The sequence below is a fragment of the Saccostrea echinata genome, unplaced genomic scaffold (assembly GCF_033153115.1).
Source record: "Saccostrea echinata isolate AGI-Se365-2 ecotype Australia unplaced genomic scaffold, CSIRO_AGI_Sech_v1 ptg000022l, whole genome shotgun sequence".
Lineage (NCBI taxonomy): Eukaryota > Metazoa > Mollusca > Bivalvia > Ostreida > Ostreidae > Saccostrea > Saccostrea echinata.
In genome coordinates this window covers 9,647,369-9,704,334 of record NW_026889771.1, presented here as the reverse complement: position 1 = coordinate 9,704,334, position 56,966 = coordinate 9,647,369, and the positions used below count along the sequence as shown (strand labels likewise).

At 32.0% G+C, this 56,966-nt stretch overlaps 4 protein-coding genes across 4 annotated transcripts; 3 read left to right on the top strand and 1 right to left on the bottom strand.

Moving 5' to 3' along the window:
* Positions 1–465: 465 nt before the first annotated feature.
* On the top strand, positions 466–7,395 carry LOC133190885 (phosphoinositide 3-kinase adapter protein 1-like). Its single transcript, XM_061326566.1, has 11 exons — positions 466–551; positions 676–1,178; positions 2,380–2,509; positions 3,805–4,068; positions 4,355–4,588; positions 5,145–5,206; positions 5,490–5,550; positions 6,043–6,107; positions 6,440–6,500; positions 6,983–7,030; positions 7,296–7,395. Exons 1-10 carry the CDS (start codon positions 524–526, stop codon positions 6,985–6,987), a joined length of 1,413 nt encoding a protein of 470 aa, XP_061182550.1. The 5' UTR covers positions 466–523; the 3' UTR covers positions 6,988–7,030; positions 7,296–7,395.
* Positions 7,396–8,819: 1,424 nt separating this feature from the next.
* On the top strand, positions 8,820–13,010 carry LOC133190696 (uncharacterized). Its single transcript, XM_061326385.1, has 10 exons — positions 8,820–8,852; positions 9,078–9,544; positions 9,681–9,819; positions 10,145–10,411; positions 11,148–11,387; positions 11,508–11,552; positions 12,121–12,164; positions 12,516–12,564; positions 12,656–12,735; positions 12,939–13,010. The coding sequence occupies exons 1-10, from the start codon at positions 8,834–8,836 to the stop codon at positions 13,008–13,010; spliced, it is 1,422 nt and encodes a 473-aa protein (XP_061182369.1). The 5' UTR covers positions 8,820–8,833.
* A 2,669-nt stretch (positions 13,011–15,679) lies between these two features.
* On the top strand, positions 15,680–19,098 carry LOC133190695 (B-cell scaffold protein with ankyrin repeats-like). Its single transcript, XM_061326384.1, has 6 exons — positions 15,680–15,767; positions 16,886–17,346; positions 17,575–17,716; positions 18,287–18,559; positions 18,743–18,933; positions 19,036–19,098. Exons 1-6 carry the CDS (start codon positions 15,680–15,682, stop codon positions 19,075–19,077), a joined length of 1,197 nt encoding a protein of 398 aa, XP_061182368.1. The 3' UTR covers positions 19,078–19,098.
* Positions 19,099–35,488: 16,390 nt separating this feature from the next.
* LOC133190364 (uncharacterized) lies at positions 35,489–42,716 on the bottom strand. The gene is made up of 14 exons (XM_061325948.1): positions 42,101–42,716; positions 41,483–41,612; positions 40,270–40,557; positions 39,910–40,125; positions 39,698–39,778; positions 38,924–39,604; positions 38,719–38,823; positions 38,483–38,596; positions 38,221–38,348; positions 37,943–38,053; positions 37,264–37,345; positions 37,003–37,043; positions 36,505–36,588; positions 35,489–36,054 (listed from the first exon to the last, which is right to left on the bottom strand). Exons 1-14 carry the CDS (start codon positions 42,674–42,676, stop codon positions 35,974–35,976), a joined length of 2,718 nt encoding a protein of 905 aa, XP_061181932.1. The 5' UTR covers positions 42,677–42,716; the 3' UTR covers positions 35,489–35,973.
* Between the last annotated feature and the right edge of the window lie 14,250 nt (positions 42,717–56,966).

Genomic DNA, 56,966 nt, shown 5'->3' with positions numbered 1-56,966 from the left:
GCTTTATAAAAAAATCACAAATTGTCTCCACTTGCCCAAAGATGTTTTCTTCATAATGTAGTTTAAAGTAGTCTACTGATTCTGAAGAGGGAAGCCATGATGTGAAAATGTAAAAAAAAAAAAAAAAAAACCAGAGGACAGATTGACAAATGAACGACCAACAATTTTTGTACAAAAAACATTACTTGAATCTTGATGCACCATTTCTATTATTAACTAATGTATGTATATTTTATCCTTAAATATGTTACAAGAATAAAAAAAATAACACTATTGTATCATATAGTTTAAATCCTATCTCTTTATAGGTTTTATTTTGGCAAAACATATCCGTTCCTTCAGAAATATACGTGCCTACCCAGGTGTAGAAAATGTATTACCCAGTAAAAATCTTGGGTTACCTTACCTTATTTTTCTTGTGCCAGATAAGGCGTTTGCATTTAAAACAATCCGTCTGTCGGTTAACGATAAAGGAACAACAAAGCTAAAATAAGTGTTTCTGAACTCTGACCCAAATTATAAAATGGCTGAAAAGGATGATACGTACAGCAGTAAGTGTTTTTTAAAAAAAAAAAAAAAAATATTTACATAACTATGCAGTAAAATTCTGATATAATTCAGCTTTGAAATGATTAAATAAAAACGGTAATATTTTCTTTATGTAATTTGTAAAAGAACCATGGCGATCGGATGAGTATGTCATAGCGCAAGAGAAGTTGGATAACTCAATCTTCATCATACACACTCATGAGAGTGAGCCAATTGCTGTATTCCTCAAAGAAAACCTAGAAAAGTTCCACGATGACTCAAAAATCACGGTGAACATTTGTGATGTTACTGAGATAGAGAGCAGAAATCTGGCTTTCCATGCAGCCATTCTTCTACTCACTCCAGAAATGATTTTTCATTTGGAATCAATGGCGGAATCCCCATGTTCAGCTTTACGGTTTCACCCGAGCACAATATGTGTTTTTTTGATTCATGAGCCTATAAGCATGGATGATGAACGAGTGAGTTCGGTCTTGAAGACCAAATTACCGGATTTCAACTCTTGGAAAATACTTAAATTAACACAAATAAGATCCACTTTAATTCAAATATTGCATTTGCTTGAGGAAGAGCCGTCGAGTCTCCCGAGATTGCTGCAATATTCTCTGGAGCCATCTCATATTTCCACGGTATTGTATAATGTTTCACATCCTATTGACGTCGATGGCCGACAGCGGCCGACACTTTCTGATTAAAATATTTTATTACGTACAGCGTTTTTGTCAATTTGTTGAAAGTACAACTAAACTTGTAATGCTTTTATATGTTATTGTACATGTACGATTATTACACTGAAAATTTCCACCAGCCAAAAACATTAAAATTCTTTCCTGTGATATGAAATCAAGATACATAAAACAGGTGACTTGAGAGAGATGAAAAGTGCAGTTTAGTGATTTTCACAGATCCCATTAAACATTGGTAACTACGGAAATAATTTGCCCATTGTCCAAAAACAAAATTCACACATCAACGAAACGTCCGATTTTATATATATATAAAAAAAAATTCGAATCTCCCCCCCCCCCTCCCCAGAAAACTTCAACCTGTGACCAGCATGTAACCAACATGAAATTTGAAGAATTACTACAAACTGTCGAGAAAGCATATCTAAAAGACAATTCTAGGCTAGAATTAATGGTGACTCTACGTTGCAGTTCTAATAGAACCTTATCCCTTTAGAGTAACCTGTTTAATTTACCTACATATAAATTCATGCATGGATCTAGAAGGTGGTCGGTGGCAGGATCCGCCCCTGGAATGTAAGAGTTGTTCTTTTCCGTGTAAAAATAACGAAAAATGACACTCCTTTGGAAATACGAACCCCTCTTAAGATGGAGGGTCATGTATCTGAAGAAAATTGAAAAGGAAAGTGACTACATTTACCCCATTCCCTTCCCCCGCAAAATAGGTGTTTCAGATTTGGGCAATTTGTTAATGTTTATTTTTTTGGCTTGTCGTCAAAAAAAAAAAAAAAAAAAATCAGAGTCTGCATTTGTTACAATTGATGTGGACCCCCTGGAAAAATACCTGGATCCGCGCCTGTTAATGATATTTCACATAAATGAATTTTGATATTTTTCCCCGGTGAAAATTGTCAATGTGATAATTGTATGTGTACATATATTATTACCAATTCAGTTGTAAATTGTCAACGAAAATTGACAAAAACGATGTACAGTGTGACAAAAAATTCTTTATAAAAAGTGGCGGCTGCTATCGGCCATCGTATTAGAGGGATATATTGCATCACCATCTATGTTAAAACAATATTTACTTGTTCATTACTTAAATTTTCCTGAATAAACATAAACTGAACATTTTTTGCAGGACAGGCATCATGTGTTGATTCTCTTCAAAACTGAAAAGGAGAAGTCTTCTATGGTAGTTGTTCATACAGAATACAGAAAGATAGATGCCAAGTACCAGAATCCGTATACATTCTCTTTCTCCCCATATGGTAAGGAATGAAAGAATATGTTTACAAACATAATTATATAAACATGTTAAAATTTTAACACTGTATTCAATTCGAATAACTTTTCAAAGTCAATAATCCAGAAAATATCTTATGATAATTGAGTTTTCAGATTATATCAAAATGTTTCAATGTTTGTGTTTTATACATACCAAATGACTTTTTAAAGTTACAGAAGAAATGAACTATTAAATGATCTTTGTTTTACTAAATAATAATGTGCAGCGTCCCATTCCGTATCTGTTTCTTTAATGTCAAATTCAAAACATTTTCGTTGCAAATAATAATTATCATTGATATTAAAAAGCAGTTTTTATTTTTCTAAATATGTGTTTTCAGTGATTAAAACACTGAAAAGTAACTACGTATTACTGTTTACATTTTGTATATTGATTTGCTTTACGTCTCTTTGAAATTTTTTCACCGATATTGTGAAGCTATCAATTGTCTGTAAATTTATACCTATGCTTGTGGCCATTGAGCATTGAATGATCTCGAGAACTTGGTTTATACAGTCTCATCAGAATTAGCGGTGTTACTTCAAGATATGATACACTTAAAAGTTGCTCCAAGTTACAAAATACTTAACAGTAACTTCAAGTTATACGACTACAATTCAAAAAAAAAAAAAATTTAGAAGTTAATGTCAAATCATAATACACATAACGGTCGCTTCAAATAATAAAATACTAAAAAAGTATCCTCAAGTTATATTACTCTAATTTATAAAATACCAAAAGTAACTTCAAGTTTTAATACATTTAATAGTCATTTCAAGTTATAAAATACTAAAAAGTACCTTCAAGATATATAACTTCAATTAATAAAATATTTAAAAGTAACTTCAAGTTTCCAATACACTTGATAGTCACTTTAAGTTATAAAATACTAAAAAGTATCTTCAGGTTATATTACTTCAATTTATAAAATACCTGAAAGTAACTTCAAGTTCTAATACACTTTGAAGTCACTTCAAGTTTTAAAATACTTAAAAGTAGCTTCAATTTATATTACACTAAATAATCACTTCAAGTTATAAAATACTAAAAAATACCTTCAAGTTATATAACTTCAATTAAATATTTAAAAGTAATTTTAAGTTCTAATACATTGAATAGTCACTTCTAAGTTTTAAAATACTTAAAAGTACCTTCAATTTATATTACACTAAATAATCACTTCAAGATATAAAATGACCTATACGTAACGTCAAGTTCTATTGCAATGTTGATTTCAAGTAATAAAAAAGTGAAAAGTCGGTTTATATTTCAATTAAGGTTTACTTCATGGCCAAACACAGATCACTGTCTTTGTGAATGGCAAGAACGAGGGTTCTACAAACCTTAGTGTTAGCAATAAATTGGAGTTTTTGTATAAGGAGATGGACGATATAATATCCCCTGTCGAGTTCCTGTGTCAGGTTTTGAAACTTACAGTCGAAGATAGAGAAACTCTGGATAGAGAGCTCAGTGATAGGATAAATAATGATGTGTTTAGTTCACCATGTCTGAAGACTGTTAATGACCGAGACTTGTTAAATGGTATGTTTCACTTCAAATGCTCTTTAAATACGAATTGTCTATTTTTTCACACATTTGATTTAAGTTACATGTAAATAAACCAAGAAAGAGTTTTTAAATACTAAGAAATTATTAGCAGTTTGTGTAAATATATTTTTTCCCTGGTTGTGATAGCAGCAAGGTGTATATACATTATCTGCCAATCAAAATTTATTGATTAAACAGAAGAAAAGGATTTAAAATAATGATTTTTAATTCTTTTATTTCTTCTCAGATACAAATAAACATTCTTGAGAAAATATTATAGGTGTGCAGATGAACAATGAATTGCCAACGATGTTACATTTTGGTGCAAAGTATGGACTTTCGCAGTTTTGTAAAGCTATAAAAGGTTGTCGCGGCTTTGAAAGTGCCATAACGACACTTAACAAGGACAATGAAAATCCTTGTCAGTTAGCTAAAAGATTGGGATATCTTCAGCTTTCAAGAGATCTAGATCCTTTGATGCTTGTCCTGGAAGACTTACCACTATTTCCTAAGAGTAAGTAAAATGAAATATAATTCAGATTTTTTCTTCTCTGAAATGAAATCTGGTCAATAAACGGGTGTACCAATTAAAAAGAAAATGTGGTTGTTCTACCAAACCTGTGATTTGTCGTTTCTAGCGATTTTAATTCAGTCAAATTTATATGAATATTCCACAATTATTTACGTTTGTTTCATTATACTGAACCTCATATGTATGTAAATCAATATAAATGACTATGTAAATCAATTGGTATTAAAATGTATGCTTTTGTATTTAAGGTGGCTTAAATTATTTATTACAGATGTACCTTTAAGTGAGCCTTGTATTTGAAATATGCTTTCAAATTTTATGAAAATTTGATTTTAAGGCATTTGTTAGAATGATGATTGAAATTTAAGAGAATTTCTAGATTTAAAGGAACGTATAAACTGTACATTTGAGTGAATTCTAATTACTACCTCTAGACTTCAGTAAGACCTGTAGAAATAAGACATGTAGAAAAAAAGATTTTACTTCTACTGATAGTTTACCTTGATTGTTTGAAATGACGATAATTTAAAAATTGTAGATCTTTCACTTCGTTCTAAAAATATTCTGAGTACCAGTGCAAAAGAAACCCGATCACCAAAAGTAAGTTTTCTTTTTTTTTCTACATACATATATGACGTAGAATGTCACGTTAATTTATTTTGTAGATGAACTTTGATTTTTCTAGAAATTGAGATTGAATAAAAAAATTTTGTTTCACAATTCGCAAACGGAAACATCAGGAGATGTGTCATGACATTAAGACTCATAAATCGAGTTTTTCAATCAGTAATGCCTTTTAAATTGTAATGAGAGTGATATTAGAACCAGAAGATAGTTCTGCTAAATATAATTGTCAATTAATTTCTACATGTTCTCTCTACAGGTGACCTTGCAAAGAAGGCCAACAGATATTGGGAGATATTTTCCAGAAAGAAAAGGACCGGGTAATTATATATATCAGCTTCTTGAAAAAAAGGAACAAATAACAATGCAATGACCATTCGAAATGACTATCCTCTGTATGAAAGAAGCTTTTCCTATTGAAACAACGCATACTGCATTCTCTTCCACAAAATTGGTGCAATCCGCTTATGTACATTTTTTCATACGTTTTGAATTCTACCGACGGACTTAGTCCTCTGTAATATGTATATGAGCTCTAAGGACACGTCTATCCAATTTAGCAAGATTCTCGTTGCACCGAGATACTTATAGGATAGTAATCTAGACAATCTCCCCCTAGACTGAATAGAAGACACTTCTGTTTTATTGTCTTTTACGGAGGTATACTAGAATTTATGTTAACATTAGAGGTCCTTAATGACTCGTTTCTAAAATCTATGAATATTATCACGATATTATTACGTTGAAGTATTTAGTATTTAGTTTGTAATTTGCCTGATTGTTTAGAGAACTATATATTTGATATGTTGTAGCTCCCAAACCTCCTTCTAAAGAAAGTAAAACTGGACTGAGAGACAACTCAAAAAAAGATCAGTCAGTACGTTCTATTTTTAATTGTGTATCTACATTTAGGGAAATACCCCGGAAAATTATCTGTGTAACTGATGAACTTTTGACTATCAAGCAAGTGTAGGGCAGGTAGAAATCAGATATTTTTTCACCTGTTGAAAGATTGTATTTCAACATCAATCCCCCATTTAACTTTTTTTTTCAAAAGGCCTTTTAAATTGTAAAGATAACACCGCTTATTTAATATATATCAAATAAACCCATCCAATTTTTAAAACTGAAAATGATAGCTTCACATTTTTAACCTTTTAAATCATCACTTATCTTTTTTACTATTATTATTTTTTAAATACAATTTAGGTGCCTTTAAATGGAAGTCAATTGAATATGGAAGACAAATCAGAATTCAGACGAGATACAGGTCTGTCTGTAATTTTGACATGAGATGATTATGGGACATCAAAACAGGAAGTTGCAATTCTACTAAGATGTTTTAGAAACAAAAAGCCCATAATATTTTTTTTCAATTCAAATACAGCCTTATTTCAAGGCGGAGTAATTATATTGCTTTGGAGGACAGTATAAGTTATTAAGTAATGAGCAATGTTTAAAAACTTTGAATATGTACCTGAAGTATTTCCAAAGATGATATCGTCATAAATCGATCCCAGATCTAGAGTTCACACAAAAGATAGAACAACCATTGTCTTAAATTTAGGTCATTTATTGAAGAAGTATAGTTAAGAATTAATTGTGATGGCTTCTGGTGTGAGGAATCTGATGATTAAACAGATGAATCATTCATAAAATATATAAAATAGAATTATTTCTTTGCTCTTTTGAAGATGCTTGTTGTTATAAATGTATATATTTTCAACAGTTTTATTATATCTTCTCTTAAAGTTTAAGGATGGAGACTGTTTACCTTGAATTCATTATGATATGGAGCTGGTATGTATTATAATATATTCAAGCTAAAAAATAATGATTTCTTGATTCAATAATCAATAATATATACACCAAAGTAGTAGTGCATATCAACAATATTTTCATCAACTTAATTTTACTGTATTGTAATGCTATAAACAAAAATAAAATCATTCCGATCATTTATGAAACATATGTTTGTCTGAATTTTATGTTCTCACCGATACTTTATAACAGGTTTCAGGTTTTTGAAATTTTCGTTTCTTTCTTTTCTCGGACCTCTTTGAAGATGATGAAAAAGAAAACGAAGAAAACAGCAGAGATGAATACCCTTCAAATTTTCTTGTGAAATATGATACATGTTAAAAGCTTGCTTCACGGAATTTTAAGTGAACAATATTTTTATACAAATAAGAAAAAAGCACTACAAATAAACTAATTACTGTTATAATTGTTATTAAATGCAGTTTTTGTTTTTTATTCTTTTTATTGTGTGTGTAAAGAATGACGAAATTATTTAGTTCAGGAGATAAATCTCATAGATGGCGATGTTTATTTATTAGACTTACAATTCTCTCTAACTTTTATATGGAAGAACCCTTGGTGTCAAATGATTATTCCTTGGTACATACAACCCATCTTTGAGTGAATACCAGGATAATTTGGCCCGAGGTAATATTAAATTTCCTCGATATTTTGTGTTTACACTCTATGCAATATCTTCCATAATATGCTTCTGTATTCAATACAGCCTCCGTTATAGTTGTCTCTTAAAATAATAAAACATAATACATAACAATATTAACAAGAGGCCCATGGGCCACATTGCTCACCTAAGTAACTATGGCCCTTCTGTTTTCATCATCAAATTTTTTCCCTATATATATACCAAACCCCCAGCCCCTTAGAAGAAGGTGTGGCCCTTCATTTGAACAAAATTTAACCTCCTTTACCCAAGGATTTTCTGATTTCTGATTTTCTTAGTTTAAAACGTCAGGTTTTTATTTTTAATTTTTAAATATACATACATGTATTAAGATTTCCGTCAATCGTTCAATTTTATGTCGAAAATGCGTAGACATTTCAAATCTTTTAACACGTGTGATATGCAGGAACTTTATAAAACAAAATATTGATGTTTGATAAACTTTATTTCTCTTATCATATTCTTACATGTATCTTTATATTTCTTGAAGATGACACTTTGTAAAGATTACAATAAAGAGACACATATACTTACCTGCTGTTATAATACAAATGAGATTATATATATATATATATATATATATATATATATATATATATATATATATATATATATATATATATGAGAGAGAGAGAGAGAGAGAGAGGGAGAGATGTACATTGAAGTTAATTAAGAAGTTAAATTCTTGTTAGTAAAATGTATATATAATTCATGTATATTTTAATTATGCAATCTGAAATAAGCAGTACAGAATCTAGAACTGAATGATATATTTTTGCATATCTTTTCTGAGTAACAAAAGAAACAAGGACTGAAATAAATTCCTCCACAAAGTTTATTTATATTAAAGTTTAAAAATAATTAATCTAGAAAAACTCTATTTCTGCATCCTGCATTTCTGCAATTGCAAACCTATCCCAAAAAAATTCTAGCAAAATTTTCAAAAGAAATGACATAATGAGTTTTTATTGTATGATTATAATACAAACAATTAGTACAATTGATATCTCGTATATTATTATCAATACACTGATAATGGATAACACGTATTATATAAATACAATCATCCAGTATGATGAAGCATTTTGACAAGTAAACGTCAAACTTGTATCAGACCAAGCATGAGTCTCACAAGCAAAGGTAAGCGTCATTAAATACAAAAGAAAAATGATAAGAATTATTAGATGAGTTTGTAAATTATTTTGATTATTCATTTCGTGAATATTGAAACTAAGAGGTAATAGACACTAAAACGCATTTGTAAAAAAATACTTAGATGTTCTCTTGACTAAAAATAAAGGTAAATATAAAAACGTTACTAGTATATAATGCTTTCGAATAACACACCTTAAAAAATTAAAACAGGCGTTGAAAGTGATACTTTAGCGATCCTCTATGCTGATGACGGGGAGGAAATAAGCACGCATTTGGAAAGTTATTTCAAGGAAAGATTTCGGCTCAAGATTCAGACTGTCAACATTTCCTCAGCATGTACGTTAACGAAGAGTAACCTGAGTTTGGTTATACTGACTCCAGACATGATCCACGACCTCCAAGGAAAGCCAAAAGAGTTCCTTTCCAGCGCATGCTCAATGTGCCAGAAAAGAGCTTTTTTGTGCCACAATGAAAGTGTTAGCATCAGCAATAAATCCACAGAAAAAGTTTTACAAGAATCATGTTCAGACTTAAGTGCATGGAACACAATTCATCTAGGGACATCTTCCGAAGATTTCAAGATGGCTTTGCTTCGGATCATGGAACTTATGGATTCAACACCCAATGCACCTCCGGTGCTTCTGGGCTTCAAAATAAGTCCCAAAAAGATTTCATCCGTGAGTTAAATATGATTTGATAACTATGATTTATACTTTTATTTAATTTATGTAATACAAGAATATTTTTATGAATTAAAAATAAAATTGAATACAGACCTTCTTAATATCCCATTTGTTTTATACTATTTTGTAGCCTAATGAACACATAGTTGTGATCTTCAAAAAAGAAATACTAAAGGGTGATGTAACTGTTTTACTTGAAAGAAACAATTTTCGAAAGACGATAAAATGTACTGAACTTAACTCCTTGACGTATACGTTTAAACCTGAAGGTAAGAACTATTAATGATATAATTAAGTATTGACTTTACGATATCATAATATCATTATATACATATATATAACATGACGAGAACGTAGATCGACACTTTTGCTTTTGAAACTTCTTTCGCCTCTTCTTTCTTTGCATTAAGATAAGAAAATTCCTTTTCTTCTTCAACATTTTCAATTTTTAAAATGATGTTAAATATTTATTAATGGTGGACAACCGTAAACATATTTGGAATCAATTTTTATAATGACTGAAGAAATTGACAATGACAAGAGTTCTTAAGTTCAATTTTTTCATAAATATGAAATACTATAAATCTTTGACAGGAATGCCTGATGGACAAATTACCATGCAAATCTTTACTAACAGCGTCTCGGCCGGAAAGACAAGTTTCATCATTAGTAGCAAAATAGACAGATTTTCATCCATGATCTCCGACATGATAAATCCCCTTGAATTTTTCCTCCAAGCTATGGACTGTGACGATCCAGACTCTCTGGATCGTGAACTTGTAGACATTCTGACCAATGGGACCGGGGGGAGCAATCCCCTATCTGGACTGGAAATGTTAGACTTCAGAGATTATATATGGAGTGAGTAAAATGAAGTGTGTTTTAATTAGTTCAAAGGCTGTTTTAACATATTCGTTGAATCAGTTTTGTATACATTTAGGAACAAGCTTTCAGAAAACCATTTTTTTCCTTCAATTTTATGGAAGTTAGAGTAAAATTTATAGACACATATAGAAATTTATTTATCAGACAAGGTCAAAGTAATGGTCATTGTGGTACATACATTTATTTACATGCCCCCCCCCCCCCGACCCCTTGCCACACAATGCAGTGAAAACAATTAAAGATAACGTGTCAGATAGGTATTTAGACTTTGATATATTTCAATTTGGCCTATAAAATCTAATTTCTCTTTACTTAACATGTCGTTTTTATTCAAGTTCATATTATGATGAAACAGAATGTCACATATGTAACACTTAAATCAATTCCAGATAGTACTGTTCATCACTACAATAGTTGCAATCCTGTAAAAGGTAAAGATAACGAAAAATTCTAGTGATCTCACAAATCCAGTAATACGAACCGTGAACAGGGCAAAAACAGGGACCTCTGGAAACACGAGAGGTGGGATCAGGTGTCTAGGAGGAGTAAACATCCCTTGTCAACCACCCCTCTGTATTGATCAGATATACAGAGTAATCGGTAGTCTAAATGACATTAAAAAAACTGACCTAACAAAATTGTCAGTTATAATAAGATAATGTCATCAAAACAACCAGTCATCGGACGAATTATAGGACATGTTATTTTACAGAAAAGAAGTCAGCTAGAGAATTTCCAACACTTCTCCACGTCGCTGCAAAACTTGGGTTAAAACTACTATGTGAAGCTCTAAAAAAATATCCTGGCTACCAGGCTGCAGTTTGTATGAAAAATAAGAACGACAAAACAGCAAGTCAGATTGCATTGTCTGAAGGTCATACTGATATAGCAGCAAATATTCAACCTCCTGAAAACTTTGCAATGTTTCAAAGCGATGACAGTGAACCTATCGGTATTTGTTAAAATTTCTACCGATTTTATACCAATATAGTTTAGGAAATATTATGCTAAATATTGAAATTTCATTAAGTTTTTTCATCTTTTTGTTATTATTTTGCCTATGTACATTTAGGTAATACTTCCGACGGCTATATGACCATGAAGCAAGTGAATGCAGGTAAAATATTCATTTAAGATACTTTGATATTCAAAATAATTTTTTTTATGTTTAAGTTCAAATAAAAGAATTTTAGTTTTAGAATTTTTAAATAATGCTTAAAATGGCTATAAGAAATAGTCCAATGTAAACAGAATGAATTTGAAGATTTTTTAAATTATATACTAATTGATTCAAATACATGTTGGTATGGTTTTAAATTTTTTAATGTTGATTAGCCAAAAGGTGGCTAAATTACAAGTATAATCGATACAATTTCATGAACTTGTTCTCTTATGCAAGTAATGTCTTTTGGATATAAATGAGGGAAAATTAAGTCAAGTAAATTATTGATTCTTGTTGTTAATAAAACAACTTCATAATTTTAAAAACTAGAAAATATTGCAAGAACTTTTAATTTTCAAGTTAAATTTTAAACTAATGCTAAATTTGATTCATTTTAAACCAATGCCAAATGAGGTTTTTAATGTAGTTTTGAAATTTTCAAGGCAATTAATTATGCTCTGACGGTCGAATTATTGCTTGTTGTTGGAAGTATTTCTTACCTATATTTGGTGATTCTGTATAGGGCAGGAAAAAAGATATAGTCCTCCACCTCTTCCTCACCGACAAGTAAGTTCCTGATATCAACATTTTAATTATTTTTCTGCATGCGTCAGTGTTGTAAGATGCCATTCACAAGTGCAGTTCATCCACAAATACATGCACCTACAGATGGATCTGATCCAACTTTTCAGAGATCCGTGATGTCTCTGCCCACAGTTTGTATTGTTTCATTGATTATGCTGTTCGCTATCTTCTCATTTTAGTTAAAATTTTTATACGATATTTTGACAAGTTGTTTGGTAACTATTAGAATTCCATGATGTCACTATATTTCCATAAAATAATATTTAATTGCACGGAGAAGAGAAAAAAGGATTACATTTACATGTACATAGATAGTATTATTATACATTCCAGTCCGATTCGGATCTTCTTGTTAGACGTCGTTCAAAGAATAGCCAAAGAGGTAAGCAAATATTACCAAATATGATCATGAATTTAAAGCCAAGTTTCTAAGGAACATAAAGTCAAATATTACATTAAAAATATTATTTCAGACAGTGCATTAACGGAGAGTGCAACAAGTGATCTCAGCGTTTCATCTTTAGAAGATGCAATGTCTATTGATCCTAAACAGGCAAGACAAAATCCTTTCTTATTCCTTATCAAAGCATTTTTATTCGTAATTAAATATTGTGAAATAAAAAAAAAATTCGTTGTTTTTTTCCCAGGATAATTGAATCTGTGATAAAATTGATTTATAGTTTAAACCACAATATTTTTTTTTCTATGATATTAGAACTTAATATATATCTACAATGACAAAACTTTTGATTACAGATGACACCACGCATGACGTTGATTTTCAAAGATGAAATTGATTATTGTGGAAATCTAAGTACAAAACTTTGAATGTGTTTAAATTTATGATTTGAACGGAATGTTCTAAGTGTATATTTTTTATATTATACTTTCTTATATGCGTCTATTATCAGACTGATACACATTTGTAATATTTGTCATTGACTAAAATATTCCACAAATACATTTATATGTGTTAAAGATCAAACTCTCAAAAAACAACGGGTTAATTATCAGGTGAGTCTTGTGTTCACAAATCAACGAGTATCTATATATTCTATTGTATTAATGATAGTTTTATCGAGTTTATTATTTAATTTTGTATTGTAAAATTAAAGAATGTTGACTTTTAACAACATGAACAAATATATACAGATGTTGACACAATATTATAGCTATTATTGATAAAAAGAAAATATAGGATATAAAATTCATTTTATGCGTTACATTAAACATTGTATAAAGATTGCTAAACCATTAAAAAGTATGAGATTTTGTGTCTTCTGTGCTCATTTATTTATTAGGATTATTATAAAATAATCAATAATACCTTAAATATAATTTTTTTTCTCAACAATATAACAGAAAAGACTAATTAATGAGCCCTGAAAAATCCCACAGACTGCCTTCTGTAGATTACTAATTAAACACCTGTATATGCATTCAAGTAGTATTTATTGAATATTGTTGTACATTCTCCTGTTAACCCACTTTCACATTTATTTCATTTTTCGTATTAACTCGTACTGATGAGCTGAAAAGTTCAAAGATAACAAGATGTGTTTGTGAAACACTGATGCCCCCGTTTGGCAGCTCAAGGACAAGGTTAAAGTTTTTCAAATGAGGTAAAATTCCACGATCAAGGTCAAGAGTTTAAAAATGTTGGTACCCAACGAAATATCTTTTCACAAGGAATACTCATGTGAAATATGAAAGCTCTAGCATCAAGCATTCAGATAATATGACCAAGGCTAAAGTCAGACAGACGGACAGACCAAAACAATATGCCCCAAAATCTTCGAGTACGGGGACATAACAAAGATAAGAAGGAACAGGACTTATACAGTACTTTTATTCCTAAGGTAGATATTTTTATTAGTGACATGTTTTAACTTACTGGAATTTCTTTTTTAAAGGAAATAAAAATAATAGCTCGTAAAAGAAAAACAGATAAACAAAAACACAATTGGTACATATGAATAAGGAAATTTTACTGGAAAGTACACGTATAAAAATCGAGAAAATGCTAAACTGTGATATTTTTTTAACCTCATATTTTAACAAGAAAAGGTCATGGTTACCAGGAATACAATATATTTTTGAAAGAGAGAAGTAATCTTGCAAGGGACGTAAAACTATAAACAATCAATCAGTTTCCCTTTGAATAAGGAAACTCATAAATCAAAATTCGATTTATAGAATTTCCTCTATATATATTTATCCATACTTTCTTAGAAATACTAGGAAATTCCATAAAAATATAAATGAAGAAAGAAAGCAAGCCATCGATAGAAAAAAAGGGGCAAGAAATAATAAGTATTTATCTAGCAGTATCTGACATCGGAGGTCCATGAATCGTTACCCTAATTTGATCGTATTCTGTTTCATTTTGTAAGTCATGCATTGGTTATGAGTTTTTTTTCTTTCAATTGAACTGATCGTTTTGAAAAATCATGCCTTTTTGATTATTTAGATCTCGTTCAAAGTACCGATGCTTACCCAGCGCCATTTTAAAAAAACAAGTCTTAGGGTCGTTACCTCCGCAGATATGACATGCCAGAAATTACAATTCGGATACGTGACTTTTGTTGACATAATTTGAAATAAGCGCACGATAGCACCAATTTCAAACTTGAGATAGGTCGTAAAAATTATATTTTAGACTTTCTTGTCAAATGTATGCGAAAATGGAGAATTTTCTAAGTGAGGTGAAATTTTCTTTATGACTAATTTATTAATTTTTTTTTACCCGTTTTTACCTAACTACCGCCGTCTGCAGTTTTAACATATGACAAAGGCAATCCAAATAAAAGAGATGAGTGAACAAAGAGTGCAGAATGCCTATAGCTTCAGATATGTAAAAATCATATTCAATTTGTAAATTTAGAGTAAAGTTCTAATTATTGATATTTATGAAATGATTATAAACAAAACTTTTCACTTTCTGAGGAAAATTTTCGGCAAAAATCATTCTGTTATTACAAAATAATACGGTATTCCTGGGGTTCGAATCGTTGCAATAAAAAAACTAAATATCATTTCCTTTCAGACTAGCACGCTTACCACCCCGCTATACCGCTCATAACAACTACTGGCATTTAAATCGTGTTTGTGATATGATCCTTGACTAAACGGACTTCAAGTATTTCTCGGTAAAAAGATGCGAATGTTGTGTCATAAAAGTGTATTTTTAAGGTATAGTGGATCTTTGCTCCATGTTTTTGTTAATAAAAATGTATATTTTTACGCAAACTCTGAGGATAAACTTTCAAAAAAAATGGAGGGATGATCCTTTTTGCCTTCTTTAGTGTCTGTATACTATTTCATGGCAAATAATTTCAATCTTTGAGAGATTTTTGCAAATAGATTTTACATAAAGTATACTTTAATGTTGGATTAGATATATAGGAATATTTTGTTATAATTAAGATTTAATTTTTCATGTTTGTCGCATTATATGCATTTCGCTCGCATTGTTCTCCCATCTTCTTTTTCTAACGATGTATGGTGCGGCAGCGGACACAATCATAGAATTAAAGGCTTTTACATATACAAAAGGTGGTGCTAAATATTTGTTAATATCAAAACGTAAAATATATTTTAAAAAATTCTATTGATATGTTTTACAAAATGAACTTGACATTTAAAAAAAAGGTAGATCTGTTTATTAAATGATAAATTATCCATAAAATTAGATTCATGTTACCCCAGTTTTTAACTTTTTAAAGTGATGACCGAGCTTTTAAAAAAGGGTCTCTGAATAACGTCTCTTTTTGTATTTTCACATTTAAAATATTGCACCACTGCATAATATCATCTTGAAACTTTCTTAATCTCTCAAAGTACCTAGCTAAGATTTAAGCACTTAATTGATTATAATACACTGATTATAACTTAAGAGAGTATCTTTATTATCAAGTATATAATTATACGTAAATAATACAGAATGTTCAGAAAGGGTGACTTAATTTCAACGCGAAATGGTGGAATATACGGTGTGTATGTCTTTTACGTCCTTATTCGTCTCCTATCTGTAAATGATATTTTGTTTTCCTTTTGATTAGTTCCTTCTGTAGATATACGAAGCCCTTTACATTTAGAATAGGCTAATCAATATACACGTATACAAAACCAAACACTACGACAAATATTGAATCGGTGCTGTTGAATTATTCTGTCATGTTTCATTTTAACTAAAAACTTTTTTTGCTACATTGCTGAAGCTGTTCATGAGTAAATTTTTCTGTTTGTTTGAGGGTCTTGATCAATTATTAAATTTGAGGAAACAAACCTTTTTTTTTTTTTTTAAAAAAAGATTGTAATTCTTTTTTTTTTGTAGTTTATTTTCCTTCTCCATTAATGTTATTTGCTCTTAAAATAATTCTTTCATCATCACATCACAATAAATCCACGTGGTAGCTTATCTATTTCTCACATTTGTTTACCGCAATCAACGTAAATAGTGTCAGATAAATCCCTCGCTTATCTAATGTAAAAACAACCGTAGAGGCACTGCATTTAAACTTAACGAACAGGATGAACAATAAAAGTGAGTAGACGTTTCATTTTAATTTAAAAAATATTCTGAGAGAGAGAGAGAGAGAGAGAGAGAATTCTACCGAATTATTTCTCAGTCGCAATATGTAATTAAACGTGTTTACTGAATTTGATGTTTCGAACATTCAGCATCTCTTTCTTTTTTACAGATGAAAATGATATTGTTCTCTATTTTGCCGATGACGGTGAAAGTATTTGTGATCTTATCCTTGCATCTTTGGATAAATTCAAATATACAGTTCGTAAGCACAACGTCTGTATCGGGCGACCCCCAGAAGAAAGCAAAACATTTATTCTTGTTTTAACTCCAGAAATGTTGGAAGAACTTGAAATTCGACCAAAGCATTTTTTAAAGAAAATAGCGTCAGGTTCTGTTAATCAAGCCTTAATACATCATGACGTCATTGATATTAAGAATAATAACACAAGACGAGTCTTGGAATATCAGTGTCCGGACAGTCTTACCTGGAAATGCCTTAGCACTGGGAAAAACGACGAGGAGTTCAAAATGACATGTTTTCAGATTTTTGCTTTGATAGATACGAATTTCAAACCATTCGAAGTTCCTACGCTAGTGAATTTCAAACTGACACCAAAAGAGATTTGGACGGTAGGAGAGTTTTACTTTTACATTGTATATATTTGTTACTTGAATTGTCTGAAGGAATTGTTACTTCATCATTGTCATAAACACAACACAGTTTTTTTTTCTGGACAGTATCAGTATTTTTTTTGGGAAAAATTTCAAAGTCTAAGATTAGAAGTGCAAGAAATATATACTGAATGAATATGATGAATACATGTACATCTTCATGGATTTTAGTTTTGAATCTTACAGGCAAAAGACGATGTTATTATTACCTTTAAGAAGTCAGTGAACGACAAGAATATGAATGTTCGCCTGAGACACCGATGTGGTCTTTCTAATACATTACGATGTTTAAAACTAAATGAAACAGCCTACAAATTCAACCCAGAGGGTGAATACTTAATAGCACTCTAGTACATGTAATAAGTACAGTATCTCGTATGTTGGTTAGTACTTGTTATAACTACCTTCAGACGTGTATTTCTGTCTCGTCATTGGACTTTAAAGGAAAAAAAAAAAAAAAAAAAAAAAAAAAAAAAAAATTAGGATACCATATAAACAAGGTCACAAGTTTTCCGCGGAAATTTGTCACAGCATACTTGAAGTGCATTTATGATCTACAAAAGCAATCAAAGATATACCTGCAGATCGAACATAAATTTTGATTTTGCGGAATTAAATTTACAGTATTTGGAAAATTTTTGCTGAAAGACACTGAAGGGTGTTTAACTTGTTGGCAACTATAAACAAATAACTATCGAAAATAGGAATTCATATGTTCATAATTACCGGTAATTAATATGTTTCTTTTTTTTTTATTTCTGCTAGAATGCAAACACGAAAAAGTACTAGAGAATAAATTTCATTGATGAATATTAAAAAGGTTATAGTATGCCATGCTTCTAGTGTATTTCCTCTTACCAAGAAAAATTGCCCAGAAAATGTTCTCCTCTGACTTTAGGGATGCCGGAGGGTGAAATTTTAGTTGAGGTTCTGGTTGATGATTCATCCCTGGGAAAAACATCGTTTGCAATTCGTCCCAAAATGCAACTGCTCTCAGATCTCCTGGATGACGTCATAAACCCCATAGATTTCATCTGTAAGACAATGAAAACTGAAAACGCTGAAGCTTTAGATCTGATTTTAAGTGAAAAATTTTCAAATTTCAAAACTTACAGAATTCCACTGAGTGGCCTAGAAAACGTGACTCAAGAGGAAAATTCGAAAATATTTGGTTGGTACATAATTATATGCTTAGAATATAATTATTGTTAGAGCATGAGCATTTAGAACATAAAATGATTCAAAAAGCTTAAGACTTTATTCATTTAACAGAAAATAAAATTAGCATTGACAATTTTAAAAATGCATGGTTTCAACTCTGATTTTTTTTTTAAATCACTCACTGTTATATTAGCCAATGCATCGGAGTCTGAACTTCCTACTATTCTCCATTTTGCTGCAAAATACGGTTTACGTCGGTTCTGCGAGACATTGATGAGGTATCCTGGCTATAAGGCCGCTAGGCTGATAAAAAACAAAGATGACAGAACTCCAAGTGAGATTGCACTACTTGCAGGTCATAGTGCTCTTTCAGAGCAAATTCAGGTTGGTAGAATTCACCGGAAGTAGTAGAAAATGTGCTTTATAGAATCATGCCTACTCTACCTACAGTGAATTTTTATTTCCTTTTACTTACTTTATTTTCAGAATACAGAGTGTGCTTCTGATTATGAAGAAATAAGTAAGTAGATTTTGATCATTTTGCTTTTTGAGGTGTTGACTGTGTGCGTTAATTTAAAAATTAAAATTTTGATTAAAACTTATGTGTAACTATATTATAGTTATTGATAAGTTTTAATTAAGATTAATCTTTTATTGTAACACATGTCTTCTAAAATCCAAGAAGAGACTTCTTTCAAAAAATATTCTATGACTTTAACATATTATAAAGTTCCCTTCAATAATTCATCGTTTATTGCTCTTTTCCTTTTAATGTATAATATACCTTTTTTTCTACAATATTACAAATACACATTATAACAATAGATAGTTTCTGACAACGAAATTATGTAAGTCAAATTTGATGTACTTTACATCGCTCTGTAAGTATTCTATATATTCTCACCGAAGAAACCATCTCAATAAATTGATATATCACTGCAATTGCTGTGCATACATATGAAATTTGAATTCGAGTTTGTATCATCAATATGTTGCACATACTATAATACATTCATTGTATATGAAATGTACCAGTTATCTTATCAAATTTGATGATACATTATATAAATCAATGTTTACTCTTATGTCAGTTTTGTGTATGTATGTAATCGATATGAAGTGGAATCAAATATTTAGAACTTCACCAATAAAAAGGGGATTTTTCTTGATTTGAATTTAAAAAAAAAATCACTTTACTGCTTCATAGCACAAGAAATAAGCCTCACTGATCTATTGGCGACCTTCACCCCTGTATATGGACATTTTTAAATGGTCTCTATAAACGATGCAACTAAATTAATCCTCCCCACCAACGAGGGCCCATATACTTTTTATAAAAAGAAACTGTAAACCAAAAAACTCTTCTCATAAAGAAGGTAGATAAGCAGGCTAAAACAGGGATCCTGCTCAAGTGTGCTCCTCCTTACGGTTCTGGTAGGATCTAGCTCATTTCTCAGTCTCACGAATCAATTAAGAATCATAATTGTCTTAAATGCGTGTCTACGAGAAAACCTTGCAGAATGCTATGAAAGCAAGTTTTTCAAAATTTCTTTAAACTTTGCATACAAAGTGAGATCAAGGTCACTTACTTACTGTGTAAGTTTGGTGACGTCATTTGATTTGTTACCATGGATACAGGGAGAATTAGTTTATCGTCGGCCTATTTCTATACCCAATATGGGAAAATGACACCTTTTGTACATATTCTATTCGTGTATAAAAAATTTCCATAATATCTTCAAAATTAATGGACTTAAGGAATTAAAACCTTTGAAAAAAAATATTTACAGAATTTATTCCACATACCTTTTTGAATGTGAAGAGCTACGAGTGCAAAAAGGTCACGATAATTGTAAGGCATAAAGATATTTGAATAGTCTGCAGAAAAACAGCTATAAAATTCCAAGAAACGCTTCCATTGATTTAATATTTTTAATAAGCGATTGTTTTTAAATATTTTATTTAGTATTAATGGGATTTTGGTTGCAAATTTAAATTAATGGAGTTTTCACTCTTGTAAGTGCAGAACTGCAAGTGCAAAAAGGTCACAATAATTCTAAGAGATATTCTGTAGAAAAAACAGGCATAGAATTTCAAGAGACACTTCAGTGATTATATTTTTTATCAAGAAGTATTTGTTTAGAGATATTTCAGTAAAAATAACAGGCAATTTGGTGGCACATTTGAATTAGTTGATTTTTTCACCCTAGCAAAATTACACTATATCTGGGTAGAAAGGCATACTGGACTACTGGAGCGATTACATTTTGAACATTAAATCATTTCAGGCACATGACCTTCAATCTTCATGACTGAAATTAGCTTATATTTATCCAGAATGTCACAAAGATGCATGATTTGAATATTTGTTTAACCAGAAGTTTTTTTTGAGACTGTAGCTCTACTGGTTTGTACTTCTAATAAAGGACAACATAAGTAGCAGTTGGACTTGAAACTTTGCAACAGCAACAAATAGAATAATGATCCTTGATTTGGTCTCTTTTCATGGAAATCTGACTAAAACTAAAGGAGGAGTAGATTTTAAAAGAATTTTACAGAAATTTCTATTTTAGTAACCATGGCAACACTGTTCATCAAAATCAAAATCCAATAAAAAAAATTATGTATCTCAGTGTAGTCTACTTGTGTGCCAAGTAATATTGAAATCAGACCAAAACTGTAGGAGGAGTAGCTTTTGTTGACAGACAGGCAGACGACCAACACCTTACTATCGCATAAGCTCTTCTGGTCTCTAACCAGTAGAGCTAAAAATCATGAGTTTTTGACAAGGCTTAATGTATTATAGCAATGAACTGGCTGTACATGTAGCTATGGGGCTCGTTTTACAGGATCCCTTAGCATGAAAATGCACATTGCAAAAACTGCAAATACATAAAATTGCAAGTTTAACAGAGAGAGTGTTCAAAAGTGTGAACACATCAGTAAATAAAATCCACTTTTTCACAGTGTTGTCCAAATTTCATACAGTTCTTCACTGCAAAAGTTGTTTTTAAACATGCAACACATTTTATACAAATGCTGATTTTGTTTGCCCTAAAATTATACAAATGAATGAACAGAACAAAGTTTATGTCTTTTTTAATACCATAAAGTCATAAAAACACAACCAGTATTTAAATGAAGTATTTGACAATGCTCAATTAAGTTCCTTCAACTGCATTTGAAAAATACCAAATGTATCATGTACATGTTACTTTTACAAGAAAATTTAAAGACAGCAACATTATAAAAATTTTTATTAATAAGATGATCTCTAATTTTAAATTGTCAAAAAAACAAAAACCAAAAAAAAAAAAAAACATGTTTGAAGCTACTACACTGAAAGAAAGCAAAATATATGAAACATTAATTAGTGTCTAGGAAAATCAAGGAGTCCCAAAACTGTCATGAAAAAAAACAAGAGGCCCAGAGGCCACATCGCTCACCTGAGCACTCAGGCTAGGAAAAAGCAGAAATCAGTTCAGTCTTGAAAAGTTTTGATATAAAAGTGGTTTGAGGAAGGGGGGGGGGGGGGATGTTGATTTGAACTTGAATCTATACTTCAAAGGGATGCTTTTGAATTAATATGACAAATAATAGCTATGCTGTTCTTAAGAAAACAATTTTTATTGATATATCATTTGTATTCCTTTCTATAACTATGATCCCCTGTTATGGGCCCCCTAATCTCCGGGGGGGGGGGGGGGGGGGGGGTTCATGATTTGAACAAAATTTGAATCTACATTACCTGAGGATGCTTCCATTCAAATATGACTAATTATGGCTTTGCTGTTCTTGAGAAGAAGATTTTAAAAGGCTTTTTCCTATGTATTCTTACGTAAAACTTGGATCGCCCATTGAGGCCCCACCCTACCCCTGGGGGGAGGGGGAGGGGTCATGACTGGAACAAACTTGAATCTTCACTACCTGAGGATGCACCCATATAAAAATGACCAATCATGGCTTTGCTGTTCTTGAGAAGAAGATTTTTTACAAATTTTCCTATGTATTATATGCAAAACTTTGATCGCCCATTCTGGCCCCACCCTACCCCCGGGGGTCATGATTGGAACAAACTTGAACCTACACTACTTGAGGATGCTTCCATATAAATATGACCAATCATGGCTTTGCTGTTCCTGAGAAGAAGATTTTTAAAGGCTTTTTCCTATGTATTCCTAAGTAAAACTTTGATCGCCAATTGTGGCCCCACCCTTCCCCTGGGGGTCATGATTTGAACAAACTTGAATCTTCACTACCTGAGGATGATTCCATGTAAAAATGACCAATCATGGCTTTGTTGTTCTTGAGAAGAAGATTTTTAAAGAGTTTTCCTATATATTCCTATGTAAAACTTTGATCGCCCATTGTGGCCCCACCTTACCCCCGGGGGTCATGATTTGAACAAACTTGAATCTACACTATCTGAGGATGCTTTCTTATAAGTTTCATATTTTCAAGCACAATGGTTCTTGAGAAGAAGATTTTTAAATGATGCCATCAATTTTTCACAAATTCATGATTATCTCCCCTTGGAAGATGTTGTGGCCCTTCATTTGAAGAAACTTGAATTCCCTTTACCCAAGGATACTTTGTGGCAAGTTTGGTTGAAATTGGCCCAGTGGTTCTTGAAAAGAAGATGAAAATGTGAAAAGTCTACAACGACGACGACAACGACGACGATAGACAACAGACAAATTTCGATCAGAAAAGTTCACTTGAGCCTCCAGCTCAGGTGAGCTAAAAAACCGTTTGATCCTTTTCCTTTGGAATGCTGTCGACAGCTTGAAGCATCAACTCTGTACCTTGGCATGGTGCAACAGGCCCTATTGTTAAATGTGCTGACGTATGTAAAATATTCCTGTACAGTATTGCAAATAGTCCAGTTTCTGAGATACTTGACACTTTAAGGGAGGGTAATCTCCATTTGATAGGATATGCTTTGCATGATTGAACAATTTATGCTGAGATCTTTTATCTTTTGACCAATTTAGATGCACTGATGATATGAATTCAAAATCTGTAAAAGCAATGACAAATTGATGTTTGAATTAAAGTTTATAATTGATATTGCAATAATCATAATAATCAAAAAAGACATTTTAGTACAGTAAATTTTCATTTATACCCAAAAGCAAAAGAGCATGTATTTTGATGTTCTAAATTACATTGAGAATTAGGGAATAATTTCAATTTTACAACAAAGGGACCTTGGCAATGCTAGCCTGAATCACCTTTATTTCCTATTTTGTAAGAGATCCAAATGCCTTAAATGGCTACTTCAGTTTAATGCAAACCTGCAAATGATCCAAATATAAAACAAGCTAATTCAGAAAATTGTGGCCCCCACTTATGGAAAAAGATGAGGATGGAAGAACTGGACAAAAAAAAACATACAGATGGAAAAAGAAAAAGGTCAAGCTTAACCTTTCAGCTTTTGGCCTTAAAGTCAATTGGTGTCTTTTTTTATTAAAGAAATAAATTCAAGACCTCAAAGAGAACCAGAGTTATCATCAGGACATAATTTAACGCAAGATATGAATTTTTCAACTTGACCTTTTAACTTAGAAATCAAAGGGGATTTCTTTAAGTCATTGGGAATTATGATATAAAATTTAACAGAAAAAGCTCAAGGGAAACTAAAATTATTATTTGAATTTTTTTGTATTGTAGGAATTTCCAACCTTGACCTTTTGATCTCAAATCAATAGGGATCTTCTCTAGGCTGTAAGGAGTTGTGATATGAAATGATATTGCAAAAGCTCAAAGGCTTTAAGAGATATTGTTCCCAAATTAAAGTGTTATAGTACATACATGTACAGACAGAATGACAAACAGACAGACCAAAATTAATATCCCCACTTACAGTACAACAAAAAAGGGACAACAAAATAAACTGTTTACATAAAAACACACATACTTGCCTGTACAAGTTATTTATAAATAATTGAAAAACATTTATTGGGGGGGGGGGGGGTTGTTACCTACAGGTATTACATGTAGGTCATATGTTTTCTGGTCCATGACTTCTTCCATTTTCCTCCACTCTTTGCTCTGTAAAATAATTGAAAAAGCCATGAAGTATATATACCCTTATACATTACAATTAATGCTTAAATGCTAATGCTGAAACATTATGAATGAATCATAATTAAATTATTTGAAAGCTCAAATCTTGAACTATATGGACTGGACTTTTCAGTATATCAGTAAAATATTCAGGCATCTTCACCATTTGGACCTAACTTCACATAAATTGTTCTTTGTTATTTTACTTATCAATAATGTGAATGAGCAGTTACATGTATAGTATCATGATTATAGTAACTTGTATGTATACATTATAAAATGTTAACCACATGTACAAACTCTGGTTCATGTCATTGAACTGCATGATAACAATATCCACTTAGTTATATTTTTCAGTGTGGACAGGAAACATATTTGTTAATTTTATTTTTTGAGATATTAAACATTGACATTATCTTCATTATTATGTAGTACATTAAAAATATTATATCATATTACAGTAAGTGATCACCTGTTTGGTTTGATTCATTTGTTGCCTTGTCAATAGGAACACATTTCTGCTAAAGAATAAACATTAATTTTAATATTAACTATACAATACTTAATAATCCTCATAGTTACATGAATACTTATAACCAGTTATGTACACATAAAATGAAACAGAAATCACACTTGAGATTTTATTTTTAGAACTAATTCAAAATAATATGCAATTGGAATTTTATTTCCAAACAGGATTAGATCATTTACATGTGAAATCTATCAATATGATGAAATTATTGAGTGTAAAAGCCATTCATCAACATTTACTGTAGAATCCTTAATTTATGTGAGTACTAAATATAATTGAATGAGAACAAGAATTAACAAGTGGACTGCTGCTCAAGAGTTTTCACTTTTTACATATATTTCAGCTATAAAATAATAAAAGCAGGTAATTTTGCTTCATAAGTGAAACTTGATGTATAAGCTACTGAGTGAATTTTAGAAATAATTTGATAAAACTTTTACATATAATTATAAACACACAGTATATGTATATGTACCTTTAAGCTCTTCCTTCAGCTTTACTTCCATACCGATTTTTTAGTGTGTGTTTCTATACATCTTTTGCATATACCTGTAACAATTAGCAATCAAATAAGTTGATAAATATAAATCATTATAGATTGGACATGTAAGTTGTATAAACTTGATATCAATAGGTTTTCACAAACTATAAAGACAAAGTCAGTAAATATTTCCAATTATGATATCACTTTGTGATATTATATTTACATGTATAGGGTTGTCCTTAAGACCTGTGGGACTGGGGAATTTCTTCACCTATAATGACATAATTCCCCAATTACTCTGGTATTGCCCTCTCAACCCTCACTAAGGGGAGGAACCCCCAACATGCTTTTTTTTAAAAATCTGTTTCATTTCTTATGGACAACCCAAATATCATATACAGTGTCTCTCTGAAAACTTTAAGGTCAGAAATTAAGTTAATTTCAATGGTTTAACAAAATTCCTTAAGTTTTTAATTCCTTGAGGGACACACAAAAACTGCATAATGTTCTTACCAGTTCCAACAGGCAAAACCTCATTCAGCTTGACCCTCTCGGTTAACGGGTTTGCATAATTGCGTCTCCCCTATCAGGTATGGGTGACAACATGTTCTTTTTTTCATTTTCCAGTGTAGCCCAAGTATATTTCTGTGTTTGACACATACATGTACATGTAGGTATGTTTACAGAAATTAGACGGTCCAAGTCCCATAACAGCTGCATGGTTCAAGATGGTTAACGATAAGAAGTGTTTCAGGGACAGAAATGTCTTCTGTGTTGCATTTAAAATACCTTGTATATTCAGCTGAATCTATTTTACAATCTTTCAACAAAGCTAGAGATCTTTCATCATAATATTGTCCTCAAATCAACACTTCATCTTTTCGTCTGCCATTAAGACACCATACTTTTAATTCCGTTCCACTAAGGGAGATAATTTTTCTACCAACTTCAATCTATTTTTAAATTAGCATAATGTCATTTGCAACCAAATTCCTTTTAACTATATATTGATTTTGAAGGATTTTTGCAATTAAACTGATATTTATAATGTTTTAAGCGTTTCTTGGGTTTTTACAGCATTATAAAGATACTGGTATTTTAAACACATTCATGACATTGATTTAATCTAATTTTAGACTCCACTTTTACAGAATCAGTGTTGATAAATGAAATTAAATAAAATATTTCTGGTTAGAGCACTTCCTTTAAATGTATTTAATATGTAACATTTGAATAAAAGTGCATTTTTTCCTGCAATTTTTTTCTCTTACTCTATGGGTGTTTTTCACAAATATTTTCATAAAATGTGCTAAAAATAGAATATAGGGCTATAATAGGGATCCCCAAAGGTACCTGACAGTTTTGATACTGGGATTTATTAGAGGACACATGATGCTAATCAGAAACAATAAAATCAGTCAAAATGATCGCAATGCCTTTCATAATAAAATTTGGATTTTGCATGGTTTTCTCATAGACACGCATTTAAAGAACGACAAAGTTAAACCAAGTCAAAATTATAAAGAAGCGTCTTAAAGCTATGTTAAAAAAACACACCATTCTTTACGATTTAACTAAGCCAAAGCTGTCTTTCCCTGCAAGAGTGTAGCACTTTGAAAGGGCAATTTATTCTAGTTTTATGGTTTTTGAAGACTTTTTTTTCATGCATTTATTGAATAATTCGGCCTTGATATTTTGATAAAATAATTCAGGAAGTTAAACCCCTATGGCGCAATGTCCCCATTTTCAGTTACAGTAAACTGTAAATATAAACATATTTCCGTCGTGGTAGTAGTAGTATAAACTCTAAAATATAACACAAAAGTACTACGTCCGGATTTTATGCTTTAATTTACTAGTATTCTTTGACAATTACTATGAATGGATTATCGCAGCAAGAAGATATTTTTCTTTCTATGTTTATTTTCAAATAATTTTTTGATGAAGAATAAAAGCAAAATTTGATCGGAGCAAATAAGTGCCAAGCAACAGCAACAATTATAGTATGTCCCATATAAGTGTTTCAAGCACAGATTTAAACGATATCAAATAAATGTTGATTTAAAAAAAAAAAAATCAAAATTTCAATAAACTTTTTTAATTTTATAATTTTCATTCCATTTTTCATCAAACTAGGAAAGAAACCAGAATGATACGAATTTTCAGTCTACGGAAATTGACAGTTTAGTGCGGAGGGACCGTAGCTGTCGATCGTTATTTATCTTAGAAATTTATCCGAGTTTGACCATAATTATTTATTACGAACTAGTACTATTTCATTACATTTTTAATGGCAAGCAACTGAAAATCACGAATAATAATTGATCCCTTTCCGAAATGGTGGCACATTTTCTAAAACTTAATCTCCGTAGACTTTGAATTAGCTGTTGTGGCAACATACGTACTTTCTGAATTTGGGATCCTTTCAAAGTAGATGGTTTGGGTAAAACACATGTATAGTATGTAGATTTAACTCCGAGGTGTTTATGAATTTTGAGTTGTAATGTAAAAAGGGATAATGTTCGTCCTGTCTACTTGGCTATGGTAAACTCACGGAATGACAAGTCAATATCATAATCAGAAGCTACTCTTTGTTGCTACATGTATTCTTGTTTTTGTTTTGTTTTGTTGTTTTTAATAAAAATCTACATATACTTGTATTTTTTATGCGACGTCCTATTTACACATAAACCGAAAGTATTATAAAAATTTAAACAATAACCTAGTATTATAATGTTTTTGTTTTTTGTGTTATTTTTATGGTTCAAGTAATAAAAATTGTTTGGGTTGTGTTTCTTTATCAACCTCATGTTGGACAGAATAGACTTTAAACAAAACATTTTATGAATATTTCCAGACATGATAGAAGCGTCAGACTCCGACTATCTAACCTGTCTAACCTTTCCCACAGAAAAGCAAGGTAATCTTTTTTTGATTCTGATCAATTGATTGAATGATACAAGATCTTTAAAGTTTAAAACTCACCAGAATGGGGTGTTATTCAAGTTCTCTAAAAAATATAAAATAACATTTAGTGATTCTGATCTAAATTCAGTTCTTGTAAGGCACCGAAGTGGCTGGCCAGTCTTAATTACAGTATTTTTAAAAATGAATTAGAGTAAATCTGAAAACCTTTCCCCTGATTGGTTACAATTTCTTTTACTTCCTCCTCCGAACAACAGCTATTTTTCGATAGAAACCCGAACAGACATATCACAACTAAACCTGAGAAGACAGGTGAAACATTTTTTAAAATCTTAAGTTATTATGGGATCCTTACTGACCTTCATTTGACCTTCATTTCCTGTGTGCAATTTTTTATGTGTTTGATATAAAAATCTTAGAACAATGTTCTTTTCTTCCAAACAGAAAATACATACACGGTGAAACGATCTGAAGTAAGCATGCTAACATCTATAAGTTAGTCAAACTAATTAAAAATTATAAAAGCATACTTTTAAAAGAAACGTTTAATCATCAAATAACAAATAAACCTTCGAATAATATCTCAAGTGATGAATAAATAAATTCTTACAGTGTCAAAGAAAAAGCCAGGTGCCGTCTCTGCCACCGAAATGTCCTGAAAGAGGTAAAAAATTTAAAACATAACGTGGAGAGGGCTTATATAGGCTATGCCTGCTGCCCAATCCATTTATGTATTTAGTACATAATAAAATATGTTCAACTCAAATCAAATCAAGAAATTTAAACCATTTGTATTCAGAAAAAATTTGTCTTGAAATGAAGTATTTGATTTCCTTGTTTACAGACAGTGGCGTCCATGGAAGTACCGACGATGGATCTGGGGGCAGCTTAAGAAGAAGTGCCGATAGCTGGTCCGGGGGCAGTTTTAGAAGTACCGGTAGTGGGTCGGGGGGTAGCTTGAGAAAAGAATCGAATACTATGTCTGAGAGTAGCTTAAGAAGTGCCAATACTGGCTCCAGCTTGAGAAGTGCAAGTACTGAGTCCGGAGAGAGTTTTAGAAGTCGCGTAAGTTGACTAGAGAAGCCAGTTAGCTCCTGTGATCTAACAGAAGAGATATTTTGTTGATTACAATAAAATTCAGATGATATTTTGATAGTTTAAAAATTTTGCCTCCTGCTTCAATAAGGTCACATAACGTTCGGAATTTTTTTAACCACGTACAATAACATATAAGAAAAGATTTTGTCGTGAAAATAAAAAAGGTTTCTGTTATTTGGTAAGTTATTTGCTATCGATCCTCACTAATTTTTCATGCGCAACATTCTTAGGCCAAATAAAAAAATATGTGTGGTTCCGGTTACCCGACCTTCCCTATTTTATACCCCCGACCCTAAACTTTTTTTTTTGGCAATTTTCATATTTTTCCGGAATTTCCCCCGATTTCCATCAATGGCTCCAGTTTAAGTTTTAGTTTCAGCAATGACGGCCTCCTTGCAAAACATAGTGCAAGTGTTTAATAGTGTTAAATCCAAAGCAAGCTAGCATGTAGGTGTCCCCTACCAATATTGACTAGTATATTATCACACCACATCTAAATGCCATTTGCAAAGCAGTGATAGGTATTATTTAGAAAAAAATTAAGAAAATCATTTTGTTAAAAAAAAAAAAAAAATCCCTACCTACCTACCCTAATTTTTTTGGAAGTGTAACCGGAACCACACATATTTTTTTGTTTGGCCTTATAGAATTTATAAATTTGTTTCTACTTAGCCTTCTTTTCCTCATACAACCTACTCTCTGTTTTGCAGACTGGAAGTCGACTAAGCCTTCTTGAGAACGAAACTTTGGCACTTCCTGGAAATCTCACAGATGATTGGTCTTGATTCTGACATCAAATCTAGGAGACTGGAATATGATTAGACTTGAACTAATATTGCAGTATTGCAGTGTGTATTTACATTGATTTGATATACATCTGTATGCTCTGCCATATTGTTTACATCTAGCCAGGCTGACCCGAATTGATTTTCGAAAATCACATATAATAACATTGGGTGTTACCAAGCACAAGCGTGAGATTCGTTAATTTTTTTCCTTGAGGTTTCCTCATTGGGTGTATTTCGTGCACCTATTAGGAAAGTAGAAGATATTTATATCCATTCATTAAAAGAAAATTACAGGAAATAACGTGCATATATAAGTGAACGTTTTAATCGGTGCACGTTCAACACAATTGATTCGTTTTCCTTTTTTGAACAGAGTCTACATGTGCACATTACATTTATAATCGGTGTGTATCTTTAATTGAACTAGACATTTCTGTTGTTCTCAGTTACATATATCTATACGAATATTTTTTCGAGGAAAACTAATTTAGTTATATGTTGATTTGTTGGCACAGGTGTTGAAAAAATAGTACTGTTCTTTATTTCAGACACATTTTTCTCGGAAATTTATGTGGAAAAAATATCGAAAATGTTGTATTTGAAGATTAAAGTGTTCTCAAATTTAGGGCAGAGTTCTTGAATTAGTGCACAACTGTTTGATAATAATCACACTTAAGAATTTTTTCCTTATTTATATCAACTTATAATTATCAATTTAGAATAGTGAAAATATACGTGTAATTGATCTTTGATTAGCTTTACTTCCCGAAAAACCGAACCATGCAAATAAAGGTAAAAATATAATCTATCCGGGACTGTACCATATTGACACCAAATTCATATAGTCATTTCTTCCCTATCGTTTTAAAATTGTTATTGATTTTTTTTATTGTAATCCTTTCATCATTTAAGAGTCCGTTTTTATCTCTTTCAGGAAGCAATTTTATCCATCTACTTTCCGAGTAGTAGATTAGTGTTCTTTCCGCAAAAGTTGTTATACGTGAATTGTTTCAAGTTGTTTACTGTTTGTGCAAAAAATAAATTTGATGACTTTGTTGTGTCAATACATGTGTATCCTGGGGATCTAATGCAAGATTTTATGTACAAAGGCAGTGTATTGTAGCATAAAGATCAGCTCCTGGCTGTCATTCGTCAAAAAAGAATCTCCTCCTTAATCCCCATTCCCTTCTTATAGACGTAGCCATTGCTATATAAAGGAAATCAATGTTCTATCTTTATATCTCTAAAGATATCTAAATACGATATGAAATTTTTGCCTAATAACCTTTGAGTAACAAATTCTACTTACGAATGTGATCTATAATCAATGTCTAGAAATAGTGAAGTTTTACACAATTTTATCTTATTTCTAAGCCATTACAAAGTCAAATAAAAGAAAAAATAATTACTTTAAAAAAGTTCATTTGAAATTGTGACAGCAATTAAACGTTGTCAGGTGTTGTCTAGACCCTAGTATGTAAGCGAGTAATTAATCTACTGTCTTAATTCCTTGTCATTTGTTTGTTGTCCTCTGCACACATAATTTTATTTTTATTTGTCAGTGTCTGCTGAGTACACGTTGCAAAATTTAGATAATTGATCGTATTAAGATTGAAGGACATCACACATGTATGAGTAACAATTAATTATTTCTCACGTGAATTTTATTTTCTGAAAGAAAGAAATGGCGCTTTGATTCAGGATGTAAATTCGGCTAATTATACTGCAAGTGGTTTACATGGCATGTTTCGTAGTTGGAATTCTTTCTTCTTCATTATACGCACTTTAAATTCAGAACAAAGTTAGGCTCTAGCAGAGAGAAAATTAATTTTAAAAAAACCCACTGTGTTCAACAAATCGACTCTATAAGGACCAGCGTTTAACTTGAAATTTAAAGAAGATGGGTGAACAGGGCTAACAAAAATAATCAATCCTTATTACTAAAAATTTTTCCATATGCGTGAGTCTTCGCTCCATTTTTATTTGGGGGGGGGGGGATTATACACCAAGTATGCGTAAAAATATACGTTCTTTGATTAACAAAATGGAACAAAGACCTAGTTATACCTCAAAATACAGTTTTATGACACATCATCTGTATTTTTCCGAGAATAAAATTGAAGTCCATTTAGTCAAGGGTCATGTCACAAACATTATTTGGATGCTGGTATTCGTTATTAGCGGTACAGCGGTGTTAGTCTTGAAGCGAAAATTAATATTAAGGGTTTTATGGCTTGAGTTTGAACCCCCAAGAATACCACATTTTTTTAAATCATGAACAATTTCTGACGAAAGAATTTTCCACAGAAAAGTTTTGTTTGTCATTATTTCATACCTTTCAATTATAAGATTTTTCATCTAAATGCTAAATTCGCGAATTGAATATGACTTTAATACATTTGAAGCTATTATAGGCATTTTGCACTCCTTGTTCGTCCATCTCCTTTATCGCTATTGTTAATAAATCTATATAGACCATGTCCATCAACTATTAGTGGTATAAAAACTGCCAGTTATACATGTAATATTAACACTGGTCATTTTTAACATTAGTAAGAACCATTTACAAAAATCTGCCACCTTTAGCTAATAATAAGTCTTGAATCAAAAAAAGGTAGTCAGAAACCTCTGCTACTTAAAAAGAGATTTAGTCTCTTGAAAGGAGATGCAGTTTTGCCTATTAAAACAATCGCTCATCGCTAGGGGTCTTGTAGAAGAACAAGCATAACCCCTTGAAAGAAAAATCATAGAAACCCCCCCCCCCCACTACTCACCACCCCCCTCCCCACCCACCCACCCACCCCAAAAAATTCTGAAAAAACCAAACCATTAAAGCGGAAGTTCGTGTCCATCTTCCAAGAAATGGTTTCTCTCTCTGTAAATTGCCTTCCTTGCTTCATTGCACTCCTTCCTCAATAAATTGATTTCACACAGTCATTATTTCCTTGATATAATTAAAACACGCTTTATCAAAGTTTATTATATATACTCGATAGACATTTTATTGAATCATATTTATTGACAATATATCACTTAAGTAGACGTTTAATATAACGAGAGCAATTTTATACTAGATTCTAGATAACGCGTTTTTCAAATGCATGTTATTTAACTATATAACAACCACACACAGGTACATGTAACACTTCCGCTTAGCGTTAGAATTTTACCTTTTTTTTCATTTACGTGAAACACTTTCTTGTTTAATCTTTAAATTGAACTGTGTGAACATGTTAAGTTACATTTTTACAGTTTTAAAGTTTACTTCCTGATTCATTGTTCACATTCTGTCTTACTTTAAGTTTAATTACCTTTAATATGATTTGCATTGCCTTCTTATTCGCAGTCAAGACAACAACATAAGTTTACTACTTTATATAAAAATACATTTCTATCTTTCAGTTTAATACTTGATAATGAGATAAACGTGGGTCAGAGAAAAATAAAATTCACAAAAAATCCTCCTAAAAAGAATCCGCACACCAAGGGTTTTTATTTAAAAAAATACTTAGTAATAATTGATTGTATCATATACGTGTGCACTAATTGATTGTATTACATACAAGAATCTGTAAATTTTTAAAATCTTATAGTTATTTAACTCATGGAGAGTGATTTCGGTGTCAAAGGACAGTCTGTTATAGGTTTATTTATCTATTTATCTAATAGCTGTTTATTTATCACACAAGAGCTATCAGAAATTTTGAAGGAGGTCAATATATTGATACTCTACTTTTTTGCATGCTTTAATAAATAAATGCACATATTTTTGGGTATGCTCCAATTGATGAGGGTATTGACAGCTTAAAAAGAAAAAAAAAACGGTTTCTAATATCATATCACCCACGAAACTGTTCAATGACTTTTAAATTTTCCTGGTGTTTAGGAGTCAAACCCATTTGTAATCATTTTATTGAAAATTCGGCATTTATCAGTGGTGTCGAAATAAAATTTGTTAAATCTCCCTCCCTCTTCTCCTCTCTCATTACATATCCCTCCATTTTCATCTTTCTCATTATATCTCCCTCCCTCTTCTCCTCTCTCATTATATCTCCCTCCTTCTTCCTCTCTCTCATATTTCCCTTCCTCTTCTTCTCTCATATCTCCATTCCTCTTTTTGTCTCTCAGTAAACATGTATTTCTCTCTCTTCTTCGTCTTTCTCATTATATCTTCCTCCGTCTTCTCTTCTCTCATTATATCTCCCTCCCTCCTTTTCTCTCATTATATCTTCCTCCCTCCTCTTCTCTCATTATATCTTCCTCCGTCTTCTCCTCTCTCATTATATCTCCCTCCCTCCTTTTCTCTCATTATATCTTCCTCCCTCCTCTTCTCTCATTATATCATCCTCCGTCTTCTCCTCTCTCATTATATCTCCCTCCCTCTCCTCTCTCTCAGTAAATAAGTATCACCCTCTTCTCTCTCATTATATCTCCCTCCCTCTCCTCCTCTCTTTAAATATCTCTCTCTCTCTCCCTCTTTCCCCCCTCTTCTTCCCTTTCATTATATCTCCCATTCTTTTCTTCACCCTCATCATATTACCCTCCCTCTACCATTAAGTGAGATTCTTGTGAACTTGACAATGTGCTTTAGAAATTGCTACACCTTTAGTAAAAAAAATCGTTAGTCAACAGTAATCTTCCTAGTTTTAACTTCATCAACATCATCAGCACAAAGGCAGGAAGTTGCAAGTTCGTTGGATAAAATTTTTATAAAACCAGACGTAAATATAAATTACATATAGGCTGAGTAAGAACTTTATGATTACACGTTTATCACCATCTTACATACTAGTGTCTTTAAACAAGACTTCCTGCTAGACAAGGCACTTTCTTCTTTTGTTATTTGTTTATTTACTTCTTAGCTTTAAGTGTCCGCTCTACATGTACAGATTAACGTGAAGGACTCCGACTTGTGAATATTTGCCAAAAAATCATATGGAAAACCCTAGATATAGACCTTTTTTCTTCTTTTTTAAAAAAAGTCTTCCTTAATTTCATTAATTTTGTGACGACTTTGAGAAGGAAAACTAAAGACAGATGAGATTGTTTTCATAACAATTTTTATTATTAGATTAAAATAACAGTAACACATGTGTTGTAAGCCACATGCGAAAATATCACTTAAAGCAGTATTTGCATTGACTCTTTCAAACATAAAAGTATACACATTATTACAGATTACAACTCTGGAACATATCCGAAAAATTAAAAAAAAAAAAAATGACTGAAATCACATGTAAATGGGGTAATGCAATTAATCATTAAAACGTACGTTGTCATGAAATACTGCAAATGTTAATGCGTTGTAGAAAAGAAAAAAAAATGCGATATGTACAAAAACAGACAGAGTGACTGAAATTTACAAATACATGTACATGTAAAAATAATTGGACAAATACTAAAAAGCTGACTGATTTCTGCATGTATTGCATAATTACATAAAAAGAGACGTAAAACTTTTTTTTTTATAATTGCAGAATGTTGTTTGTTAAAATATTGCACTTTGAGATTTGTAGAACGATTTTGTGCTATTTTCTTTTTGTAGGAAGTTCCAACAGTTGTAGATTTTTGTCCTTCTTCATTTTATCAATTCTCACAGATTTCCTCCTCTGAAATGAACAGAAAAAGTGTATTATTCCATTTTTCATTGACTCTACTGGAAAATATCCTAGTACATATGCATAGTAAGTTATAGTTCCTTCCGGTATTAGGTTAACACCTTGAAATGTATGATGCCGAAAGTTCTAAATTCGTTCAAAATAGATTTGTCCTCGGAAGAGGAAATGAAGACCTACTGGGATCGATTTTTTTAAATTGTTTCCGGTAACTGATCTGTATTTGTATAAAATCTACTCTCAAAAGACAATAAAGGCTTTCCCTTATCTCTGATCGAGATTTCTCTCTAAAAAAGTGGGGAGGGGGGGTTGTCATTACTGTTCCGCAATGCATTTGAGGTTGCCTAGAGATAGGCCCTTTCTTATTGGGGGAAGACAGTACGATTAATGGCTAGTAACATAGTGAATGAGTTGTTGATTGGAAAAATGACGTCAATTTCTTACCACGTCGTTTCTATTGTCTTTATTTTTCCCTCCAAAGAGTGTTTTCTTAGGCTTTCTCGCACGAACTGGTTCATCTGGCTGTTCCTTCAATGGATATTAATTTCAGTTAAAAATCTGAAATACTTTTATACTATATTTTTTTTATCAAAGATTATAACGTGCACTTGAGACTTGGTTTTTGTTTTCAACGTTGTGATTTACCCAAAAGTTATGGAAACAGATATTTCTGGGTAAGTATAATTCATATACTGCAGACAGAGCAAATTTTAGTCACGTGCGTATTTTTTTTTACTTAACAGGATCTGGGATTTCTAAGGAAAGTGATTTTTTTGTTTTAGAATTTCCACACTTGAATTTCCTTGATATCATTTAGATAAAAATGTGGACTGACTCAGAAAAATACTTGTACAATCTATAATTATATGTATATTCAGTTCCAATAAAATCAATATACATGTAATTTATTTTGCTACACTATTGATAAAATTAATAAAATACCTCTCCTGTAGCATTTTCATCCGGAATATGACCTTCATGACCTTCAAATTAAAAGTTTGGTCAATTAACTAATTTTGTTTCAAATGTTATAAGCATGATTTTTACTTGTCTTAAAATCATGCTGCCACAACAGAAATCTTGATCGGCATTTCCAAAAATTAAATCATAATTTGGTTTCAAAATACTGGACTTAAAATCAGATTCCACTAGATTTTAACAGCTTTGGTGAACTGTAATTATCTTGGTAAGATTGCTACTTACTGGAAGAGCTAGAAGTACTGATATTGGAGTCCCTGTTCTCCTCTGAGGGTTTGGACTTTAGTTGTTGTTGATTTCTCTTATGCTAAAACAAGGAAGAACACATCTTCTTATAGCATACTTATCATCTACACATAAATAAAAAAAATAGCTTAGGGAGATGAAAATATTAATCGCTCTAGATACTTTCTTGTACTTATAAAAGATAAACTATATATTTGAATGGACAGATGGTATATCCGTAGATATTATTTAATAATGAAAGTTTTATTTCTGTACACTTCCTTCAATGCTTTTAAACTTCCCGAGAGATATAAAAATTACTTTGTCGTTCTTTTGAAGTTATAAATACAGATAAAACAATGGTTCAAGATTTAAATAAACTAGCTGATTCTGAACTTTTTTTTCATCAAACTACCATGAACTTCGTATACTGGTGTGTTTTACCGATCCCCAACAAGTAAATTGATTTTGAAACTCATTATTTAACCCTAATTTAACAATTTATTTTAACTCTTTACTCATCTGTTTGTTCCATCGTGCAATATGTTAATTTTTTTGTTATAGATCTCTTTATTTGTTCCACAGAGCTAAAGTGATCTAGACCCTCTGTGTCCGTCTCAGTGAGGGTTACAAATTATATTTCGATTCTCAATGTCTGATCCACTGAAGTGCAACTTACATATTGATCTAAACTTTCTTTAATTGCTTCTGGTGGACATGACATTTTTCTTCCTCCTCCCATTTTATTTTTCAGCTTACTGAAAAATCCCTTAGACTGATGACGCTGGTTCTTCAAGATCAAAAGAAATCTCAACTTTAATATTTAAGTTGATAATTAATTCATCTCTCAGACAATAAAGCACAAAAACTAGCAACATTTTGCTAAAATAAATTTGTAAAAATAAAAAATAGCAATTAGGGAGTCTTGTGCATATATATCACGATAAAGCAAATTACCATTGTCATATCGTCATCAGAACTACACTTCCGGGAAGCACTCGCGCTTCTGTCCCTTCCTTGTCGATGGAGCACTTGGTGACCTTTCTCAAACACTGTTTCCGGCATGTTCGGTGATAAAGGAGACCCTTGATATAGCAAAACACATACAAAAAATTAAAAATATTTCATCTCAGCATTTTGGGAGATTTCATAGCTAAAATAGATATATTAAAAAAAATTAGGTCAAGGACGAAGAGAATAATCACGTGAACAGAAATACCTATGCGTCCCGCAAAACGAGGCCGAGAAGTATCACTCTCGGACATGCTTCTGTTTTGATGTGAAAGGGGTAAAGCTGGATCCCCGGGCTTTTTGCTTTGATGCGCTGGAATTTCTAAAATAAAAAAATGGCATTTTATTACATTTCCTTATATAATGCTTACAATGTAGCACCATTTAATTTTCTCCACAATTCAAAAGAAAAAATTAAAGTTTTGATCAAAAAGGAAAACTCACCAGGTGGAATAGACCAATGATCTGTAACCTCGCGTTTTATATCAGATGTTGAATGAAATTGATGGGATTCTGCTAAAGGTAATGAAGTTGGATGGCGTTTGGGACCTGAAATGATAGAAAAATTAGATTATTAACATGATACTAAAAACATATCATGTACCTTTAAAATTCAAAGTCTTACTGAGCAGAAATCTGAAAAACTCACCTGTTTTGGCTTCACTGGGACTCATATAATCACCATCTGCAGAGAGCTGCTTTTTTATAGCAGATTCTGAGTGAGAAGGCTTGATATGAGGAGGTAACTCACTCATCGGCATGTACTCTGATCCCCTATCTGAGGATTCATCGGATGTAACGGCGTACCCAGAACTGGAATCAGACGAACTCGGCTTGGGGAGAACTGCAGGAGGTTTCGACAGTGTTTTACTGTTGGTTCTTTGCACTGATTTCATGTCCATGTAAGAAGACGAAGTTGAAGTCATGTCGACATAGTCTGCTATTGTAGCATCACTTCCGGAAGACGAGCAAGATTGAATGGAATTTCGTGATATGCTCGATGAATCTAAGGTGGTGCTTGAATCTATGGTGGTTACTGAATCTATGGTAGTTCTTGAATCCATGGAAGACCTCGAGTCAATGGAGATCCTAGAGTCCATAGAAATTCTTTCTGTGGCAGGTGGAGGTCGACAAGGCAACGGCGAACTTTTAATCTTTGGGGGAGGAGGGGGTGGGGATTCTTCTGATGTTTGGGTACTGTCTGTTTTCGATGGCGATATCGGGTTAGAATTTATGTAATATTGTTGTGGATGTTGGTGGGGTGTTGGAGGAGGCATTTGATATGTTTCGTCCTCCAATAAACTATCGACTGCTCTGTGTGAGGGAGCATCTAATTAAAAATTCAACAAAAATATTGGAATGTTTTCAACAAAAATCACATTTACAAAAATTTGATAACTGATTGAATATATTGATCACTCACACGAGCTTGTGTCAGATACTTGACTATAGGCGGAAGTATGCATGTCACTTATACCGCTATCCTTATTTGCTGGAGGGTTTCCTACAAAACAAAGAAATAAAAATTGATCACACTCTATCCTTCCAATATATGACTGTCATTTTGTAAGTGATTAATTTCAGCATTTAAAAAAGCTTTGAAATGACAGCAAGTTATTTTTAGCAGGCACTAACGCTTGTCTCTTTGGGTTACGGTAAGCATGTCCAGTTTTTCAGCTAATTGTAGGAAGCCGCGATTTCGAGCCAACTGACCAGGTGCCTCGTCCTGAGCATTGGTAACGTGACAAAATTTGTCCATTCCAGGAACCCGTAGAAGTTCATCACAAAACAAACTAAGTCCAAATTCAGCACCAAAATGCAGCAACGTGGGCCAATTACTTCCTTCCAAATCTGCAATTAACATAATACCTAAAATGTCAATATTCAATTCGAAGGAAAGCATCAAAGAAGGTTAAGGGAGAAAAAAACCCAACAATTTTTTTTTATTAATAATTAACTTCGTTCAATTTTTGACATAAAAATGAATATTCTTACGTTTTTCATTGAGGTTTTCTCCTAAAGACAAACTCTGAAGTGTGTCAAACATTTTGAAGTTTGAACACTTTTCCGCCAGAAACGTGTCGAGACAAGAATGTGACACTTCCGGCAGTCTTAGAGCTTTGCATAGAACTGTTAGCGGTTCTAACTCTTCATTGAGCAACTGCTGAATTTGAGAAAGTTTATCACGTGGTGCTGGTTCAGATGATGGTTCGATTCGAATTGTCTCTACATTTCTCCTCTTTGTTGTGACTATTTTTAGCCCATGTGTTCTATCGAAATCATCTACATTTGGAAGAAAAAAAGAAAATCATCATTAATACTTGAAAATTTTCAGATGATCTTTTTAAAAGCAGTTTAGATCACGAAATTTGGGCAGTGAAGTTTATTATTTTTTTCAAATTTCTCAAAGAAACCCTGTATATTTTGTGGATTATATCAAGTTTCAACTTGCATCATACAGAATTTAATAGTAAGTTAAACCTATTTTAATTCTTGGCGGTATAGTTCATTGTTGAATGTGTGATTCTAAAATAAACAACACTTTATTCAATGTCGAATATCATCTTTCAGTCAGTAGAGCGCAAAGTTTTCCACAGAGAAGAGTAAGCGTAAAATGTTGACATCATTGAATTATCGAAGTCAAAAGTAGAAAAAGGCGAATAAATATAAAGGGTTTCAGTCTCCTTTATCAAAATTGCACACAATGTTCTTTTAAACTTGTTCATTTCTTACGTACATAATACCATTGTTTTGACATCTATCGGTGTGACCTCGTGAATTTTTAGTAACTTCCACGGGGGCTGACTCAATGCGGAAGTATTTGAGGGGAAGAAAAGACGATAAGAAAAAATAAAGGTTTGTATTGTTCATCATGAATAAACCCCTTCAACCCGATTCGGTCATTTTCAGCTGGGCATGAAAGGTTATAATGTGACATCCATTATTAGATTTCAGTACCAGCTTAAACTTAGTGCAAGAGAAACCCAATACAGAAAGTATTTGCCAGTGTCAAATACAGGTTAATTCTAGTTTAAAGATAACTTTTCACATTCCTCCAATACATTTTCATCTTTTTTCTTCTCTTCCTCGTTTGTTGAAATGCTGCTCTTGTTTTAATTAGATAATTATGCTGTTTACCTGGGCATGTTTGTTTTCTGTTGCACAAATACCTTAGATGTTGATCAAGTAAAATGTCAATTGGCTGTACCTGTTAAGGAAGCTTCATACAAAGCTTTGCCAAGGTATTTGCATTGAACACAGGTATCTGGTCTATTTTCGTCTTGTATCAAAATATTTTCCTCGTCTTTTCTTTCCATAAGGAGATAGATTTTGCTGTCCTTCAGGTAAAAAAAGAAAACGAATTAACTTTAATCGATTCACAAGCAACGGATAATAATATAATTAAATACACTTACTAATTAGTATAAAAATTTCACTCATTTATATTGTGCAAGAGGTTATTACAAGTGTTGACTCTGTCATATAAAAGTAACTCTTTGTAAAAGGTGTCTGTCATTGTGCATTTAGAAAAAGCACATAAGCTTGTCTTGTCATCAATATCATGCATATATGTATCAGCCTAAAGAAGCTGGGCAAACGTTGTACACCACAATTTGCTTCTAACACTTCAATTGCAATCCTTCCAACTTTCGACGAACATGTTGGCTTAACGATTGAAGTAAATGTTGGGTCCACCACAACCCAACAACGAAATTAGATCATTAAAATAAAGCTTAAGTCATCTTATTTTCAGTGTAGATCGGTTTCTTCGCATTAACTAAGACATAACCTACTAACTCTATGTAATTACACGTATATGATTTACCTTTTCGCTATAGATGAACTTCTGCAGCTCGTTCGATGTAGGTGATTCAATATATTCAGGAAGAGGTCTGGGGGCTGGAGGGAAATCATATGGATCGTATTCACTGTCAAAACTATTGTCACTCTCCCTTGTCTTTGACAAATGACCAGGGATTGGATGGGGCTGTACAAGTTCCTCAAGAGCAACATTTCTTTCATAGAGATCTATAATTTCCACCAAAAGACATCTCACCGAACTCTCGTTTGCCTCGGTTTCAAATAAAGGAAATCCTAAGATGTTTTCAGCTCCTTTTGATGTTGCTAATTCTTCAAATTCTTGGTATTCTACTCCAAGCAACACAACCAATGATTGTTTGATGGGAAACGAGCAATAGTGTTCATAAGTTGGCAGTTCCAGAAAAGCTGGGCTCACCAAGATTATGTTAGCTTTGTAGTTTTCTCGACTTTCTGACACACTAGAGGCCTCTATGTCTTGAACACGAATGTCGTATGCTTTTTCTCCCAATTTCGTCTTTAGAAAGTTTGCCCATGGACCGCAGTCTTCCGACACAAAATACAGAGCCACCGCTTCAATCATGGTGCATATCTAGTAAGAATAATACATAAATCCAAAAAATTGAATCACATTTTACATACACATCTATCTCCTCGTGACACAACAATGATTCATCTATAACGTAGAGAAAAAATATATATACACATATACATTCAAAATACTGAAATAATTCCTGCTCTGCAGGAAATTCAAGCGAGCAAGATCCAGCAAATTGTAAAGGGGTCTATTGATAATTAAATCAACTAGGGGGAAGTTTTTCAAAGTACCTCTTGATAACATTAAAGCTTTGAGCTAGTTTGACACGCAAAGCTTCTATCTGGTCCACACACACCTATCTAAATAATACATAATTAAAGATGTACACGTGTAAAGTAGTATGTAACATACTTAGCGAGACTCCTAACAATAAGGACTCATTGCGAGTTATGCTACTTCCTAAACAATGTGTAAGTCCCATCCCTCTTACGCATCCTTCCACCTAAGTACCTCGTTATATTATGACTGTTCACAGACAACTCCATTAATATTTATTTTTATCTACGAGATCGCACTACAATATTATTACATGCTGGATGATTGTGGTCATTTACGACCCCCTCTGACCAAACGTTTGACGGTCACGGTTTCTCGCTTCGGTGAATTTATCTCTTATTGATCTGGATTTCGTTAATGTAGTTTTAAATTCTTAAAGAATGATATATCTTTTACATGCTAGTAGACACAATGGGGGAAAGGTTTGGTTCAATGCGTATTTATCTCTTTATATTAAATCAACAGTTACGTGAATGAAAGATAAATAAAATATTTGTGTTAATTATTCTGAAGAACGCAAGACAAGTTGATTTAAACCCCCAAAATCAGACGATTTATAAAGATCAAAAATATTGAAGCACAAAAATTTAATCCTTCCTGAGTATTTTTGCAGAAATGTTACCATATTGGTATTATAGTGTTTTTTTTTCAAGGTTTGGGAAGATGGAGGAGGACTTGGGGAAAAAAAGGGGGGCTAATGAAAACAATGACATTGTTCCATGCTCCCAGGAATTCTTTCATTAATACATGCATATGTAATAGAGATATGTGAATGAACATTAAAATTACAGGTTTGAAGTTGCCAAGTATACGTTTAGCAAGCTTTGAATACCCTTAAAAAATCAAATGAATTAATTACCCTGCATTCTAATAACAAAGACTTACCTTTATTCACAGTTGAATCTATTTTTTCGTCTTGACCGGTCAATCCTTATATTTACTTATTTATTTAACTGTCAATACACATCCGTTCAGAGCGAACATAAATAGTATTCTGTCTGTTTTGTTTAGAAATCTAGCTCTTAAGAATAAAACTTCCTCGTTTTAATCCAATACCTGGCTTAAATTTCTATTTATATCAACCAGGTAACGGGACGGGAAAACCCTAGGCCTCTCGCCGGTCTAGCGTATATTTAAACTGAATACGTAAATATATTTATTTAGGTAATTTATACAATGCTGGATAATATTGAAATCTTGCCAAATATATATACTCTATTTTTGAAAAAAAAAAGTTTTGGAAAAACCCGTTGGAAATAAAAATGATTTAAACTCGCTTTAAAGTCCCCCGTCCCTCCTTGTTTATTATGAGTGAATTCTTCTGTGACCATCTTCAATAGGAAAATTGATCACCATTAGGAATAATTATCGCAGGGAAATGTGAGATTGCTAGGAACCAGGAACGTTTAAAGAAGTGAGAAACGATGTCTCCTGGAGTGTGAGGGAAGAAGATTTTGTTTTTTGAAAATTTACTTTTCAATCATTCTGTGACCTCGTGCCATGTTGGAATTAATGTTGTGTGAATATCACATGTAATTCACTGTAAAACATGAAGCTATAAAATAATTGTTTAACAGGATCACATCTAGTCCAGACAAAGAGAATTTCATTACTGTTATTTGTAGTTTGCATAAAACACATGATAAAATTTATATTGTTAAGTTTTAAAAATTTCATTTATAAAATACAATATTTAATTATTTTAAAAGAAACATTTGAAATAGTGTTGAAAAAATAATTTTTTATCATTCATATTTCTCTCTCATTTTTTGCCAATAATTTTTTAATCGAAAAAAATTAACAAAATATGTAACTTTTAGAATGTAACCACATTACAAGATTACAAGAATGTTATCAAGAGTTGATTTAAGGTACATGTAATTAGATAAACCCCTGCTAACATTTTTTTATAATGAGTGGTTGCCTATTAAAAGTAACATATTTTGTTAATTTTTCCGATTAAAATATTTGATAAAAAATAGATCCCAAAGTTTTTCCCCAGAGTATTAAAAGAACAAAACAGTCCAGATTGTAAGGACAAATCCAAGCAAAAGACGTAGTGTAAACATGCGGTTTATCAATTTGTATATAACACCCCCCCCCCTTCCCACACACACGCACACACACACGGGGATAAAACAATTGGCTGTTAAGATAACGGAGAGAAATTTAAGTCTGACAAAATGAGATCTTTTCTTTTCTATATTATACACACATATATAGATATCCATTGATTAAACAATTAAATCATTTTGCAATATCAATGCCGATGCAAAAATGCAGGTTTGCGTCAGTGGAAACGAGCGGTTACCCGCAGTTTTTTTTCCAAGTTTTATTATTTTTATACACGAAGTATCCACACGACTACGCCTGCATAATCACTGGGTATTTAAAATCAAGAATTTAAAAGGAGCAAGGTTGGACCACTGAAAGGAAAGATCCATAGTATGTTTCATTGATTAAATCACAAGTCGCAAGATCGCATGGGAATATTCACATGAAAATGGTGACCTTATACGACGATTGATTTTCACGGAGCAGTAATTATTGAAAAATTCATAATTAGCACTGACACAAAAATCAAAGCAAAATGAAATATATCATACCATACATTTGTGTACAATATTTATTTATAATAATTTATACCAATATACACAGTAATGCCCATTTATATCTTATGCAAAGCAAAATTTTAAATATCAGAACAAAAATCAGTACAAAATAATAAGCACTGTAACCCATGGACTTAGGTAAATACAAATCAGAAAACTTCAGTTGGAAACAAAAGTAGTTGTTCAAGATGTTTGAAAAAGTATTTCAATTTCAACTTCTATGTCAAATGAAATAGACAATGTATAAAATCTGAATAAATACTAGTAGTACATACATGTACGTACAATTATGAGTACCCGTTTCGTCTACGAAGTGAAACACGGCACTTGAATTTTGAGCCATTCAGTCTTAAAAAAAAATCGTCCTTCAACTCTTGTTGCTTTAAGAAGAAGGTATAAATGACGACATTTTTGATGGTCATGTTATTGATAACGGGCCCGTAGCAACGGTTTCAAAAGTGGGGGGGGCAACTACCCCCCCACCCACCCCCCAAAAAATTAACAAGCCAAAAAACAAAACAAAAAAAAAACTGATCACACAAAGGGGGGGGGGGAACTTCCCAAAATTTTCTGACAAGCCAAAAAAACAAAAACAAAACAAAAACAAACAAACAAACAAACAAACAAACCTGTCCAAATCCTCGAATTTGCCAGTGCTCGACCCGCTTACAAAATCAGAAAGGGGGGAAGGGGGGCAACCAGCATCTAATGGTTCAAATACTACATCTACAGCATTATACCATGATTAATTTAAACAGATTAACAAGTGTTTTTATCCCCCCCCCCCCAGGTTTCGATGGTTTGAGAAATTGCACACGGACTTGCATGTTTTGTGGTTTTGTAAATCTGCTTTTCTTCTCAAATGTGCAAATAATTATATAAATTAGAATTACATATATAGGATATTAAAAGCATATTCCATGGAATTCTCAAACAATACAATTTGAAACTTAAGAATACAAATGGTTTTTCATACACTACAGCTGGAAGTTTTATTTTTTTTATTTAAATATATTTTATTGAAAATAATCAATAGGATTGGATACAAGTTTTACCAACTTAGATTGTCCTCTCCAACACAAACAAAATGACATATAATACATATACACGTGATGTACAAAAACAAATAAACAATACAAAAATGCATGGCAATAAGAAAAAGGGGGGGCAAGAAAAGAAAGGAGGGGGCGGGGGTTGTAATAGATACAGAATGGCACGCTGATTATTCATAAAAAAGTGGAAGTTATACAATATGAATAACAAATATATAATACAAGTGGATAATTGTCAGTTAATTAATATAGAATACATAGAGAAAATAAACAATGCAAATGACTAACGAAAAAATATACAATACTTATCGAAAATTCCAATCATAATTCGTACACAAATCGTATACAACACAAAGTCTGAAAAATATTTCAAATGGGCAATTATAGAATAAAAATTGGAAAGAAGACACATGAAGTGACAGTCTTGATCGTCGGAGAGATTTACAAGAAGTTATCTTTCTTGATTTGTTTACATTCCACGACACATTTTCAAATAATTCTGCAAAATGCTTTATTTTTTTAATGATACGATGGATTGTAGAAAATGTTGGCATCTGAGCGGGTGCAAAAGTGCAGGGAAGCGTCAGTGGAAACAAACGGTCTCCCGTCGGTTTTGAAGGTAAGTCAAATGTTTCATTTAAACGAAGTATCCACACGACTACGCCTGCACGATTTAACCTTGTGCAAAATAACATTATATCTGTGAGGGAAGTCTTAATTCAGAAAAGAAATGAAATTCAAATTTTTGATTTAAAAAAAAAATCATCATTAAAAAAACAAAAACACTCCTAATCGTAATGAAAAGTATTACTACGCATTTAAAAAAAAAAAATAATATATATATATATATATATATATATATTTTGTGTATATTCTTAACTTAAGAGTTATCTTTCTTAGTCAGGAATTGATTTCTTAAAAATTCCTTCCTCGAAGAAAGAAAACGTCTAAATTTCTTGTTCTTCCCAAAATATACCTCCACGCGGGTGTAAAATTTGCAGGATTGCGTCAGTGGAGACAGCACGGGTGTGCCATTTGTGGAGGTAAATCACATGTTTTTCTAAACGAAGTATCCACTTGACTAAATATTGCCTGCATAGACGATACGTAAAAAACCCCATATATACATGTACATGTTTTATGGCTGATACATTGTGACATAGACCTTTTTCCCGTCTTAATTTTCAGTATTTGTCTTTGAACGATTCACATGTCATGTAATTCGTCTTATATTTGTGAGAAATGAATAAAATTAACACCTGTCTGTTACTTACGTTGTGCGTTGTTACGTTGTGCGAATTGTGTATATTTTACCTTTTTACACCCGAGAAAAATTTTTATTTGCTTCTTAAAGAAATGAGAATTATCATATTAATCAAGATTTCAGTTAATTCAAATTGAGATATAAACTTTTTCTTAAAAAAAATTTAATCATGATCTTAAGAAAGTCAACTGCAAATATTTTATCAAATCTTATTTTCCCTCATAAAATATAAAATGAAAATTAAAAAAAATGTCACGAAACTATGAATAATTGTCATAATGAAACAAAAATAATGTTGAGACTAGCTTGTTATATATTCAGTTCAATCGTTTATTTACCAATTAAGGGCCCTCATGGGACAAAAAGAAAGAACATTGTAAACACCTGTATATTTTCATCTTAAAGTACATAATGTAATACGATATACATACATACAAGAGAGAAAGAGTTGAATCAAGAGAATTTAATAGATATCTAATTCCTCACAATTTAGAATCCAGAATAATTTTTGTTTATCAGGCAATTTTGTAAAATGTTTTACTTTAGGTGAGATTAAGTTACATAGGTCTTCTCTTTCCTTTGTAAATTTTCTACAGTGAATAAGGAAATGTTCTTCATCTTCAGTTTGATTATAGCATACAATTTTTTACATATTCTTTCTGTTCTAGGTGTGTTATTATATCTGCCTAATTCTATGAAGAGTCTGTGTGCTGATACACGTAATCTACAAATTGGCTTTCTGTATTCAGGTTTTAATAAAATTAGATATTTTTCCAGTCAAAAATTGTTCCTCAAAAATAAATAAGTGAGAAGATTACACTCGTTTAGTGATTCATTTGAGTACTGCCAATCCATAGAGTATTTTTTTTTATCTGGGATTGTTTTAATGAAGGTATAAATTTACTCTTAGTATTATAGACATTTATGTTTGGGATATCAAGAATTCTAAGTATAAGAAAACCAAAATTTTATGATGAGACTGCATCCTCACAATGTCAAGGTTTTGTGATTTCCGAACTCCACACAAACTAAACTTTGTGTGGAGTTCCGAAATCACAAAACCTTGACATTGTGAGGATGGATGAGACTGTAGTTCAACTGGCTTAAATGTATAGTGCAAGACAAAATAGTGCAAGAAATTTTCTCTAAAGCTAAGGGTAGATAAATCTTGTATATTATGACTAACTTCTAAGCAGTTATGACTTTAAGTAAATTAAACCCGTTCTTGCATAAATTGCTGTTAAACATGTATAGACTTCTTCCAATTGTCCCAACACAGTCAACATCTTCATGTCGGAAAAATCCAAATTCACATGTACAGTACATACAGCGAAGACCATAGTGACATTTTCTCATGTAAGGACACCTTAAATTAGAACTGGCAAAATTCAGCTTAAACTAGATTGATAAGGCTTGACATAATCTACGTACTTTTTAGACTTGTAAGACAAAAAGATGTACCGTCTTGTGATTGTGCTCGTGATTCTAGTTGGCTTGTCTTCAGGTAGATTTTTACTCTGTTACATGTAGCTGTAAATTATTTTGCGTCGCACATTGTCAGTTTTGTTTTTAATTTCAAGGATTCGTGCAAAATTGGAATAGCTCATTTACGATATTTTCAATATTTTTTTTTCGGCATTACTCTTTTTTTTTTATCGGAATATACATCAGTGTATGATGTTCGATTATATCTAGAAAGTTAAAATAGAATCAAAAGATAACGTTGAAGCATGTTACCGTCTGTATGAAATGTCCTGACCATTGATAGAATTGTAATGTTGAAAATGTTCTTGTTAAAGCTACACGTACATATAATCTTAAGCAACAGAAACCACAATTTAAACTTACATTTATTAAGTCAAACTGAACAAAACTTAATTCAGTGTAATATTGTTACAATACACATAATATATTTAATAACTAATTCGTCTTATATTCATTTCAAGATATAATGTCATTAAATGATGTATTGCATATCTAGTTATCATTAGACTAATTCATTAGAAAGCATTAATTTATATTAAAAGTTACGATTGAAGAGCAAAAAAGTTGATACCTGCAGACGAACAGAAGACATGCAAGCAATTATAGACGGAGAGAAGTAAAGAAAAAAGGGGAGGGGGTATAATAAAACATTGAATTTTTATGACGACCATCCTCACAACGTCAGGAGTCCTGAGTCCACTCGGGGCTGTGGAGCGCCTGACAAGATTAATTCGATTTGTGGTATTCAACACGAAAGGTGATTTTATTAATCAGGGGCAATAAACAACATAGAATGCACCCACGGCCATCACCGCCATCATGCCCGAGGGACGGGATACTATCCAGCGGACGATCCAATTGAAGGGGGTTTCTTGGATATGCGTGGTCACAAGTTACAAGCACTACAGGTATTTAAAAACTCACATAGAAAATACATGTACATGTAATTTCTTTACACATGTATATATATATATATTCATTTTTTTCACAAATTCAAAACAAAACTACTAACCATAGAAGCACAAAGGAGATGGGCGAACAAGGCGTGCAAAATGCCCATACATGTAGCTTCAAATGTATAAAAGTCATATTCAATTTGTGAATGTAGAATTTAGAGTAAACTTAAGTTCTTTTTAGTGAAAGATATGAAATTATGACAAACTTTTTTGCGGAAATTTTTTTTAGCAAAAATCATTCTATGATCATGATGATTTGAAAAAAAAGAAGGTATTTTTGGGGTTCGAACCAAAGCAATAAAATCCTGAGTATCAGTTTTTTCTTACAGACCAACTCTAACCACTACACCATACACCTCATGACAAATCACGTAAATCACGTTTGAGAAATGACCCTTGACTATATAAATATATCTCGGAAAGATACGATTGTTGTGTCATAAATTAAAGTGTAATTGTTAGGTTTAGTGGATCGTTGCTCCATGTTTTTGTTTACCGAAATATGAAAAGTTTAATTTTACGCATACTTTGAGTATAATCTTTCAAAAGAATGGAGCGAATATCCACTCATATGGAAAAAATGGGATATATTAGAAAAAAGATGATTTTTGCCCTCTTTCGTGTGTATATGCTATTTCATAGACGAATAATTTCAATCCTTGTGAGACTGTTGCAGATTGTTGAGATTTTACATAAAGTATAAAATGTTAAATGAAATATTAAAGAAAATTTTGTCATAATTGAGATTAATTTTCACTTGTCACACAATAGGCATTTTGCTCGCTTTGTTCGCCCATCTTATTATTTTCAAAGTGTCTCATTCGTTTATCTAAGGATTATCTTGAGGGACGAGTTCAACACGTGAGTGTTGCTATGGATAACCACGCAGGAATTCCTTATGGAACCCATGTTTGTATCCCAGAATTAAACAGAAAGTACAACAAATTCATCGATTTCGTTGTATGTACAATTCAGCTCTTTTTAATAATAATTAAAGTATATACCCGGTAATTAGATCGCTAAATTGCACGATATTTTTAATATTTTTCTTTAGATAACATTGTGACAATGTTTTTCTTTTAAACTATGTCGGCCGCGAATTTCCCCCTCGGGATCGGATATTATTTTGCGTGCATGTTTGTTTGCATAAAGTAATTGCAATATTGGTATTAATATTTTGAATGCACAGGCTTGAGGCTCTGTAAATGTCAAATTGAAGATCAAGGGCACTTGGATGCCTTTGCTTGTGTTATATTAAACTTTATACTTTCAAGATGGATTTACAGCAAAGAGATTTTTTTTCATATCACCGAATTCGAATTGTACTTCTAAAAGACGACTTTATATTGATCACAGACATGTAAATCGTGCTTGTCGATTTACAGCAGAGAGATATTTTTGTGTCGACTGCAGAGCAGAGCGGCACTAAGGGATCACTTTACCCGGCGTCTGTCTGTCTGTCAATCTGTCTAGCTGTCTGTCTGCCCGTCTGTCACACCCTATATCTCAAGAACTGTAAGAGGTATGGATCATATATTGCTTGGCACCGTGGCTTTTGTATATTACCATGCTGACCAACCTCGTGACCTTTGACCTATTTTCAAAATAGCTCATAATACCGATATACAGCACATTTTTGACATTTAAGAGGTAAGTCTACGCTATTTAGCATGTGCACTGTTTGTCATAAGACAATATGAAAAATACAATCATTACAATCCACTTGACCTTGCCCTTTGACCTACTTTGCAAAAAAATCTCGGGCAGTTTAATTAAACTTATGAATTTCGAATTTTGAGAGGCAGGGGTTGGATAATTAGCATTTATACATATGTTTATGAGCTCATGATAGTGTACTTTGAAACCGTATGATATTCAGTTACCAGACAAACTTATATCCTTAAATACTTTGAAAATACATAGGGATCGGTATTCCGCAATGGATCGTGTAGACGGAGAATTTCAGTAAAGACAGACTGAAATCTCTTTTGAATGATTATTGGAAACACGTTTAGCTCAAGAAAAAGTACTTTGAAACGGTATGTTATTTAGTTACCACACAACATATATTTAAATACCATAAAAATATATGGGGATCAGTATTCAAAAATGGATCGTGTAGATTGACAATTGTAGTAAAGACAGACTGAAATCTCTTTTGGAGGATTGTTTAAAACCCTATTAATAAAATGACAAATATTTTTTCTAATAATTTCAATTTTATTATTATTTGAGGGTTATGGAACCATATTTTCTTTGATTGTCAGATTCTATCGCAGTCATACTATCCATGTACATGTATGTCATTTTGTTACAGGCAAGTTCGTGAATTATCAGTCTATCATGCTTATAGTAAATAAAAAACTGACCACTCTTAGATTTATTTACACCTTTAATGAAGCTACAAAGCAGGCGACACATGCGTTCCGTTGAACACTCAAGTTTTTAATATCACTGAATTCGAATTCTACTTCTAAAAGACGACTTCATATTGATCACAGACATGTATGTCGAGTATCATAAGTTCTTCCTTCGCATAAGAGAATAAATTAATATTTAAACAAATAAATATCCTATTATTATTTAAAAATTGTTTTGCACTTTAAAAACTTTAAGGTAACGGATTTATTCTGTTAATTTTTAGGTGGTGGACACAGGCTCCGCTTTTTATGGTAAAGGATACAGCCGAATTGACATATGTTGTCGCACGGAGCACGATACCTTTGATGACACCATTAACGGACCTCTCACTCTTGTGATTCATTAAATAAACTTTATTTTAAGGTTGTACATACTCTTATATTTACATTTCCAAATATTTTTTCTTAAGGTTCTTTGCAAATTAGAAAACACTTCATATATTCATGAACTACCCATACTCCAAACAGTGTCAATTCTCCGGGACTACTTTCCCTATGAATGACACGTGAAACTTACAGTACCGCTTCTACTCGTCAGTCTTTATAGAAAGTAATCTTTATAAAAATTTTCCGACATTATTTTTTAATTATTAAATTTTTATTCCCTTCTTCTATGTCTGGAGTCCAATAACGCAGAAATATAACAGTTCCAAAAATGCTTTCGCTTTATTTTTTTGTTGGGATTGATTTAAAGAATCTTCTTCTCAAATTTGGGAGAATTGGCATAAAAGATAATAAAGATTTCGGTTATTTCAAAATTTCAGTTTTTCCTCAGCGAAAACCGGAACTGAGCTGCCCAGAGGTCTAAAACCTCACATACTAAAAAAATATTGGCAAAAGAAAATTAGAAGTCAATACTCGTATGGGTGAATTGATTATATGGGAATGGATGAATTGATTAATATATATTGGTCCTCATTATTAAATCCTGGTAAGACAAATTATCGGACACCTTTGAATAATTTTCTTAGGAAGTTATCTGTCTTATTAGAGGGTCTATCAACATCGGTACCTCCTAACAATGTCTTTCGGAGGCGCTGCTTTAATTTATCTATGCCTTAGGATCTTGGATCTAATATGGCCAGAAGCATTACAGATCGTTTTATGTGCAGATTTATACGTAGGATTTTATCAGAATCAGTATGATGTATCTTACGTATGATGTATCTTACTGGGTAAGTATGGGTTAGTATAGAAAGCATTTGATTTGTTAAATTATTTAAAACTCTTGAATTGTAGCACTGTTTATTTGCAATTGCAACTGTCTCATTTAAACATGAAAAATCTTTATTTTTTGACAGTTTGCAAAGATGTTTCTCGGAAGATATAAATTTTGTGTCGGAAAAGAGTATTTTTAGGGTACAGTGGGTCCTTGCCCCATGTTTTTGTCAAACAAGGAATGTATATTTTTTAAAATATTTTGAAAATAAACTTTCTAAAAGAAATGGAGCGAGGATCCACTTACGTAAAAAAGATTGTGTTATAGTATGAAGAATTGTTCATTTTTGCTCTTTGCCTACATAATGCATATACATGTATAATTTTAAGAGCTGCGAGATTGTTGCAAGATTTGGAGATTTTTCAAAAAATATGCAGTATATTAGTGTTAACGGTAATATTAAAGAAAACTTTGTGAAAATTGATATTTAATTTTTTAAGTTCTTATTTGTCGAACCATTAGGCATTTTTCTCGGCTTTTTCACCCATCTGTTTATAATTTGTCAACGTGTTATCTTTTTCTGTTTTGGTTTAAAAAAAAAAGCAACAGATAGATCACTGCAAACTCTACATCTATATCCAAAAATGTCTTTAAAAAATCTCCAGCTAACCTGCATGAAGTAAGGAGTACAACTGAGCATTGTAAACGTATCACTTTCCTCTTAAAAAAAGATGAAGGGGGAAAAACGGGTACTGTATATACTCGCCTATAAGTCGGTTGTAATTTTTAGATTGTTTTGGAGTGATTTGCCATTAACCCGCATATAAGTCGGTTCAACTTTTTGCAAGAATTGGCTGACAGTTTTAAATCCCTGGTTTAAGTAATTTTTTTTTTTTTAGAAATGACGCCAATATTTAATTTTAAATCAATAAAAAATGAGTAATGCACCCTTAAAATAGAAATAAAATTATTGAAATATATGTAAATACTTGTAATTCATAATTTTAGAATACAAAAATGATATAATATATCCAGACTTTATTCAACGATAATCGTCGGACAAGTTTATAAAATACTACATGTTGCCCTTCAAAATAATGACTCGCCTATAAGTCGGACATAGAGTAAAAAAAATCCCCAAAACTGAACCCTGGAAGGTCCGATTTTCCTACGCATGGCGCACTCCAAAGTGAATTTGACTTCTTCCTTGTTTTGATTAATTCCCAAGGGCCAAAGAATCAAGTGTTAGATATAGTACAAGAAATAGTACTAGTATAATTGTGTTTGCCTGTTATGTACTTTGTTCCCCCTCCCCACTTTTCAAAGGATTTAAAAAGTTCATGCATTACATGAACTTTTTAAAGAAAAGCAATTATTTTAAACTTATATAAAATTATATATAATCAATGAAAAAGGTTAAGATAACGAACATTGATCGATCTCAAATAATCTACAAACAATACAAATCGGTGAACAGGGCATAAAACAGGGAAATTCCAGAAATGGGATCAGGTGCCTGGCAGGAGTAATCATCCCCTGTTGACCTGTCACACCCGCCGTGAGCCTTTTGTACACATTTTGATCAGGTAGACGGAAAATTCCGTCGTGTTCTATTTTTCAAATAGAGACCAGTTTGCACTAGAGAGCATCCCAATCAGTCGTACAATACCTGCCAAGGGTATTGAATTATTATTATACATTTGGACCCAGCACAGTCCATAGGGACAATTTATCAGGCATTTCCAGTCCAACGATGAAGTTTCCATTTATTGTCGTCTGTGATATTGGCTGTTGTAGATAAACGGTTTCTCCCTAAACGGTTTGTTTATCTAGAAATTGATAATCCAGGCCACAAAGTTGTTATATGACCCAATATCAAGACGTTATGTGAATAATTACGAGTTCATTACCAATTGGATTTTAACTGCTTCCCAATGCCCTTCCACCATACAGGTTTTTTTTTTTTCTAAAATACACTCATGCCTTGATAAAGAGATTTACATAATCCTGTTAAGGAGGTTGGATCCTGCCATCAAAAGTAATGAGAATTTTTTATCAAGTATATTTTTAGAATTTATACACATAGCTTAATTAAAAATCAAAACAAAAATGGGGGTCAGTGTGCGTCTTTTGGTGCTACAGATCATTTAGTTTGACCTTTTTGCACTGTAAATACGTCTTGCACATGAATCAATTTTTAAAAGTTTTTCCTCCAATATTTTTTATTCAAGTAAATTATGGGAACAAACAGTCTTATTTCTTCTTAAATAGACACATTAAAAATTTTGAAAACAAAAAATTTTTCAAATTACTTCGCATGTTCAATTATTGACTTTTTTGCACTCAAAAATGTCATTTTTCTGGCATTAAAAATTTAACAAGCTATAACATCATTTGAAAGTAATGACATTTTACTGATTTTAAGAAGAATGGTTATAAGTTTCCTATACATTCAGAAAAGAAAATTAAAATTAGGGGTCTGTGATGTTAATTTTTAGATATTACTAAAAGTGCTAATTTTAAGCTTAATATAGGTCTATTTTTTCTAGATTTTTATAATAGATTTGCTATAGTTATCAAATATGATGATAGAATTCATGACAGTTTGTTTGATATATATTTTAGGACCAGCATAAAACAGTTCACGGCACAGAATAACTCTGTGCAGGCTGCATGGAAAAATAGGAATCCAAACTTAACATACTTTAAATACTTCGAAAGAAAAAAAATGATCATTTTCTTCTACAACCCCCCCCCCCCCAAAAAAAATAGTTCCTCACTTAATGCATTTGGTATGAAATTTAACCATGGAGTTTTAACTGAATATAGTTTAATTGGCATTGTAGAATCCAAATTTATTGTAAGAACTAAAACATTATGCGGAATTTTTGAAATATAGGTTAAGACAAAAATCTGCTCAAAAGCTCAGGAGCGAACCTCGTTTACATACAGAAAAATCTGTTCTTGAAACTTATATTGACATTTGAAATTCCACCAATCGTGCGGATACACTCCCATTCTTTCTCAAAGAACCTATTGGTGAATTTCAAG

Bases quoted from the DNA above. Each gene is read 5' to 3' on its own strand.
- LOC133190696 (XM_061326385.1), top strand. The intron at 12,165-12,515 runs GTAAGTTCCTGA...TATACATTCCAG, and splicing joins CACCTCTTCCTCACCGACAA to TCCGATTCGGATCTTCTTGT. The intron at 12,565-12,655 runs GTAAGCAAATAT...ATATTATTTCAG, and splicing joins TTCAAAGAATAGCCAAAGAG to ACAGTGCATTAACGGAGAGT.
- LOC133190364 (XM_061325948.1), bottom strand. From the start codon at position 42,676: ATGATTGAAGCGGTGGCTCTGTATTTTGTGTCGGAAGACTGCGGTCCA. The intron at 41,613-42,100 runs GTAAATCATATA...TTTTACCTGAAG, and splicing joins AGTTCATCTATAGCGAAAAG to GACAGCAAAATCTATCTCCT. The intron at 38,597-38,718 runs GTGAGTTTTCCT...TTTTTATTTTAG, and splicing joins TCATTGGTCTATTCCACCTG to AAATTCCAGCGCATCAAAGC.
- LOC133190885 (XM_061326566.1), top strand. From the start codon at position 524: ATGGCTGAAAAGGATGATACGTACAGCA. The intron at 1,179-2,379 runs GTATTGTATAAT...CATTTTTTGCAG, and splicing joins AGCCATCTCATATTTCCACG to GACAGGCATCATGTGTTGAT. The intron at 4,069-4,354 runs GTATGTTTCACT...AAAATATTATAG, and splicing joins TGACCGAGACTTGTTAAATG to GTGTGCAGATGAACAATGAA.
- LOC133190695 (XM_061326384.1), top strand. From the start codon at position 15,680: ATGTATGGTGCGGCAGCGGACACAATCATAGAATTAAAGGCTTTTACA. The intron at 17,347-17,574 runs GTAGGAGAGTTT...TGAATCTTACAG, and splicing joins CACCAAAAGAGATTTGGACG to GCAAAAGACGATGTTATTAT. The intron at 17,717-18,286 runs GTGAATACTTAA...CTCTGACTTTAG, and splicing joins CTACAAATTCAACCCAGAGG to GGATGCCGGAGGGTGAAATT.